Source organism: Bidens hawaiensis, unplaced genomic scaffold (assembly GCF_021521415.1).
Source record: "Bidens hawaiensis isolate Kalapana, Puna unplaced genomic scaffold, B.hawaiensis_p1.1 tig00055257_1, whole genome shotgun sequence".
NCBI classification, from domain to species: domain Eukaryota; kingdom Viridiplantae; phylum Streptophyta; class Magnoliopsida; order Asterales; family Asteraceae; genus Bidens; species Bidens hawaiensis.
In genome coordinates, this window is record NW_027499989.1 from 10,041 (window position 1) to 82,129 (window position 72,089).

Below are 72,089 nucleotides of genomic sequence, written 5' to 3' on the forward strand. Positions count from 1 at the left end.
ACCCTCACCAAGGGTCTTGATTCAGCCAGAAGACAATGATGCGGAAAGACGGTTAGACCTTATGCTAACCGAGGAACGCAGAGACTTAGCCGCAGTGCGTGAAGAGAACTACAAGCGACAAATGCAAAAGTACTACAACACGCGGGTAAAACTCTGCAACTTCAATGTAGGAGACTACATACTGCGTAACAACGAGGCTTCGAACCAAGAACGCCCAGGAAATTTGGCCCCGGTCTGGGAAGGGCCATACATTATCAAAGAAGTTCTGGGAAAGGGCGCATACCGGCTCGAAAGGCTCGATGGCACTCCCATCCCAAGAACATGGAATGGAGCTCAATTACGCAAATGTTATATGTAGATCAATTCCAAACTTGTAAAGAAAAGGCCTAGAGCCACTTCTAATGGAAATGATTCTCCTTTCACAATGTGTTGATAGCCTTACCTTTATACTTATGAACTTCCCACACTGATGTGCCGGTATTCACCGCATAAATAGGGGAAGAAGTAAGTCGTTACGTGTGGAAGGCGGCAAAACCCGCATAAACACAACGGTAAAAATTTCAAGTTTTAAGGAAAACCTCCACGCAGGTCAGATGTAAGTAAAGTTTAGCTATCCTTGTAAGTGCAAGTGACGGTCTTACCCGCACAATCACGAACAAGGAGGCAAAACTTCAACCTATTATCTACCACGTCCAAAGGTTAACTTATTCTGAACACTTAGAAAATTTCAAAGGAAAAGATGAGGAAAACTTCCACGCAGGACAGATATAAGTAAAGTTAAGCCATCCTACTAAGTGTAATTGATGGTCATACCCGCACAATCATGAAAGAGGAAGCGAAACAAACTTATAATTGGCCATGTTAAAAAGTTAACTTATCTAAGTACTAAAGAAATTGCAAAGTTAAATCAAAACATGCGTAAAATAAACAAGGCAAGGGATTAACACAATCTTTATTCCATCAAATTCAAATATTACAAAGATTGCTGGGTGCATACCCGCATACAAAAGAAGCTATACAAAAACAAAAATCTACGCTAATGGTGGAGAGGGATCTTCAGGATCATGCTTCATGACCACTTCCACTTGGACCCGCACCACCAGTAGAGCGTGGCGGTTCAAGGAAAGCTTTAAGAATAGCTAGCCCATCATCAGCAGCAGCGACTTCGTTTACCTTCTCCACCACCGGATGCGGGAAGGCGGCATACTGATTCACTGCTTGGTCATAAACAGCTTCAGTATCCACATTATACAAAGGGAAGTTGGAAGGCGGGATGCCTTTCTCAACAAACCCTAGACCAAGCAGGAAGCCGCCTTTTCCCCATCCTCGTGAGAAGCGTTGAGGGCTGTGCTCATAGCATCGTCATAAGACGTCTCCGTGAAGACCCGATGCACAACCTACAAAAAGAAAAATACAAGTATCAAAACCTTTTCTATTTACAAAGAAACGCGTAAAGACATGAAAAGCTTACCTGAGACAATGCTTCTCGAAGAACCCATTCCTTGGCAACCAGAGCTTCTTGGAGGGCGGCTTGAGCTTGATTACAGGCGCGTTCGGCTTCACTTTTATTGAGGTTGGCAAGCAACACTTCCTTTGCAGCAGCCTCTTCGACGCCCTTTAGCTTCCGCTCAGTGTGGTCAAGCACGCCCCTCTGGTCCAGGATCTCTTGGAGCTTCTTCGCGTCCTCCATCGCCAAGGCATCATGAGCCTGTTGGAGCGCCTCTAATTTAGCTTTAAGTTCCTCATTCTCGAGGCGTAGAGGCTCAGCAACAGCTTCAGCCTTGGTGGCCCTTTCAGTCGCGTTCCTAGCAGTTTCCTTAGCTAGCCGAAGCTGTTCGTTAACAGCTTGGGCAGCCTTGGAACGGGCCTCGAGACGGGCCTGAACCTCAACTTCAAGGGCCTTGAACGCCTTCTCCTTCTCCGCGGCCGCGGCGGAGAGCCTCCTATTCTCCTCCCGGACAGCCCGCGCCTGAGCTACTTCTTGTATGCGAGCTGCTTTTAACTTGTCGTTTTCACGACAAAGCAGCTCGACGCGCGGCTGCATCCGGGCCAGGAGAACCCGAAGCTCATTGGTTAGCCTACCCTCCTGGTAGCTAGCCATGGCTTCCCCCAACGCACCACTGGGAGCTGCGTGACGAGCCCACTCCACGCACTCCACAGGTGTGCGAAGGGTTGTTCCTCGGCGGATGTTCCATCGTGGAACATACACTTCATTGGAATCCGACACTGCAAAAAAAAAAACAAAAAAAAAAAACAAATAGTCCAAAAGAACCCTACGCACCTGTAGGGTCAATAACAGGCCGATAGCCGCCAAACCCATCACCTGAACCCAAGGGAAATCCGTCCAGGAGGTCAGGTAGATGGGAAGGAGGCAGAGGTTGGCGAGAAGCCCCTGCATACCTGAAGGATCGGCCGTCGTTGCCGATGACGGAGGAGGCATGGTGAAGGCCGCCGCGGCCGCAGCGGTCGCCGCTGCGGAATCCGCAGCAAAAGTAACCGCCGGCTCAGTGAAAGATGTGGTAAAAATGGCACTGACAGCCGGCGGAGATGTCATCACAGCTGGAACAGTTGGCTCAATGGATTGAGCAACTGAACCAGTGGAAGCAGGCGCAGCCGCCTGGGTCGTCGCCTCAGGTAGGCTGACCAAGCCTACCGTCATGGGCGGAGGGGTACTCTTCCCTGCTCCACCCTGGAATGCGTCAACATCCACGCCTGCACAAAGAAAAGTATTAAAGATGGAAAACTATGAAGTTAAAAATAAAGTTTGTACTTACGGGTTTTCTTGAGCCTGAAAGTGCGGACAGGCGGGGATGAACCCGATGGAGCCGGCCTCTTTGCTCCGCTCACCGTCGTCATCCGGGGCTCTCCGGAGGTGACAGTCGTTACAGCCTCCGGAGCAGTGGTCTTCTCACCACCGGGGTTCCCCGCCATCTCCTCGCTCTCGGCCTCTGAGTCAGACCGAGGCACCTGATCGGCAGTGGAGGCCACCTTCTCCTTCCCCTTCCCGCCGGCGGCCTTCTTCTTCCGCACCAACGGAGGACCATCTGCGGATTCCTCATCAGAACATAAGATTAGAGGAATTCCAGCAGAGGTTTCAACATTGAGGGGTCGAGGGTTGAAGAGCGCCTTACCTGGCCGCCTGGCGCTCAGGATCTCGTGGCCTAGCGGGTAGACCTCCACGAACCGATCCGCCGTTTGTTCTAGGATGGGCAACTCGTTCTCATCTAGAGCACGAGTACCCATCCGAGCGGGCCCGTCAGCCTCCCGCGGATACAGGAGCGACTGCAAGTCGTTCCCCTCTGAAATAAACAGGAAAGAAGTTAGAAGAGATTCTAAATCAACAAAAAGAAACAGAGCATACCGTAAGGAACAGAGTTCAAACCGTATTCGAGGACGATCGGGATCTTTCGCGCATCCGCATCCTTCCACACCCGGCTCATCCCGAGCATCACCATCCCGGACTCCGCAAACCGGTAAACCGGAGATTGGACCCGGGATATCTTCGAGAACCATTCCGCCTCCTGGTAGTTGGAGGCGTGAAGGCTTGGGAGAGCTTGGCCATTCTTAAATTTCATGGCAAGGGGGATGGCGCGAGCAGAGAGGTAGAAGAACTCCCTCTTCCACGAACGAAGACTGCGCTCGGTTGCGCAAATCTTCAAACCCTTGATTCGGGTTATCAGCGTATACCACCCCTGGATGCACCTCCAAGAGTAGAAGGTCATCAGGCGGTCGACGAAGGGCTCAATGCCCAGAATCCGGCACACCCACTCGAAGTGGCGAATCTTCGCGATCGCCATCGGGTGCACCTCGGTCAGGTGCACACCGTGCCTCTCCAGGACACGGTACACAAACTTTGTCAATGGGAACATAAGATTCCCATAAACAAAGAATGCAGCATATACCCCGATCTTGCCTCTGGGGGCATCATACACCGTCTGATGGGGTTCAGGAAACTCAGGCTCGAGAGACTCGAGCATGAACTTCCTGACGATGTACTGGTACAGATCGACAGGCAGAGCACACTGGCACTCGCCAGCAGTTTTCTTGTCATCGGTGAACACCCCAGCCTCCTGGGCTGTAGCTTCGAGATCGTGAGAAGACATCTTGAAGATGAAAGAAGAAAACGATTTCGAGAGAATGCTCGACTGAAAAGTTGAGTATTCGCCGGAAATCGCTTTGAAGAGGAAGAGAAAAGTGAAAGTGTGGATTACAAAGAACCCTCTCCCCCTTTATATACTAATCGCAATTAATGCGATGAAATTAATGCGGAAGAGAGAGAAATCGAATGTGCAATGAAACTATGACACGTGGCAAAAAGCAAGCTGGCAACAGCTGTTGAAAGGACGCGTACCATTAATTTCGCGGCCACGCGCCCGAAAAATCGCGCCCACGCGCCTGAAAAAGCGTCTGGAATGACCATGTACTGTCACGTCACCATAACTTCCTGCACGTCCTGACACAGTCAGAAGAAACCGTCGCACGACGTTTCAGAGGTTTGGACTGTTCTTATCCTTTCACCAACTCTTCAAATTTCAAAAAATTCAAAAAGATTCAAAAGTAAGCGGGAAAATACCCCTTACCTTGGCAACCAAGTAACTGTAAGACAGGTGCGGGTACAGTGTTAAGGCAAAACCTTTCACATACTTAGCACCCGCAGGGAATTGACGCCAGGAATACCTTGGAAGTAAAGTAACCGTAAGACGAGTGCGGGTACAGTGTCAAGGCAAAACCCTTCACATACTTAGCACTCTGCAGGGAATTCAAACCAAGAAGGATCTTCTGGGCCATGCTTGCGGAAACGGGAATAACATCCCCGCATGACGGGAACGTCGAGAACTATATTGTCTGAAACTCCAAGATGGAATTGGTGGTTTTAGCATAATTGATCACTATGTTGAAAACTACCAAAACCCCATGGAGAATCCACACAAGTGGGACTCAACACTCCTGACTTGCGAGGAGGTTACAAACCTACCCGCTTCATACCCAAAGATCAAGCAGAAAAGTCGGGAATTTCTGCGTGACAGCAGGAAAACCGCGGGAAGAATCCCCACGGAAAACCTTAAAACTAAAAACCCTTTTCAAAACCCCTTACTAGTCCAAAAGTTCACCTCACTTATTAATAATTCATGAGAAGAACATTGGACTGGGGGGACTTGAAGAGGTAGGTCCCAGCAGAGCCCAGTTGGACCCGCAAGACTCACCTTGAACAGGGACGTCTGCGCAACGACCAACTGCTCCCGCAGGACCCACCATGCTCAGAGAAAACCTTACGCGCAGTACGCCAGCTGTACCAGCAGGGAAAGCCTCCCAATGGTGAAGTTCCCCGCTTGTTCCCGCAGTTGCGGATACAAGCCATCAGGGAAGGCTACCCGCACTGACAGCAAGGCTACACGCACAAGGCACTAGCTACTTCAGTAGTCACATGAAGGAATGAGCAAGGCGGGAATAATCCCGCCTAAATGAGCCAGTCCGTATGCTTATGGAAGATCTTTTGTACTATACCTACTAAGGTATGGACAGAACAGACGATCTGACCAGAACAGCCCATGAACCAATCACAGGGTGACAGCTCACCGACAACAGTACGAGGAGGAGCACCCTCTAGTACTGTTTGTCACTATTAGCCGCTGCCTACTCACCAACCCTTACTATGGGACGTGCGCAGCCTACAGTTGGTGGAACAGTGCATAGCCGGCAGTAAAGGAACAGTATACAGCCGACCTTGTTACTGTCGGCCGTAGTCTATCCACCAACCAGCATGGCCTGTGCGTAGTCCACTGTTGGTAGAACAGGAATACTATTCAGCCGGCTGTACCTTCTAGGAAACCTACCTTCGGCTATAAATACTCCAACATCTTGGAATGGTAAGGACATCATCTGATATCTCATTCTTATCTAGCAATCTCTTAATATACATTTATATTTAGAGCAATCTAGTCTGATTCTCACGCCGGAGGGTGGTCACAAGGAGGAACCCCCCCCCCCCCTTCTCAGTGACGAGCTTACGGTGTCTGTTTTGCAGGTCACCTGAAGAACAACCTTCTCTGCTGGACCTCATCCTCGTGGGAAACATTACTTAACCCCCAGATTATCCATAATCTGCCCCGGGTCACTTAGTGTTTCTTCACAAGCGAACTTTGCTAACATATGTATCTAGCAAAGTGGATTTTTATAAGTCATGTTCGTGTGTGTATCAAAGGAGTCTGTAGGAGGGCAGTATTTGTTAAGCCATTAAGTCAATCTCTTCTTCTAAGGTTAGAATTATATCTTGGCTCCTTGTTGCATAACGATACGTGTCATAGAATTTTCATATATATACAAGGTATTTTGTTATTGTTACTATCCATGTGTGTTGCGATGGTGCAATGTCAGAGTTCATAATATATATAGCTTTTTACACTTTTAAGACTTGTATATTTCTACCCCTTTGTTGTAACACACGATCACAAAACATACACATTGGAAAAGACTCAAACAAGTGAACATCGGTGACTATGTATATAGAGAAGTGGGTTTTTATTTAACAACATTCTTGTCTGTGCGTGTATCGCAGAAGTTTTTACAGAGAAATAATTATTATGTCAATGATGGTTGAATTTTTCATATATAGGAGTTATAAATTTGAGGCAAAGTATATTTTATCTGACCAGTGTCATTGCTTGTCATTGTGTAACAATGAGTGTCCGGTAGAATTTTCATATATACTTGGTACCGAGGTGCAAGTTGAGGATTGAATTTTTATGCATCAGAGATTGATCGTTAGTCCCTATTGGCGCTATACAACAGGGACTTTTTTTTAGTTACGGAAACCACTATTTAGGACTAAGTATCCGTCACTGGCTGGGGACTGGTGAATCAGTCCCCGATAACCATTGAAACTACTTTCTTTGCAACTGAACATGCAGATCGATACACAAGCGAACCCATTCAAAAGGACTCAAAAACATGAAGACAAATAGATATGGGTGGATATGTATCTTCGAGTTATATTCTTGTGTTTAGTGAAGGAACTGTGTGTAGGGAAGTTAATTATGCGATTAGGTCAGTTCATATGACCTAAATAGTGTGTGAAGCAAATTATGTAACGGGAGACTTATATCTAGGCTCCTTGTTGCGTGTCAACAAGTGTCCGCTAAAAAATTCAAAGATACAAGATAAACACGTGGACGCAACAAGCGAACACATTGGAAGAGACTCAAACATGTGAACACACACGAACTCAAGTGGATACGTATCGATCTATTAACTAATTTTCCATATTTGTGTGTAGCGATCTATTATAGCGAGTATGTAAAGATCTATTTAGCTCTTTCTTTGGCGTTTTTCCTTTATGACACCTTGGCTGTTGTTAGGTTTGAACTCGAATCCGGGACCATATCTCTTCAATGTTCAAATCCTATAAATTGTTATATTATTATTATTACTAGCTTTTGAACCCGTGTATTATACGGGATTTGTCAAATAATAAAAATAAAAAGATCTATTATCTAAAAGAAATGAACATAATTATAGGTAAAAGGAAGATAAAATATATAGTATAAACAATAAAAAGTCTAAAATCTCAAATTTACAAATTTCAGTTTTTTATATACAACATTTGCAAAAATTGTTTAACCAATTACCCAGTGGATAACTATGATAAATGAGATGAGAAATTAAAGAATTAAAACAAAAATTATAACTCATTTCTCAAAATTGTTTTGTCTCATGACCCATGGATATGTATGATAAATAAGATAAGAAATTAGAAAATTGGAAATTAAATTAACCCATTTGTCAAAATTATTTTGGCCCATGACCAATGGATAGTTAATATGAATGAGATGATAAATTAAAGAATTAGAAAGGAAATTATAACTCATTTGTCAATATGGTTTTGCTCCATAACCCATTAATATATAGAATGAATGAGAAGAGAGATTAGACCTATAATGAATGTGGGATTGCCACATCATCCTCATTATTTTCTTTTATTAGTATAGCTAGATTATTATTATTATTATAGTTCTACGTCTACCTTTAAAGAAATGAATTTTTGATCCAACCACTAAATAAATTATCGTTTCTAGGACTTCAAAGTGATTGTTTGCATTGAAGAAAAGTTAGTTAATATTTATCATTTTATCTATGCTTTAAATTTCCCGAACATCAATTTATTTATAAACTTAGTTCAAATTAACCTCAAGAAATGAAGAAATAAAGAGGTCGAACACTTTTGGGTCATTTGCACTTCTATCGGGAAATAAAACTGCAAACAAATAGTGAATTAAAACACAGAATCCGTAAGTAATAATTATAATATTCTATGAGTTTGTGGTGAAATGATAAGGAAGAGATTTGTTGTTTCGTGTGACCCAGGTTTCATTCCTGCATTCATTATACAGTTTCGACGGCACCATGTGATGATGTGAGACTTATGTGCTAAAAGTAGTCAAATAATTATTCACTAAAAATAAGTTAATCTAGACACTAAGTAAAAATTATAGACTCTTAAATTTAACTTAAACTACTAACCGGCAAGTGTATCGATCGACTCTAGTACAGCTAAGTAAGTCCGGATATCGAACCCATGATACTCTACAAATTACGTATGCTAGCTAATTAGACTCGACTTACTGACACGACTACTTAATAATAATGTTTGAATGGGGTTTTTAAACTAATTATTAATTAACTAAACCTAACCCTAATTAATTAAATAATAATAAAATATAATCATTACTTAAAACCTAATTAATTTAATAATAAATACTTAACCCTAATTGAATTATAATAATAAACTATTAAAACACTTAGATTAATCCAGATGATAAAAGCAACTTCCTAGGCTAGAAACCTCAATATTACGGCAATCAATCAAATGGGAAACTTAAGTTATGAAACTGGGATCGTAAAATAGACCTTTGACAGAAAACCCGAACAGGTCCCTTGACCTTCAAGAAGCACCTATGGATTTCTAACGAGTTTTAAGACTCACCAGTTTTATGAATTAAACTTCCTTACGGTTATTTAATAATTTATGTCTAAGTATCTTTATAACGAAATCCTACCTTACAGCGCGGAAATCAAAGATAGTTAAGAAGACTCAATTGACTTAATAAATTAAGTTGACGATCAAACCTACACGGACTCCTTACGAAGAACTAAATCTAGCAATCCTGACCAACAAAGATCTATCAATAACCTATCACCTTACAGCTTTCTAGGCTAGCAGCTCACTTTTATCTATTTACTTAGTTTTATTGTTTCTATGATCTTAATGCATATCAATCATAAACTAGTTAAGAACACAGCAAGTGACCTAACAAAACCCTATCCTATGAAACAATCACCAAGGGTAATGTGAAAAAATAAATCCAAGTAAATAAAACCAAGCAATCATACGCATTAATTAATTCAAACTCAATAGTTTACTTAAAACATAAAATCCATAACGAAAAGAAATCTCAATCAAAATCAAACCGAATAAAGGTTCATCACGACCTTGGTAGTTTATGAGGTTTAGCCTAGCATCGTGTAATCTAAATCAAACAAAACAAATAAAACCGAAAACATGGTGAAATAATGAGAAACGAAAGATTAAATGCGATAAAATCCGTAGTCTTTGATCTTGAACGTAAATCTCTTCACCGGCTGTTCTCGTGCCTTCAAAATCACCACAAGACTCGAAAGTATGCTCCAACAAACTCTAAAATCGTATGGTGGCTTCAGGGTATGTTCAAGTTAAAATTAGGGATGTTTATATGAAAACAGGGCCCAACTTAACAAAAAACAAAATTAAAAAATCCACCAGTATTGCCTAGGCGCCGCGCGACGGGAATGAGGTGCCTGGTCGCGCGGCGCGGCGTGTCAAAATAGGGGGCCGGTCAGACCGGCCTGTCTGACCGGTTCTCTGTCCGGTTCCTTCCTGACGCGTTCCGGATCTCCGTTTTGGTTCTTTTTAGCTCGTTTTCTTCGCTCTTTTTGACACGATCAACTTCCATTGCCTGCGAAACATAAAAGTGTTAGTACTATACAAATCTTGACTAAAAACGATCAAAAACTATTAAAATATTAAATGAAATATACAAGGGAAACATAAACATTTAGCATTATATCAGAGACTAAGTGAGTAAGTTGTGTTTTCTAGTTGGATACTTGAACTGAATGGGTTTTATCTCATTGCACTATTGTGTCTTTGGGTTAATGTTCATAGGCATTGGTCTTAAGTGAGGGTTTTCCCTGAATCGAAAGGCAAGTGTATCTCAATGTGATGAATTTGGCTAATAGCTCATTTGAATAATGCGTTGGCTGTTCAAAAAGAAATATTATTAATATAATAAAATGGGATATGCGTTATTTATGTTATCTTGCCTATATCTCCTACTTAGGGGCGGAGCCACATGTAACTCACAGGGTTCGATCGAATCCAGTCCATTTTCGGTTTTATATATAACTTATAGGTATGATTTAACGAGCGAACTCATTCCTTTTCAACAAGCGAACACAATGTCCCAAATCTCCGCAAATATTTCACCGTTTTCCGGTGAAAAAACAAAAACTTTAGTTTTAGAGAGAGAACGATGTCGTTTTTTTCAGTTAGTATGTTGTCATTTTTTGTGATATTTTGAGTACATGCCATTTAATCTTATAGCATCCATGTAAACATTTTTTTTAATATGACTGTGTATTTTATTTTAACGGTGATGATGCAATTTTGTTATAGTAGTGATATTGAGTTTTTTTTATTTGGCCGAATGACCGACCCGAACCATCCGGGCCCAAAAACTTTGACGTTGGAAAAAAGTCGATGACCGAAAAATCTCGAACACATAGAAAAAAATTTATGTCTCCACCACTGGTCCTCTGACATTTGAGTTTTAAGTTATTTCTATAATTTAATACAAATTTAATTAAAAAAAACACAATGTTACAAATATCTCGTTAAATCCTTTATTACAAGAACGATACTGTATAAGTTTATATTTATCATTTACCTTGAATATGCATTATATTTTAAGAATTAATAGCATTTAATTTATCAAAAACATATAGAACTGAAATAAAGTTTACCTGCCTGGTTTTTTATGGATGGTTATCGTGTTTATAATATTTAAAACTTCGTAAGCATCCGGTTCTGGTTTATTAAAGGATATATTCAAAAGGATCTTGTTATAATAGAAAAGCACGTTAGGGGGCAAATCATTTCTATATTTAAACCCTTGTTTGTCTTAGCACATCATAAAGCACATCTCTAATCAAATTATGTTCAGATTTAATAATATAATTTCGTAAAAACAAAAACATCCTTGAACCGGCATTTTACGTAACTTAAATATCTATTATGAGCACAAAAGTTTAAAAAAGTTGTAATCAAATATAGGGGTAAAGTTAAAATACAAAGACAAAAATAATGAGAAGGGTGAGAAGGAATCTAGTCCATTAATCATAGATTTGAATGGCCGAGATTAATTTAATGAATAAAAATTGATGGAAAAGGCATGAAGGTAATTACCCACCTTTGTTGACTTTCTCTCTCCACATGCAAGGCACATGTCAATTCCCCCCCCCCCCCCATCATCTTAAAATATCCATAACTTTTTCATACGACATTATTTTTTTAAAAAAAATTCACCATATTAATAAGCTTTTTTTTATCATTAATATGAGTATCATATTGTTATATAAAAATAAAAAAAATTAATGGGTTTTTTAATTGTGTTTTTTTGTTGTTCATTGTGTAATTATGTAATATGTTGTTTTCATTGTGTTTTACGTTTCAAGTCATTGTGTAATATATATTCGCCATTGTGTCTTACGTTTTAGGTCATTGTGTTATACGTATTCACCATTGTGTTTTACGTTTCAAGTTATTGTGTAACATGTATCAATCATTGTGTTTTATGTATTAGATAATTTGTTGTTATTTTATCATTATTTTTACATATTATTATTGCACAAAGGTGTTATTAGTATTTAAAAAAAAACATAATGATGAGTTGAAAGACACAATGACGAAAAAACACAATGACGTAAAAAGACACAATGGTGTGCGAAAAGACACAATGACGAAAAAAGACACAATGATAAGCGAAAAGAAACAATGGTGTGCGAAAAGACACAATAACAAAAAAAGACACAATAATAAGTGAAAAGACACAATGGTGTGCGAAAAACACAATGACGAAAAATGACACAATTATAAGCGAAAAGACACAATGATATGATTTTTGTTTTAAATTTTATATAACAAAAATCATACTCATATTAAAGATAAAAAAACGCTTGTTATTATGTTGATTTTTTTTAAATATCATACGAAAAAGTTATAAACGTTCTAAAATGATGGGGGTATTAACATGTGCCTTGCATGTGGAGAGAGAAAATGTGTACAATTACCTCTATACCCTTTTTCTTTTGGTCCCCACTTGACACATGTCAATTATTTATTATTTATGGCTTCTCATACTTCTCATTTTTGTTACTCTTTGTAGAATAACTTAAAAACATTTTATTTTATATGATGTTTTATTTCTAAGAAACTACATTGTTAAAAAAAAGTTTAAAACAAAGCAAAAACTTTTTAGGTGAAATAATACAGCAAAACGAATTAGGTGAAATAATACCCTCCGTGATCAATGTTTACAAAACTTGTCTAAAAAAATACTAAATGAAATTATCATTTTTTGTATTCTTTTATTTTAAAAAATCATAATTAAAATATAAACCATAATTTAGATTTTAAACTGTCTATTTAATTTTAACACTTAAATGTTATATTTTATAGAGATTGAACCCTCAAACTTCTATTATATACCTTAATCATTTTACCATCATTTTTCCATCCTATCAAATTACATTTAGACAAAATGGCAAAACTCTTTATTTATGTTTTTGCGTTTTTTCAGTGGTTGTCCTTTAGCAAACTTAATGACAAAAACATTATTTATGTTTAAAACCCTTATCACATTACGTCCTTTGATCCTAACGCAATTAACTTTTTCTCGTTAAATCCAGTCATATACAAGGCACATGAGGGTAGTTTAGTAAATTTACATATTTATTTAATAATTAGAAATATAAAAACTAAAACAAAAACATATCTCCTTCATCCCTCTCCAACCCACCACCGTCCACCCCCCTCTTCTTTATCTCTCTACACCCCAGAACCACCGCCATACCTTCTGTGACATTCGTCATTTTTGAAACCCGAAAACCTGACACATTTTAAATTTTCAACACCTTTTGGATATTCATTTATTAATAAAATGGTGAATTGTTTTTGTATTTATGTTCATGATGTTGTTTATGTTTACAATGTTGTTTTTATTATTTATGATGGTACAAATTTAATTCTAAGTATTATATCATCTTTCTTTAATCAATTAAGTCAAAGACATTTAATGGGTTATAAAAACATTCAATTGGTCAAAATCAATGATTTCAAGCCTTATGACTAGTCTCTTGACTAGCCATCAAATTAACTCACTTTGACCTTGTTATTAACGATTTTGAGCCTATATAAAGCTCACTCATATTCTACAAGTTCTTTGCACAACTAAATTACACTCAAAATCATTCAAGCTTGTCAATCTCTCTCAAGTCTTAAGTTTGACTTTCAAAAGGCAACTTCTCAAGAAGTATTATTTTCTTCTTCTTTTGTGATACAATCCCCGTGTAATGTTTATTTCTAGTCATTACGCATAACGATTGTTTCCATGATGACAACCCAAACGACATTCATGGAGACATATCATCCTTCGTAATTGGCTCGCTTATGTTCGGTTTATGAATTTTATGTCAAAAAAGTCAACTTTTATTTTTACAAACTAATAATCAAAAACAAACATTTTTTACATACTACCTCATATTTTTCAAATTATATTACTCACAAACCTGACTCAATAACCAGGCTCGTGTCCGACCAAAAAACGAACCACTCGTTTAACTAGTTTTCTTAATTAATTGTTCGATTGGAACAAACCGGACTCATCTAAATTAATTAATAATTATTATAACCCATTTATTTTTCTAAGACTAAGGATGTGTTTGTTTACCTCTGAATGAAGCTATTCAGGTGTAAAGGTCTTAATCGGTCAGCGATCGGACTGTTTGGTCTTACCCATTCAGCTAAAAACTATCGCTGAATGAAATCAGACCTAATATACCCCTCCTTCAACTCACACAACAGTTCGTTAATCAATCAACAGCGCTCTCTGTTTTCTTCACAGTAGAGTCACAGCCTCTCACCGCTGCCGGACTCTGGCACCTCACCGTCGGACTATGCCGCCTCTCACCGTCGGACGCCGCCATCTCTTACTAGGACCTCGCTGCTTCTGTCTTATTTCTTCAGGTTCTCATCTTATCTTAAGCTTGATTTTTATATAATCGGTTTATTGTTTCCAGTTGCTTTAAATTTAAATGATCAAAAAGATATGGTTCATTTTGCTAGGGTTCTAATTGTTTTAAATTGGTTAAATTGGGATCTATTAAATATGTCCGGTAGAGTGTTTGCTTTGGGGTGTATGCAAGTCTTCAAATAATATTTTTTCTTCATTGTGTAATATGCATGTTTTGGGACATAGGGATTAAATAATTATAGGTTTGAGTTACATCAGAAGGTGTTTCCGCTTAATGTTTATGTTTTATCTCCTTAATTTTTACATAAACTTTTAAATGTTAATGACCATATTTGTTTAATCTAAACATATATATTAATGATGAATAACACATCTGTTGATGTAAACAACTGTTAATGTAAACATATACATTAATGATTAATGTTTATACAAGCTATAAATAAGTTCAAGTTATTATTCCCATTAATCATCTGTTGATGTTTACATAAACTTTTAATCACCATCTATGCATGTTTACATAGATTCGGGTCTGGATCTGGATGGCATGTATGAAAGCATGATACAAATTGTGGCCATAGGAATTCAAATTGAAACGAGCAGCTGCAATTTCTTTCCAAGCATGTTGCATATGTTCTTTCCTTCAAATTAATTTTATATTTAATTGTTCTTTTTATAGTCATTCTAAAAACCTATTATTCTTTTGATATTGGTCAACAAGTCATTATTTTGAATGATATCTTTACAGGCTATCTTGCTAGAGTTACATCTGCTGCCAAACGAAGAGATGCTTCTGCCATTTTGATATAGAAGTAAATTTGTGGGTTGCTAATGTGCAAAACGGTCTATAAAAATATTAACTTAATCTAGACACTCTAGTTTTAAATTTATAAACCTAGACTCGCCTAATGCTAGACCACTAGACATGCAAGTGTACCTATCGACCGTAGTAAAGCCTAATGAAGTCCGGATATCGAACCCAAAAGACACTAACGACACATAAACTAGACTCTGACTAATAACTTAAATAAATTGATTTTATTGATTTTTGTCTTTTTTTATTATTAAATATTAAATAATATAAAATAAATAATACTTACTCTAAACTAGACACAGACAAATAGAACTAGAACTCAAATATGGGAAACAACTACCTAGGTAAGGAATCCTACTAGTCAACTCGTAAACTCTCGGAATTTCATTTATGATTGGTACCCTATTTTAAAAATATGAAACTTAAGGAATAACTAAAGTATGTCAAATCACTTCCCGGTCTCACCAACAATACCTAAGAACCCTAAATATCATGTAAGCTCAATGGTTTAATGGTTCGGATCACCTCCCGATCTCACCTTACCTAACTATGCTAAGGTACCCATAGAATAAATTACCTCCCGGTCTCTCTAATTACAAAACATCCTAAGACGTAAAGGGGTATTTTTATTGAATTCGGTTATAATTCGTATCTGTAAGAATCTAAAAAGTCTAGGGTAATTCACTCCCGTGAAATCACTAACCAAACCCGCAAAAGACCAAAACAGGCGACACTTAATTACCTCCCGATCTCTCAAGTGACAGAATATAAGATATCTCTAAACTCTCAATTACCGTTCCTATGGAATACGTTAACTATAAACCATAAACTAGTTGTAAACACACGGTAAACAACCTAATACGCATCCATACATGAAAGACATTCACAAAGACACATATGGAACAATAAATTGATAATAAATTAATACCAAATACGCATGTGAATCACAACCAAATAAAATAAAAACTTTACCAAAGCATGAACCAATCAATAAATAATCCAGCACAAAAAATAATACGAGTCTAAAAAGTATTCATCCAAACCCAGGCAGTATAAGAATTTAGCCAATCATAACTACGAACGAAACAAATATAAAATATATATTACGGTTCATCGTAAAAAGAAATAAATATGATTGAGCTACTAGCCTGATTAAATTAATTGACCTAGCTGATTGCCTAATTAATTCACTTTTTTTCTTTCTTGGCCATGGAGTTTTGTGACGTGTGTGCGAGCTTGACGTGCTTGTTTGATTCAGTCAGAGTCGATTGTGTGGGCTTGCTTTCTTCCCAATTTCTTTCTTTTTTAGCCGTGAGTTTTTGTTTGAGCAGCTAGGCTGCTTGTTCCCCACTTCAAGCGCACAGTAGGGGCAGCCGCCCCTCCCAATCAGCTGTCCTTAATTTTCTTGCTAGGCCATTACCTTTATTTGTTTTTGCCCGACGATCTAAGCCCATCTCTAAAAACCTTCATGATCTTTTATATCCAAGTCCAATCATATTTCATTTAAATGTTCATGTCATACGTTAATGTGTTAACTTGTATTCATAAACTAAGATTCAACTTGATTAATTACTTTGACCATTATTAAAATTAGTTAAATAACATTGTTAGTAATACTAACAATATTAATAACTATATAGAGTAAATTTATTTATTTATGTTTTTGAACATTAGTTCGTCAGTCTCAAGTTTAATAAAGGTACTCCATATTAGCTCGTTGTCTATTAGAACATTTGAAATCTAAATATGAACCAATTAATAATATTGTGCAATAGAAGTTGACCCAAAAGTACCTAAAAGTATGAGAAATATTTATAATATTTATATATAATTTACCTCATATCAGTTACTAGTGACGTTTTACATAGAACAGTCTGCCACTGAATTCAGGTACAGTTTTCATGTCTACATTATGTGTGTAGTATGTATATGTATATATATGTGTGTATGTTTTTTAAATATATATAATTATGTCAAGTGTAAATGCATATATATATATATATATATATATATATATATACACACACACTAGTAATTAGACCCGCGCGCGTTGCGGCGCATCATTACATTTATACGTGTTTGTTGCGGCACACGATTCTATCCTATCCAACTTTCTCAAAGCTAGTTAAAGCTCCTACTCTTTTTTATTTCTTTATTTCTAAGAAAACTATTACCAATAGTATCTGAATTGTCAAAGACAAAAGAACAATCAAAATTAATGTTTCCTTTGCAATGTTTCAATTCTGAATGAAACTGTTTTCTATTACATTATTTTAAAAATAAACACTTGCTGCAAGGATTACCTTGCTACCAAGTTCAACAAAGCTATTTCTATGCAAGTATATACCTAGGAAAGTAGTGCTATAGAACCACAATGAACAGGAAACCTACATACATGAAAATTATGAATTAGTTATTAATGAAGAAGAGCGAATAAACACTTCCTCAAACACATACAATTACTATATTAAACCACAAACAAAGATAATAGTTCAAGCATTTCACAAAATTTGTATTACCAAGTCAAAAGTAATGCTTGCACATGTATTGGATATAGTTTGCAAGTTCAAAGTGGATCTACTACTCTTAAAAATTACAAATTGAATGTTAAAGGTATTGATCATTTGATTGCAAAAACTATTATAAACCAAAAAGGGGTGTTTTGGTCACAATAATAATTGAGTTGAAATTTGAAATAATCAAATAGTTTGACCGAAGTCAAAGCTTGTGCAGAATGTATTTGAACAAAATTTAATCTAAAATCTAAATTGACTAAATTACTCATGAATTAAAAATGTTCAGTTTGTTTGACCCAAATCAAGAAAGTATACTTACATATTCAAGACTGCATAAAGTTGGATAAGTCCATGTTATCATCGCCAAGTTGGAAAAGAAATAACCAATTGGCTCCTGCAATTATATGGCAAAAATATATATAAAAACACCATTTTTCACCGATACAATGCATTCAAAAGTAAATAAGTATGTACTGAGGGCAAATAATTATACCCAAAGTAGAGTATCGGATGCTGCTAATGATTAGTTTGACCCCAAACATATATATTGTTAGTAAAACTATATGTTCACGGAAAATCAGACCTGACATGGAGCCCAAATTGTTATGAACTGACATGGCTCGGTACATACTAAATTAGTTATTCATTGTAAGTTAAATCTTTAATAGACTAAGCTAAAAAGAATTTGAAAATAAGGTGTGTTAAATGTTTAGTGATTTAAATGATATCTAATTTAAGATATGATTATAACAATTTATTTCAATGAAGTCTACTTGATAACCAAAGTACCCAAACCCGATTTATCCGACAACCATACAGGTCGGTCGGTTACAATATGAAACACAATAACCCAATCTACCCGAAGAACATTCCTACAGAAGAAGAAGAAGAAGAAGAAGAAGAAGAAGAAGAAGAAGAAGAAGAAGAAGAAGTTTCATGCATGTACTTGTTAAATGATGGTCCAATCCCATAAGATGAGGTTGATGTCCCAGTTCGCACATAGTTGAGATCCGAAGATCTGATGCGCACAAAAGTAACATAATTCTTTGTCAATGCCCTCTAGCATTAAAAGTTTTATGTAAATAACTAAATAAGCTGCTACTACCTTTAATATAAAGCACCAGACTGCATAATTTTGCAAAACACAAAAGTAAATTTACTAAATTTCCAAGTTCATTAAAAGTTTTGGTCCATATTTTTAGTTAAATTATTGTATAAAATAAAGCAACTTAATAAACCAAAATATTTGTTAAAACATCAGCTTCACCCAAATAACCCGAAAAAAATACTAAATATATATATTCGAACCCCACATACGTTATTGAAAGCATGTGTTGACAGGTCTTAGTTCTACATGTATTTATTCAATTTATGACAAATGAGAATGTCCAAGTTGGAAGATTGAGAAATACGTTTTATCAATTATCAATTGAGATTTAACTATGTCTAAGTTGGATAAAATTTAGTTGTAACATATGTAGATAATGGAATTCGCTCAAGATATTCCTTGCAGAACTCTAAGTTGACTTTGTAGGTTCCCAGCCGGATCTACACGGAAGTATCTCGTACTACGTAGGTGCGGAATCCCTACGTAAGACGATACGAGTGTTCGATGCGATATACGTTAAAACCAAGCACAAATACACGTTACAATACTCAAAAGACACGATGTATTGCAACTCCTTTAACACGTGATATGCAAATCACAATTACACGTTCTCGAAAAACTTCTTCTAAACAAGCCGTAACATATGTTTAAATCTACTTCGACAACTTCGCCTAACAGACTAGGCGAAGTTGTCAATAACTTCGCTTGTCCCACAAGTTCGCTTATAACAGGCGAACTTGTGAGACAACTTAACTAAAACATCAAAACAAATCACACTAACACGATTACAGACACTAGATACTGAACTACTGACATCATGTACCAACAGACTCCCCCTTGGCAGTAACTTCATATCTCTAACTTCAATCACGTGTCTGGTAATCCCAAAACTCGAGTCACTCCTGTCTTCAAGCATGAACTCCCTGTCTTACACAGACAGAGACAACTCTCTGATATTTCTTGGCTTCTTCTTTCCATGCAGGAATATAGAATATCTTCTTCTCGTTCAGCACCTGCAAGTCAGCTTGAGACAAATTCACCAAGTGCATAGGATCATACACTCTCAGCACCTCTTGTTCATCTTCATCCTCTATCACCGCTTCAGCTGTTTCACTATCGACATACCACCATTTCAGATTCTTTAAGACATCCTTGGGCATTTGTTTCATCGGCACTTCTTTTAAACACCGGATAGGCTTATACTTCATTATCATCCAAGGTTTGCCATCAGCTCTCATACCTCTGTCTTTGTCTTCAACGAGCTTCCCTTTCTGCGGCTTTAACAACTAGAACCTTTTCTCTTTTATACTTTCTTTCCACACGATCTTTCCAATAATCCTAGCCATATTATCATCACTCCTGTTTATCAACCCCAACTTGGCTAAATCCTTCACCTCACACTCCGGCAAGGTATTCAACGATCTCAACAGCCTCTTGAAGTACTGAACTCCGTCAAAACGTTTAATTACAAATAGCTTCAGTTGCTCATCATATAACCAGCATATAATCCCCTTCTTCGATTCAGCATACCCTTTGATGTTGTAACTCTTCTTGAACATAGTAGGAACCGCCGGTTTCTTTGTCTTTACGAACCATTGAGCGTATTCTTCTTTCCATTTCAGCTGCTCTTCCCATTCAGTCTCATCACTTCCCATATCATGACCCACATTTGTCTTATCAACTTCCGGAATCTCATGCTCAACATTTTCCTCCACAATCTCTCCCTCTTCAATCTCACTATCAATTACAATGTCAGCTCCTATCTTTTCAATCTCTTCAGCCGGTAACACATTGTCGTCACCTACAATATCATCATCCAACACCTCCTCATCATCCACTACCACCACATCATCACCCCCTGATCCACCAGTTGCACCCGTTGACTCCCTCTGAGATGTGGAATTCCCAAGAGCTTGTTCAGTTCTTGGCAACTCACCACCTGCACCTTTCGATGCATTGGGATCATCGTCTCTATCATTACTCTTCTTCGTCCGTAACTCATCGCCCTTGCAACTCGTCTCCCCTGAGATGCTAAGAACTGTTTTAAAGCATCAAAAAGTTTACCGTGTTCAATCAGGAGGGACGACTGAATCTGATTCTCTGCAACAAGGCGCTGAATAGCGTGGGTCTGGATCAGGTTGATTATTGACTGTTCTGCCACGACCCTCTCAAGAGCTGCTATCCTGTCTGAGTCAGATAAAGTTGCATCAAAATCAAACCTCATATGAGAAGTGTCTTGAGCATACGGAGGAGGGATTCCCAAGGTAGCCGGAACATCATAAACAGGTTGAAAAGTAACCGCAGGTGGTATTGTAACAGATAACCCTGCCGTGGCAACCAGTGTTGACTCAACGAATCTTGCAACAACCTCCGATGGAGTAAGTGTAGGAGGTGGCAAGGAAACAATTTCTGGAGCCGAAAGGTGAAATGCGGTAGGTGGAATGCCAAAAGATTATGATGTTGTCAACACGGGGGGCACCTAAGGTGATCGGTCCTGTCACAGACAACGATGCAGGAACCATAGTCATACCAGATAAGGCGGGTGGAGAGAAACGAACCACCCTCGAGCTTTCACCAGCTTTCGATCCTTCACCATTTCTAACCCTTTTAGATCGACGAATCAACCGATCTAACTCCTCCTCAAAATCAGATTCACTGTCATCTGTATCTTTATTTCTTTTTCCATGAATCCTTTCTTGGGCGACCAGTATCTGTCTTGCTTCAGCAACATCATCAGCTGAGGAGTCAGAATTGGTTCTTTCAGAATCAGCTACAGACGTAGCTACCATCGACACATCAACACCAGTAACCTCTACTACTGAGACCTGAATCTCTGCCTCAGGATCAACTCGTTCCATATCGAAAAATCCTTGGCCACCAAAAGCAGCTTCAAGGTCTACTTGTTCCTCCGGTGCCACAACAGGAACAGCAGGCAAAGCTTGATGTACCACATGTGGTGGTTGGGAACCAACAGCCTGTTGCGGTGCCGGATCCCGAAACTCATCCCCACGAGGAGCAACATACGCTGGGTTGATCAAATAACCAAAAAGCGGAGTATGTCGTGGACGAAGCTCTGGTTTACTTCGAGCACTCGACGCTCTGCACTGTGCAAATATCCTCTTGCTAACGCTCTCTACATAGCGAATTGGACGGCGCTGAGGTAGCGTAGGAGCCACATGATTCAAGATCATTTGTAAAAACCTTGGATACATCAAGAATCTTTCACGAGCCACCGCACGTCGCTGACGGTCTATCTAATAAAACACCATCTGACTGAAGCTGTAAGGCTTGTTGTAAGTCAGTGCTGTCATTGCCAATTGCATCGTGGCACCCATACCGTCCGTTCTAGCCTTACGACCCGGCATGCATACGATCATCACGTGCATGAGAAAACACCATTGATCCAACAAGAATCCTTTACGTCTCTGAGTGTCACCCAATGGACCAGAATAGCTCATTCTTAAAAATGCACCATCTCTGAATGGAGCAACAAAGTCTGTAGGATTATCTCTCGTTTCATTCCCAAACTGCAAGGCGACCCTTATCTGTTCCGATGAGAACTGCACCTCTTGATTGTTAACTGTGGCGCGCATGACTGGGGGCTCGACTCTACAATCGTATTCAACCGTCTGCCAGAAGTCTTCTATGTTCGGCAGAGAAATGGGCAGGGTTGTAGTAATAGCATGGAAGATACGCGAGCGAATAAGAAAAGTGATGATCTCGCGATAATCATCAACACCGCTAGCATCCGGGTCCAGTGTTATGTACATATTGTGCCCCAGAAAGAACTGACGGTCGTTATTACCACCTTCGTCACCACCAGCACCACTGGCTCCTGCTACAGCTGCCATATCTGCATAACAAACGGACTAAGTTAGAAAATCGTCAAAGCAAATCATAACTTCGCCTATTACCATGAGCGAAGTTACGAGAAAAATTAGTGTGCAGGCGAGGTTAGACATAGGGCGAAGTTGAGCACAACTTCGCCTATACAATAACTTCGCCTGACAACAGATTAACTTTAAAATAATATGAAAAGCACAAGGCGAAGTTAAGTCTAAGGCGAAGTTAAGGATAACTTCGCCTAACCATAACTTCACCCCTTGAACAACTTCGCCCCTGATTAGTTATAAATTAAAGCAGCAGGCGAAGTTAAGCCTAAGGCGAAGTTGAGAACAACTTCGCCTAAACTATAACTTAGCCTGAACTGAAACAGCGACAGTTTAGGAGGCCAGACGATGCTTGTTTGGTGAATTTGGTGATTGTGGATAATAAAAACATGTAACTAAAGAGATCTAGACGATCACATTAGTTACGAACACGTTAAAAAGAGTTTGAAAAGTGGGTGATTAAAGGTTTGCATGAACGAGATCTCAAATCGGACCGAAACGACATCTAAATAACGTGATCGACACGAATTATGCATTATCCCGACCCTACACACCTTTAATACGGATTGAAATTGAGAAAAAATAACAAGTGTTGATTCGATTAAACAAGTTCGCTGAGGATAATGATAAGTTTGCTTGAATTTGAGAATATGAAAGGTTTGACTAAGTTGACCCTTATATAGGGCTGAACATTACACAGGCGAAGTTAGGGTTAACTTCGCTTACCCTTAACTTCGCCCTGTAACAAGTTCGCCATTTCACAACTTCGCTTAGTATTAAACTTACAAAACAGACCCTTATAAATTTGAACAAAGTGCAACTGTCTTTCAAAAACTTCTGTTAATGATTTAACGTTACGTTCAACTACCAAGTAACCAAGTTTTATACCATAAAACGACATGTGCAGTGAAAATTTTCGAAATAAAGTACACGGGATCAAATTTCAGTCTTGACAGGGACTAGCATGTTTTAGAAAAGATCCGAACAGGAATCATACTAGTTAAGTGACTGTCACATAGATCCATGTTCAGCGGTATTATGACATAAAGAAGCAGGTTGTAAGCAGGTATACGACTTAGAATGGTTTTCATCGCATCTGTGATACGGATTAGGTTCAATTAAGCTCAAAATTTAAACGGAAAACACATCAGAGATTGTGATGCCTCCCATCTATTCTCAAAGCTTATTTGACTTTCCCCGAGTCACCCCGAGTTGACCTCGACCCGTAGTGTCTGATTAAACAGTAAGTACATCTTGATCTTTAGAGTCTTTTTCCCATTCTCTTTCTTGCCTCTTGATTGATAAGTATAACATAATAGGCTTCAGAAGGCTTAACATAATCAATTTTTTTTAAATAATAAAGATTTACATAGCTTCAAACAGTAGACTACTGCAAGTCCCGAATCTGGATCACTGCAAGTACTTGACACACTATCTTCTTGGGAATCAGAACACTCACGAGCTCGTGTATGACTGGGTAATCGCTTTTCTGCCTATCATTCGGAAATATGTATATGGAGACATACACAACTCTTAATGAGTCTTCCCTTTAAATCGAGAAGATTTAGTTAGTATCACTTTAACTTTTACGCACCATAAAAAGCTACCATAACATACAATGACTGTTCTAAAGTCTTTTAGGCCTAATAACTTCACTAGTTAAGCACACAGAAATAGTTTGTGTATCACTTTCCAAGGTTGGATCAATTTTCTTAGAAACATTGTATAGAGACTTCTTTCGAAGTTGTAGACTTGAAAAATTATATCATCTCCCTAAAAACAATTTAAATTCTATCGCCCCGATCAAGTCAAAGTCTTTAGGTAAACGGCTATCCTGAAGATCCAATGGATCAGCTGGACCGACCACATACGAATATGTCCTTCTAACTAAGTATGAACGACTATTTTTCAGCGAAAGAATAAAACCACATCATAAACTGCCCCGGTCACTTTCAGTCATCCGGTTAATGGCTATCCTCATAATCTCCTGGTAGAAGTGAGGACCAAACACATCCGAAGATATGTCCTTCAAACTGAAGCAACCGACATAATTCTAAGCGATAGTGATTTTTTTTAAGTAAATAGAAACGAAAAACACGGTTACTCGGGATTGATCATCCCGTTCATCTCAACGAGATTTTGAAAACGAGTTCTGTCAAACGCTTTAGTAAAAAGGTCGGCGATATTATCCAACGAATCAACCTTTTCTAGCACAATTAATTTCTTCTCAGCACAATCCCGTATAAAATGATGAAGAATGTCAATATGTTTAGTTTTGCTGTTTTTGACGGGATTGCTAGTTACTGAGATTGCAGCAGTGTTATCAATGCAAATAGGAGTTTGAGTAAAATTCAGACCGTAATCGCGCAATTTCTGTTGTATCCAAAGAACCTGGGAGCAGCTGTTCGATGCTGCCATGTACTCTGCTTCGCAGGTGGAAATGGATACTGAGGTCTGCTTCTTGCACTGCCATGACACCAATCTTCCTCCCAGAAACTGACATCCGCCGGTTGTCGACTTCCTGTTCTGATTGCACCCTCCATAGTCAGAGTCTGTGTAAGCAACCAAGTCCAGGTCTCCCCCTTTCGTGTACCACAATCCCAGTTTAGGCTTGCCTTTGAGATACCGCAGTATTCTCTTCACTCCCTTCATGTGAGATTCCTTTGGGTTTGCCTGAAAACGAGCACAGAGACAAACTGCAAACATAATGTCAGGTCTAGATGCAGTTAAATACATTAAAGAACCTATGATTGCTCGATATTGGGTGGGGTCCACATCTGCATCACTGTCTGAATCAGCACCCAGTTTGTGGTTGACGCAAACTGGAGTATCAAATGGAGTGCTGTCCTCCATCTTGAAGCGTTTGAGAACGTCTTGGACATATTTAGTTTGATGGATGAACATCCCATCTTTCTTCTGATCAACCTGCAATCCTAAAAAGAAAGTTAACTCACCCATTGCACTCATTTCAAACCTCTTTTTCATGACTTCTTCAAACTCCTGACACGTGACGACTTTTGATGCAACAAATATGATGTCGTCCACGTAGACTTGAACTAGTAGAAAATCTCGCCCTTTTTTCTTGACAAACAGCGTGCTGTCAATCTTTCCTCTTTCGAACCCATTCTCAAGTAAGTAATCAGATAAGGTGGCGTACCAGGCACGAGGGGCCTGATGTAGTCCATATAGCGCTTTACTCAGCTTGTACACATGATCAGGAAAGTCAGGGTCAGGAAAACCCGGAGGCTGTTCAACGTATACTACCTCATCGACTTTACCATTAAGAAAAGCACTTTTCACGTCTAATTGGAAAACCTTCATCTCATTGTGTGCAGCAAATGCCAAAAATAGTCGAATCGCTTCCAATCTTGCCACAGGAGCAAACACTTCATTGTAGTCGATTCCTTCCTGCTGATTAAACCCTTTAACTACCAGCCTCGCCTTGTTTCTTATGATTATTCCTTTCTCATCTCTCTTACACTTAAAGACCCACTTTGTGCCAATAGCATGTACATTCTTCAGTTTTGCTACCAACTTCCAGACTTCCATCTTCTCGAACCGAGCTAACTCTTCTTGCATGGCTTCGACCCACGAGCTATCCTTGAGAGCCATTTGATAATTCTTTGGTTCAATCTGGCTGATGAAGCAGGTGTACAAGCATTCATATAAGATACCCGTTTCTTTAATGCTTGCGAAAACACAAGTGTGCTCATTCAAGCTTCGTCTTGTTTGTACACCGTCAGACAGATCACCTATCACATTCTCCAAAGGATGATTTTTGTGAACTCCAGTAGTCGGAACCGTACTGACTTCCAGATTGTTTTCCAAGTTTGAAGAGAGTTCATCAATGGGTGATTGATGTAGAGAGTGAAAAGGATTGTAGAATTCTTCCTCAGTAGAGGCAGCAGGAATATCAGCGGTTCTTGACGAGGAGGGATAACACTCATCGTATCGCGGACGTTGCACAATATTTTCTTCCTCATCATACAGAATCTGTGAAGCAATTTTCTCATCAACTTCTTCAAAATCCAAGTAAGGCATATTAAAGGATTTGAACAGTTTATCATAGTCAAAAGCTTCAGCGGGTCCCGTGCTGGGCATTGGTGGTTTGTAACTCATGATGTCGGTGTTACATACCACTTCAACCTTGCTGTTCGATAAGTTAAAGACTCTTCTGTTGGGTGTCCCAACAACATATCCGACTAAAATACCTTCGTCGGCTTTCTCACCAAATTTAGAGTTTGTCTTTAAAATCATACATGGGGACCTGAATGGTTCGAGACCATTCAAGTTTGGCTTTCGACCATGCATAAGTTCATAACAAGTTTTATTTAGCCTTTTAACAGTTAAAACATGATTAAGGATATAACAGGCTGTGGCAACTGCTTCAGCCCAGAACACCACGGGAAGTGTAGCATCAGCCAGCATGGTTCTGGCTCCTTCAATTAGCGTCCTGTTCTTCCTCTCAGCCACCCCATTTTGTTGCGGAGTATACGGGGCGCTGTACTGGTGGTCTATCCCTTTCTGTAAGCAGAACATCTCCATCTGGTAGTTCTTGAACTCTGTCCCATTATCACTTCTGATGTACTTGACCTTTCTCCCAACAATGTTTTCAACCTTGGTAATCAAGTTAATTACCAACTGAACCGTCTCATCTTTTGCCTTCAGAAAGTATACCCAAGAGTATCGAGAGTAATCATCAATTACTACCAAGCAATATGACGTTCCACCTAGACTCTTTACATTCACGGGACCAAAGAGATCCATGTGAAGCAGGTCTAGTGTACTGACGATCGAGTTAACCTTCTTGGAGTGATGAGGTTTCTTGTGTTGCTTTTCCTTCTTGCACGACAAGCATTGATCTTCAAAGTTAAAATTCTTCAAGGGAACACCCAGCACCAGGCCATTCTTGACAATGTAGTTCATTTTTCGAAGATGTATGTGTCCCATTCTTCGATGCCATAACTCGGACTCTGATTCAGTTGCCTTTGACAGAAGACATGATTCTTCTGTTGCCATCTCAGTTGACCTCATATCCATTACATATGTGTTCTTTTCTCTTGGAGCTTTCATCACCACCCATGCCTCTGGTATCTTAAAACCAGGATACAGAACAATTGCTTCATTTTTGGTAAAGTGCACTGTGTACTCTTTGTCACAAATCTGAGATACGCTCAATAAATTATGCTTCAACTCTTCTACAAAATTCACCTTTTCTAACTTCATTTTACCATTTGTCACAGTTCCAATACCAGTAATTCTACCACCGCTTTCTCCAGCGAAAATAACTCTTCATCCTTGAACAGGTTTCCATTCATGTAACAAATTCTTGTTACCAGTCATGTGCCGGGAACAGCCACTGTCCACAACCCACAGATTGTTTGCAGTCATGTTCAACTGTTCCTGCACGATTAAAGAAAAGGATTAAAATCTGGGGACCCAAGACCTACTGGTCTTGGGTCGATTAAATCTGTTAAACGGCATCCCGTATTGAGAATGATTTCTGTAAGTTGTATAAGGATACCTTCTTGAGAATTGACTATGAGGCCATCCAAACCTTAGTGGATCAACTGAATTAAATCTGTTTGTTTGGTTGTTAACTGGGAAAAACTGAGATCGATTTTTTTGAAATCTTGGATTAGTCCAATGTCTGAACTTTGGTGAGTTCGCATTCTTACCCGTATAGTAATTACCATTCGTTTTATTTTCAGTTTTCGGAGGCCTCAATCCTCTGAATTTTCTTTGATTTAGAGGGCAATTAACAATTAGGTGTCCTATTTGATTGCATCTGAAACAACTCCTATGTTCAGCTTTCGTCTCAACAGTTGTTTCAGATGTTGAGGTTGTATTACTCCCCGTTTGTCTGACATATGGTGGGACAAATGGGTTTAGGGGAGAGTTCTTTTCAATTGGCTTATATTCCTCCCCACGTTTTAGTAACACTACCTCTTCTTTTGTCTCACTAGATTCGGATGTCTTGTCCGAATTTGATGAGACAGAACTAGGAGCAGAAATCTTAACATTTGAAACAGGCTTACATGTTTCGCTTTTACTAACTTCAGGTTCTTTAATCGAAACTTTGACAGGAACTGTCTGACTAATTTCAACATCAACAGATTTCTGATTACTAGGATCATACGTATAGTTATGGTTATATGGTGGTGGAACTTCAGAAAATCCAATTCCCCCTTTGTTAACTGGGGAACGTTGAACACTTACGATGTGATCAAGCATTGCTGAGGAGTTTCTAAACTGTTCAATTTTTCTGTTTAATTCCACCACTTTTACCTGGTAATCAGCTATCTGTTTATCCCTTTCAGCAATTAGTTTGGTTTTTTCCTCTAACACTTCATAACTAAGATCAATAACTTGTATTTTCTCAGCTAGACTGGCTTTAAGACTTCTGATATCCTTTTCACTAGCTTTTATTTTTACTGAGTAACTGTTTTCTCTAGTTTTAGTATAGTGATGATCTTCTTTTAACGTTTTAAATTGAGCTTCCAAACTAACAAACTGATCAGTTATGGTTTTCAATTGTTCAGACAGATTTTCACATTGCATACAAAGAAGTTCAGAACTTACCTCAGAAAGCTGATCGTTCACTTCTGCCATGTAAGCTTGATTTTCCCCCGTCTCCCTCTCGCTTCCTCCAGTTTCGATGTTAACTAAGTTAGCCTGTTCGAACACTTCCTCAACTTGCAGATTCCAATCGTATCCCCCATTCTGTCTAGATACCATAGCCCTATTCTCACTACCTCCCCCTTTCTGTTGTGCAGGCCAGTTCTGGCTACGTTCGACACTCTCATTTGTACATTCCTTGGCAAAGTGACCGTTTTGTTGACAGTTGTAACATCTAACCTTTGATTTGTCAAAACCTGGTCTTTCGCCAACGAACTTTCTACCCGTTTTCTTCATGAATCTCTTAACCCATCTTACTATCATAGCCATCTGCCACTGCAGGTCCATCTCTTCTAGATCATCAGCATCGATCTGATCATAGTCTTTATCTAAAGTTGCAGGGTCGACTATTTTACCTTTGATGTAGTTTTCGTAAGATGCAATGAAGGATGCATAGAGAGCAAACTGTTGTTCAGCTGATTTAACACTCATGGGCATCTGCGAGTAGTTGTTGGTTGGAACATTTGAGGAAAAACTACCAGTTGTGGCTTGAGGTTTTGAAGAATTACTTCCTCCAGCTACAAAACATACATCACCATCCATGTTAAGAGTCACATGACCATCATGAGTTGAGTTTGAGCTTGAGTCTCCCTTTGAGTAGTAAGCAGATGATTCTGACCTTGAACTTGAACTTGAACTAACTTTTGCACCGTAGATTCCCGGATCCTGAACCTGATCAGTTGGTGTCTCTTTCCGAACCATGTTTAGTTCAAAAGTTCGTAATTTATTGACTGCTGTTTCCAAATCAATATCGGCAAACTCTTTATCTTCTCTCATCAAAACCGTGTACATTTCTCATTTCGGTGGAAGAGCATCAAGAAGTTTCTCTACTATCTCCTCTTCTTTGTATACAATGGAGTAATTGCTGAGTTCGGTCATCAGGTGATAATATCTTGTGATGATATCATCAAGTGATTCATTTTTCAAATATTTGAACACCGAGAATTGGGTTTTTATTAGCTTAATTTTGGATGCACGTATCCCCACATTCCCTTCATATCGATTTTCTAGCGCTTCCTATAGCTCTCTAGCGGTTTTTTATTTCCTGAAGGTGTGAAGAATCTCTTGTGGAAGGGCCATGGTGATCGCCACATGAGCTTTACTCTCTGCCTCATACATTTTCCTCTCCTCCTCATCCATCTTACTGTACTTCTTTATTTGATCACGACCCTCAAACAAGGCCGTTGGTGGAATGTATCCATCTTGTATGCACACCCACATCTTAGCATCTTGATATTTAACATACTGTTCAAATCGATCTTTCTAAGCAACGAAATCGGTACCCTTAAGCATTTTCGGAGCCTTAGTTGCTGAACCGGCTTCAACTTCCATTTTTACTAGTTCCGTGATGTTTATCGAAGTCATCGTTGAAAGAAACACAACTCAAAACACGAGGAAAGTATAAAATAATTTTTTATTATTTTGAACAGTGCCCAGTAGGCGAAGTTATCCTTAACTTCGCCTTAGACTTAACTTCGCTTATACTCAACTTCGCTAAACCTTAACTTCGCTTATTGACAACTTCGCTTAATTCAAGCGAACTTGTGAGACAAGCGAAGTTAATGATAACTTCGCTTAAACTAATATCTTCGCCTAAACCCTACGAACAGTGACGACAACTTCGCCTGAAGAACACAAGGTTTTTGCAGGTTTTAATTTGACGTATTGCGAGGTATGCAAAGGTGTAATGGGTTATATTTGATAGTGGGAGATGGGTAGGACACAAAAACTCGGTATTTCAACGTAAACTCGTCCCGCGAAAAGTCGATCGGAACGATTTCTACACTCGTGTGATAATCCCGAACCACACAATCACGAGCAAATGCTCTGATACCAATTGTAGGTTCCCAGCCGGATCTACACGGAAGTATCTCGTATTACGTAGGTGCGGAATCCCTACGTAAGACGATACGAGTGTTCGATGCGATATACGTTAAAACCAAGCACAAATACATGTTACAATACTCAAAAGACACGTTGTATTGCAACTCCTTTAACACGTGATATGCAAATCACAATTACACGTTCTCGAAAAACTTCTTCTAAACAAGCCGTAACATATGTTTAAATATACTTCGACAACTTCACCTAACAGACTAGGCGAAGTTGTCAATAACTTCGCTTGTCCCACAAGTTCGCTTATAACAGGCGAACTTGTGAGACAACTTAACTAAAACATCAAAACAAATCACACTAACACGATTACAGACACTAGATACTGAACTACTGACATCATGTACCAACAGACTTAAAACAGTAATTAAAAAAACCATGAAACCATGCTAACAGAGTAACAGACCTGAATTAACCTGAATCCAAACCCAAATAAAAGCCAGCCCGGTTCACCTGAAACCCAAACAACCCAAGATTAATCTGGTCGGTCTTTGGGTCAATTTTCAGAGACCCCCAACGCGACTAACCCAACCCAAATAACCCAAACATGAGAAACTATACAAAGTACACCCCTAAATAATAGTAATAGATTCAAAATATAAACGTGTATGTGCATACTTTTATCTTACATATAAAGACGAATACTAACCTTTCCACGCATAACCTCAATAGGCTTTTCAGAATCCTCCTTTTTTGTATATCGTATTAAGGAAAACCCTCTTGGTCTAACACTTGCAGCAATACTTTAACCTGAGACGAATAACAATCAGGATTTATATGAACGTAGATAGCAAAATTTGATTGTTAATATTAGAATTGATTTTGTAATTCGTGAGTCAACCGTAATTGTTACCACAGCTTGCCTCTCCTATTTATCATCTTCCTCTGCTACATAATGCAATTACCATCACCGAGCAGACGCGACATTGAATGGCCAGATGAAGTGGAAAACTAATAATGCAGGGGAATTCACTCGCCGGGGTGTTTCAATTGCCTGGGGCGACCGTTTACTATTATATAACACACGTTTACGTCTTTTCCCAGGTAAGTTGAAATATCGTTGGACAGGTCCACACATAGTTGAATCAGTTTGCCACAAGTTCAAAGTTAATGGACATCGATTAAAACCATACATCGATGGTCCATTCGAAGAGGTTTCGGAGGTACTAGTCCTCCACCAAAACCAATGAACATATTGGAAGTAGGGCTGGCCAAGACCCTGATTAAACTAGGCATTGTAAATAGAAATAAAAATAAAAATAAACAATAATAATAATAATAAGTTTCAGTATTATTATGATTTTGATGTTTTTGGTTGTATGCAGTTTTTATTTTTTAGGTACACTACAGGAAAACGGACGGAAAATAGGGGACGCTCTGTCAAAATTTCGTTGGCCCGTAGGGAAGTTCCTTTCCATTTTACCCTCCATACTTCATATAAATCTTATTATTAATCTTTTTATGAATCTTTTCACATTGAGGACAATGTGATATTCAAGTGTGGGGAGTGGAATTACTTGACCAATTGCTTGCTCAACTAATTACAAGATTCTCTAATAACAAAATTTTTGTTGCAAATAAAGACTATTTTTTATAACCAAACCTAAAGAAAAATCCAAGAAAAGTTTTTGCAAATAACCAATTATTAATCTACTATAACCAAAAAAGTGAAAAAGTAAAAAAGAAGTTTTGTAATACTGAGAAGAAATTTATGCAGAATATGGCGTTTATACCCAATTCCTCCATTACTGTGAGATAAACCTCATGCCACATAAATATTTTTCGGAAGCTTTGAGTGAGTCATATGTTTCGTGTGATTTAGAACTTGTCGCAATTATTCATTTCAAGACCACACGAAGCTTTGTATAAGGAAGAAGGTAATATTGTCACAATCCCATCAAACCATTCTTCAAATCACAAAACCCAAAAACCTTACAAAACCTTACCTTACCGTGACATTCGTCAATTTCGGGATGAAATTTCCTAAAGTAGTAGATACTGTGACATTCGTCAATTTCGGGTCCGAATAGTATTCGTTTTGTAAACTTTATTGATGTAAACCGACCCGTTTTGTAAACCGAAATCTTTTATATAATAAAAATAATGGATTTTATGTTACAATATTTTTTTACACTTGTTGGGTCTTGAAAACATTCATTTCGGTCTTTAAAACGCTTAAAAATCACTTCAAATGAACTTCAGGGGCCAAAACTGCCATTTTTGAAAATCTGGAAAATAACCCCTTCGCGGGGCACGATGTGGGACACCCTACCCGGTCGCGTAGCGCGAAGGCACACCTGCACATCAGCCCGTTTTTGCTTTTTTTTATGCATACATGTGACCAAAACACCCCATTTTCATGCAAGACCCTTTATGCTTGACCATTTCAACTTACCCTATATATACACCACCCTTTCCATCCATTAATCTCTGCCACAACTCCAATTTCTCTCTCAAATTCAAAGATCTTAAGGTTATTTTCATTGTGTTCTTGAAGGTTTGATTTCTAAAAGTAAAACTGAGTTTTATCTTTAATTCTAACTTGTTCATCTAACATTACTAACTCTTGAATATGGTGGTACAACATATATATAATACACACCCCTTGTTACATATATATAATACACACCCCTTGTTACCTTTGTTAGTTACTTCACCAACTCCGGTTGGTTAAGTTTCTAACGTCATAAGGCAAGGCTTCATGGAGGACTTCGAGTTCTTGATATATATACACACACACATAACTTATTTATACATATTATTATTGCCTAACTTCTGCTCATTTTAGTTTGTTAGTCACATTTACAAGTCTTGGGTATGTGGAGACCATCTATGAACTCATTGTGAGATGGAAACCGAACCAAACCGAACTTTTGTTAAAAAGACTTGTTGTTGACTTTTTAGTTGTAGAACTTAAATATTTTCATTTGTACATTATTATACAAGATCTATGATATATGGGTATGTGGAATTCATGTATGAACTTGTTGTGAGATGGAAACCGAACCGATCCGATTTTTACTCCCTTAAGACACACAAGTGTGTTTTTAGCTATCAAGACTTGTATATTTCCTTAAAAATAGTTTACAAACTGATTTTAATTATTTTCTTAAGTACTTGGAAATGTTGGATCCAACTTGATCTCATAACTAGGTTTGGACCGACAAAACCGAACACTCGCTTAACGTACGTTGTTAGTTCTAAACAATAGATCTACATACTTGGTTAAGTCTTATAAAGTTTTTGTGAGTTATCTCATAACGATTAACATTTTGGAAAGTTGACTTTGGGTTTGACCATTCGTCAAGACCCGAACCAACAACCCGAACACTCGTTAAAGACCCGTTTTAGTATCTTTAGCCCAATGGAACTTGCATTTTAGCATTTTCCCCACCTTATTACTTAACATTGGTTAAGTAAATATGAATGTTAGATACTTTAACCCGGTTTCGAGCAAACTTACATTTTTAAAGGGTTATTGTTATAAAATTCTTAAATAGTTACATTTTAAACCTTGAACTTTAATTGTTTACTTTTTGCAACAATATTTTTTTTAAAGATCTTCAAGACAACCTTTCTAAATCCAAGACTTTCTTTTATTTAGGCTTCATACTTTAAACTCGTCGTTCCGACAAATCTCCAAATAATCAATCTTTCAAGTTTATTACTTGAACGTGAGTAACTTCATACCCCGTTTTCTATCTTTTGTTTTGGGGGTGACATTTCATCTTATCTAAACTAAATGTTTCATACTTGGGTCTTAAACCACAAACGTTGTTGTATACTTTACTTGAATAATTGCTCGATTTGGTGTTCTATGCTTATTTGCCTATGTGTTTATCGCTTTTGGATGGTGGAACTATAAATCCTAGACCATTTGGCAACCCCTCATGGCAAGGTGTCGTTAACGAAATGCAATTAACGATAACTATAAAATCCTAAACTATTTGGCATCCCCTTATAGTTGGGTGTCGCTAACTTGTTAGCGATAACTATTTATCCAAGTTTATAGCTATTATTTATGGTTTTGTATACTAGTTTTGTGGCTTTTCATATTATATATCTATTGTTCAAACTTATGAATTGCTCACCAACCTTTGTGTTGACAAACTTTATTTTATGAAATGTTACAGGTTTGCATCTAGGTTGATTTGATGATTGTGGAGGAAACGAAAGTCAAGACCTTTAAGTTATTAGCAAAAATGAACATTATTTGATTTCCTATATTTTGTTATATTTTGTTGAGACTTGTTATGAATATTGTTATGTGACATTTTCGATGTTGTGAAATGAAATGAGTTTGTTAAATATTGTCGCTTTAAATTAGTGTCATGCGCTTATGGGCAATCGTTACACCTCGTCATGTTCCGCCGCCTTTGGTCGGGGTGTGACAGATTGGTATCAGAGCCATGACAATAAGATAGGTGGTTAGACGTAACGACCTAGAATTGTTATGCTTAGGGTTCTATACGTGTGCTCATACGTGTGTACTCTCTAATTGATTGTTCATATTTCATATTATTTATAAACTTGTTTAAAATTCATCAACATCCTAAATGTTCACATACACACACCTTCATAGTATTTCCAAGGTATCCTTACCTTAAAACGCAAAAAGTAGTTTTTCATTGGGTTTTATGGATTACAAGATTAACTTGGATCCCGTTGTTTCGAATCCCTTAAAGGTTGCGTTTATTTCGGGTTTGTAACCATCATAGGAAACGATACATTATAAAACGACCATTTGACAAAAAGATTCCAAGAATCGAAGGTGATTTACTTACCTGGGATGGTTGAGTTATAGTGCTCGTTTTCTAGGCCACAAATCATGTTATATATGTCAATTCTTTAAGTAGTCGAATGCGAGCGTTCCGGTCGCCATCCAAATTTTCGGTGTTAAAACAATAGAACTACGGTGATTTCGTGGACTAGTGTTTTGACATTACGTTGTATCTCGATTTATTGTGTTATTATCGTTATTTGAGTCGAAAACATGAAAAGATTTCGGTGGTACGTACACATGTTTAGACTCCAATATTTTGTTTTATCAAACGTTTTTTTAGTGTTGGAATGTCAAGCCATGGTGGATCATGCACGATTTTTCCGACTCTATAAATCCCAAAATCTCAAATTTTAGAACTTTAACATCTCAAAACCTTTTACGTTTGTTTTCGGTTTTGTTATTTATAAACAAAGTTTTATATATTTTATCTAACACTAACATCTTCTCTTTACTAACTCTAGGATTCACAATCAATAAATCAAACTTCATCCTATTTTATGTTTATTACACCTTCATATTCATTTCTTTTACCCAAAACTTATCCCATTTTCTTTATAAATTTTTAGCATGCCTCCGCTAAGACGCCAACCGCGCAAGAACTCCACCCGACACATGGCCGCTCTCGTCGCCAAACAAATGGCTGCTGTGATTCCCGAACTTATAACCCAAATTCAAGCCACATTAACCGCACCCGTTGAACCCAAACCCGCATGTTACCTACTTAAACAATTTACTAGTGCCAACCCGTTCAAATTCCTTGGAACCAATTGTGCGACTACCTTGTTGCAATGGTTCGAATAGACCGCGAGTGTGTTCCGACACAGCGAATTCCCTGACGAAAAAAGGACAAATTTTGCGTCAAGCATGTTTTGAGAAACCGCTCTAACATGGTGGAGTAGTGTTATGCACCTCCAAGGTTCGGAAACGGCTATGTCTCGTCCATGGTCCGAGCTCAAGGCACTTATGATGAAGAAATTTTGCACTAAACACGAGCTCCAAAAGCTTGAGGTAGAATTTTGGGACCTAAAACAAGAAGGTGGTGATAACGCCGCTTACTCACTCCGCTTCCATGATTTGAGCATTCTTGTTCCTCATTTGGTTACCCCAACCGAACGTGAAATTGATAAATACATTGGGGGTTTACCAATGCAAATCCGGGACTCTGTCATGAGTAGCAAACCCGTTACCCTCAGGGATGCCATCACTTTGGCCGGCGCGCTGTCAGAAAATCACGTGAAAGCAGGTACCCTCACCATCAAGAAAACGACCGAGAAAGCCAAAGCCGAGCCCACTCCCCAAGCCAAGTTTGAACCCTCACCACAAGCCATCAACTACTTCAACTCATCCCGTCACAACAACAACAACAACAAAAAGAAACCCAAAACCAACTACCGAAACTATGCCGTCACCCAACCTCAACCACAACAACAAGCCCAAACCCTTCCCCAAAACCGAAGACCTTATGTTGGTAAATCCCCGCTATGTAACACTTGCCAACTTCACCACCCAACAAACTCGCCGTGTCATCGTTGTACAAATTGTAACCGACTTGGTCATTTCCCTAACACATGCCGATCCACCCAACGAAACCAACCCGACCAACCTAACCAACCAAACCTAATTTAAAGTACCTGGAACCATTTGGGTGTCCGTGTACAATATTGAAGAAGGATTCAGGTAAATTCGATGAAAAGGCTATTGAAGGATATTTCTTGGGATATGCGTCTCCAAAGAAAAGAGTATTTAATTTTACATCTGGCTGTGTTGAAGAATGGTACCATGTGGACTGTCAAAAGTACACAACTCCTTCTCAAGGGAAAGGTCCAGACTGGATGTTTGACTACGATAGTTTATTTAATTCTTTTACTCCTTCGACTGATCACATCGATGAAGATCTGGTTAGAGCATACTTTGAAGAACACTTGAACATTCCAAGTTCTTCAATTTCAAATGCAGTTGACGTTCAACCAGATGCTCCAACTGAAGACTCACATGTTGTTCCTCCAGTTGTTATTGACAGCGTTTCTACTTCTTCCGATGATGATCAAGCTGAGATTCAAGTTATTGATCTTGATAGTGATAATGCTTCATCTCCCGAGTTGGGTGGACATTACACTAATTTATTTGATAATGTTGTTGTTCCTGAAAATCCTACTCTTCGGATTCATGGATATCTTACACAGGACAATATCATTGGCGAACTTGATGTGGGCGTTCGTACACGTCATCAAGTTACTTCGTCAAGCGATAATAACGTATTGTGTGCTTACACTAATTTACACTCTTAGGGAATTGTGAATATTGCTAAATTCAATTGCTTTCTATCTCAAGTTGAGCCAACGATAGCTCGTAAGGCACTTGAAGATCCTTTTTGGGTAGAAGCTATGCAAGAGGAATTACAGCAGTTTGCACGATTGGGTGTTTGGGATTTAATAAACAAGCCTGCTAGGGTCAAGAAAGCTATTCCAACCAAGTGGGTATTTAAATGTAAAAAGGACGATCGAGGGGTGATTGTCAGAAACAAAGCACGTCTAGTGGTGCAAGGTTTTCATCAGCAAGAGGGTATTGATTATACTGAGGTATATGCTCCAGTTGCAAGATTAGAGTCGATTCGAATGTTCCTGGCTTATGCTGCTTACAAGAATATCAAGGTCTATCAAATGGATGTTAAAAGTGTTTTTCTCAATGGTGAACTACATGAGGAAGTGTTTGTTCAACAACCACCTGGTTTTGAAGATCCTGATTATCCAGACCGTGTTTACCGTTTAAACAAGGCCCTGTATGGTCTACATCAAGCCCCGAGAGCTTGGTATGGCACGCTCGCCGACCATCTGACTGATAACGGCTTCAAACGAGGAACTGTTGACTGCACTTTATTTCATAAAACTGTTGGTGATGATCTTCTTCTAGTCCAGATTTATGTTGATGATATTATTTTTGGGTCTACAAACGACACTTTATGTAAGGAGTTCGAGAAGTCCATGCAAACAAAGTTCGAAATGAGCTCGATGGGAGAGATGAACTTCTTTTTAGGGCTGCAGGTTCATCAGTCTGATAAGGGAATCTTCATTCATCAGACTAAATATGTGAACGACGTCTTGAGCCGATTCAAGATAACTGCCGGAAAAATCCCTTCAACTCCTCTTCCACTGGGTCACAATTTATCACCGGATGAATTGGAGGATACCGTTGATCCGACCCTTTATCGTGCTATGATTGGTTCTCTAATGTATTTAACTGCTTCTCGACCCGACATAATGTTTGCTGTTTGTGTGTGTGCTAGGTACCAAGCTAGTCCCCGAGTGACTCACCTGGCAGCGGTCAAGCGTATTTTGCAATATCTTCGGGGAAATCCTGACATCGGGTTATGGTACCCCAAAGATAATACTTTCGATTTTACCGCCTATTCAGACTCAGATTATGGAGGATGCAAGATCAACTTCAAATCAACGACTGCTGGATGTCAATTCTTAGGAAACCGGCTTGTTTCCTGGCAGTGTAAGAAGCAGACAACGGTCTCTACTTCAACCGCCGAAGCTGAATATGTTGCAGCCTCGAGTTGCTGTTCCCAGGTTCTGTGGATACAACAACATCTTCGCGACTACGGTTTGAAGTTTCTTACTACTCCCATCTTGATTGATAATTCTGCTGCGATTAGTATCACCAAGAATCCCGTACAACATTCTAAAACGAAACATATCGAGATTCGATATCATTTTATACGGGACTGTTATGAAAAGAAATTAATTGATCTTGAGAAAGTACACACAGATTTTCAAAAAGCCGATCTATTTACCAAAGCGTTTGATAAAACACGTTTTACTTTTTTGATTGGTTTAAATGGATTGAAGACCCTTGCTGAGATCCTAAAATTAGGATAATTATTTTTTAATCGCTTTATAGATTTAGTCTTATTTTTTTTATGTTTTAGGTTTTAGGGGGAGAAATCTAGAAAATACAAAAAGAATGTGTTTTTGTTTGTATAGATAAAATCCAAAAACATTGAAAATTAAAGAAACAATTCAAAAAAAAATATTGTGATTTCTGTTCTTAAATTGTCTTTTCCTTTAAAATTTAGAAAAATAAAAAATATTTTAAAAAAAATTCTGAAAAACCAAAAAGAATGTGATTTATGTTTTTGTACAGAAAAATCCGAAAATCCAAAAAGATTGTGAAGTTTATTTTGTTTATAAGAAAATTGAAAAAGACAAAAATATTGTGTTTTTTTTTAAGTTTTGTACAGAGAAAAACCAAAAAGATTTTTAGATTATTTTCTCGCTGAAAATTATGTCGGTTATTTAAGTTTGTGAAGCATGCATGCATGTCTTGGTCCTATGATTCACTTGTGAATTGAAGGTTAGCCATTAATTTATTCTCTTAAGTTAACTGGGGCGATTAAATTTATCTTTATTTTGTTTTTATGCTCCTCAAAATTTTGAGTTTTTGAAGCAAAAAAGGAACATGATAGTACATTGATTATCTTGACCCCAAGTTCAGTAAAAAGTAAGCTTAAAAGACTGCGTGCTTAATTGCATTGGTGCATTGGTAGGTCTTAAAACAACCCAGTAGAGTAAAGTATGTGATATAAACATAAAGAAACGCCAAATTGAAAGGGGTGTTAGTCTCTAGCAAAAGTCTTGGTGAGGATGGCAGAAATGTAATAACCAGTCATACTCAAGCCTTATATTTGTTGATCACCCAAAAATCAAATAAAGCAAATAACAAGCGTTAAGATTCTGGACACTGTGAGTCTTTATGCGGCTTAACCATCTAGGTATTCATATGCATGAATATTTCTCTCGCTTTCTAGAGCAAACCCAAAGTCATTAAACTTGATCACCGCTGTACCTCGTACAATTTAAATTACTGACTTGATCAAAATCCGCTGTTAGTCATACAATTGTTCCTCCCTTGCGTGCGTCTTAATAACATTAAGAAACGGATCCCAGGGGATACAATGTATGTAAGCCGACATATGGACTCGTGCATACTCACTCACAGTAAAGGAAACGTGATGCATTGCTTAAAATTTCTCAATTGGTATCAAAAATTTTTATCAACAATATAATGGTTTAAGTCAAGTTAGGGTGATTTGGCAAAAATCAAATTAAGCTTGAACCGAGATTAGAGGCTGATAATTTCTGATATTCTGTGCTCTAATTGAACTATTTAATCATATCACAAAAATACTTGAATGTGTGTTATTAGATTTATGTGGACAACAATACCAATGACCGACTTATCGCCAGTCATAATATCGCTGAAATATAAAACTGTGATGGAAGGGCAATTTGGTCAATATGATTCTCTGCTCAAACTCGACAAAATTACAAAAATATGTACTGCTTTTGATAAATTCTTTGAAAAATACAAAAAGATTGTCTATTTTTAATAGTTCGGATATTTTTCTGTAAATACATTCTTTAATTCTTTAATTTTTACAAAATACCAAAAATATTTTCGTCTTCTTTATACCAAATACTTAAATAATTTTTAAGTTAAGTTTCGGAAATCTGAAACAATTTTAACGTATTAGGTTGTCGGGATATAAAGGTTTCTCGATAATTTAACTTATTGATTTAATTTAATTCTTTATTTATTTCTTTAATTTATTCATTTAATTATTTAATTTAAAATTAAATAAAAGGGTTTAATTCGCTAAAATCCAATTCGTTATGTATGGTTAACGAACTTGATGATTCTTTAGCGAACTAGCTTCTGGTTCGCTAACCTAATTCGCTTCCGCACTCTGTAACGAATCATCCCTTTGTTATACATATTTAACGAATCATGTCACGAATCGTGTCTTGATTCGCTATCTTTAATTTTAACGAATCATGTTGAGATTCGCTAACATAAGGTAACGAATTGAGTTAGCGAATGGGCTAATTCACTAACTTTAAGTTAAACGAATCGTCTGATTCGTGCAAGTTGTGCCTAGGGTTTCGTGTATCGCTATATAAGACAAGATAACGAATAGGATTCCACTGTTCGTCTTCTTTCTTCATCTTTAAGAAACTGTTCAAATTCTCTCTGATATTTTCGATCTTTAAGTTTGAACATTTCAAAGATCAATTTGAGTGACTAAGGTATAACTGATCTAGGCGATATCAATTTCGTCAACAATGGTCATGTATTGACTGTTAAATTATGAGATTTCAGAGGTTTAAGGGTTTTGAACCTTTGAAACTCATTTGTGTATAATTTGTGTTTTTTACTTGTCTGATTTTGATATCATTTTGATCGGAATAACTTTCCGATACCCTTGGTGGACTCTAATCATCTTTTGAATATTGTTTGCTGGGTTTATTATTGTTGTGTGTTCTTGAGGGTTACTGTTGGTTCGTTGATCCTTAGTACACTTAGGTAATGAGTCTCAATCTCATTCACCTACCTTCACCAATGTGTTTCCGAGCTCAACGAGTTGATTATCGTGTTGGTTCAACGATGGTTATGGCCTAATTGAATCTGAGTTTAAGATGATTGACTATTGTTGTTCATGTTAATTTTGACCTTGACTTTGTGAAGTCAAAGAAAAAGTCTTAACTTTGACCATTCGTTAGTCTTAGTGAATTGGAACTGTTTCGTGTCCAATTCGTTAAGATTTTTCACGAACTAGCTTAGCGAATAAGATGTCACACGAATCAGAGTTTGATTCGCTTAAAATATAACGAACTAGAGTTTAGTTCGTTAACTTAATTAGTGATTCGCTAGGTCCAGTTCGTTAAGTTATTTACTTGATAGCGAATCGCCTGATTCGTTATCTTTGTATAACGAATCAGTATGATTGTTAACGAATGACATTTAAAAAAAAATTAATTAATTAACTAAATTGAATATTCAATTAATTTAATTAAAGGATTTAAATCGTCTAATACGCGTAACTAGATTAAATACATATATTTTTTTATATTGCGTGTTATCTATTCTTATATACGGTTTTTAATTTATTTAGTAACAATGGCTGATCAAGAACAACAAATTCAACCGCCACAAGAACAACCGTCACAGGAACAACCACAAGGACAACCACCACAACAAGCTCAACAAGTCGAAATGATTTTATTACCGTTCGATAAGAAGCACAACATATGTGCTTATGTCGATCATGATGTGGCTGATTTAAGGACGTTTGGAGCTATGTTGAATTTCTTACGCCGTTCGAAGATACATTATGCAATCACTGCTAAACCTAAGGTGTATCTTAGTATAATCAGGCAGTTCTGGAACACGGCAATTTATGTTGAGGAAAGTAATTGGGTTCAAGCTACAATTAATCAGCTTCCGATCACGATTGAAGTTGAGGTCATTCGTCGGGTACTTCAGTTTGACGACAGTGACGATTACCCGAGTGAATTTGACAGGACGCTGGTTAGGGGGTTATTCACAAGATTAAATTAGGGGGATGATATCTGTCGATCAATGTTGAACAAGAATGGGTTGTGTCCGCCTTACAAGTATTTGCTGCATGTCTTGCTTCATTGCTTGAGTGGACGTCGCGGTGGTTTCGATGAATGTAGGCTGAGCTTACAATCGGCATTTGTTGCTTTAATCCTGAACAAGCCATTCAACTATTCAGAACTCATCTTTGATCATTTGAAAGAGCAAGTTCAGCAAACTCTACCGACAAAGAAGTTCTTGATGTATCCACGCTTTCTACAATTAATTATTCAAGATTTGATACCGGATTTGGTGATTGATCGATCGTTGGTGAACGATGTTCTTGATATGGAACATATTAAAGCTGAAACGGTGCATCGGATGTTGATTTATCTAAAGGATAAGCCACAGGACAAAAGGATGATTGGTCATATAATCAATCCAGATTATGTATGTCCTCCTAATGAGCGCTGGATCCATGATGATTCAGATTCCGAGCGTGAAGGGGGAGAAGGTGGGAACAATGATGGTGGGGATGATGATGGTAACAATGGTGATGGTGATGATGGAGCTGGTGTGCGAGCTCTGAAAGAACAACAAGATGCAGTCGATGCTGCTCTGGCTGCCACCATGAAAGCTCAGCAAGAACGAAAACGAAAGGGTAAGGCTGTAGCTTCTGATGAGCCACCAAAGAAGCCCCGTGTGTCCTCTGGGGCTGGTGTAATTATTGGTGCACCACCACCTCGTCAATCAACTACTCAAAGCTCGGCGGTGCCGCTAACTACTAGCACTCCGATGCTCACCTTGACAACGACGATGGTGTCACATGAGAGGCTCGGCTTGATTCCTCAAACGGCGTTGACCGAGATGCCGAGGCCTCCTGCTGTGCTGTCAACTGTTTCTTCCACCACTACAATGGGACCTCCTCCTCTGCCAACAACTACTTTTCCTCCGCCTCTGCCTAGTGATGTCTCTTTCATGAGAATCACTCGGCCTCAGGGACCTATTCAACCAGTTCATCCATCTGTATACAATTTGTCACCTGGACGTCAAACGGAAATGCTGCTTAATCTGTTACACTTATATGAAAATCAAATGACAGTTGACCGACTCAATCAAGAACGACTCATGGAGAATCAACGAAAAATGATGAGTTACATTTTGTTCTGTCAGAAGGAGACCAAGTCGTTGCGTGCGATTGTTGAGTCTCAGGGGGTGAAATTAAAAGAACAAGATGAGTTAATTTTACAATTAACTTGTAATGAAGATGCCCTCAAGAAACTAAAAAATAATGATGATGATCCTGACGAGTCTGATGCAGGAGGTGAGCCTAAACAATCACACGGTTCATCCTCTGGTATAGGTGTAAGTGGCGCTGATAATTAGAACAAGCAGATAATTTCATATCAAGATCCAACAGCTGCCAAGCCGATAGAAATGATTGAGGCTAACACGGTAATATTTATTGATGAATTGGGGATGGTTAGAAGTGTGGTGAACAGAGATGAGATACAGATCGGTGAGTTTGTGATTAGATCTTTGACAAGGGAGCAGATCTCGATTCTACTTGGGCTAAATGACGATCAGCTGACTGCATTAGAGACTGAGCCCGATGTCGAAGTGATCAATGAGAATGAAATGGAAGATGGTCCGTTATTTATGGATACGGATTTTATTTATGAGAACGAGGAGATTGAGATGGAGGATGTTACAGCTGAAGAGTACCCGGACTTGTATCAACACGCAAATGTTGATCAAGGTGCTCCGGTATTTCATGAAGACGTAATTAAAGAGACTGAGGATGATTTGGAGAAGATTGTGCAGCGAACGGTTCCTTCACTCAAAGAAGTGACTGATGATGACATTGAAAGATGGTTTAAACGCCAGAAAGTGGGTAAGATCATCAGCGCTTTTCGGTATGTAGATAAAGAAAGAAAGGATACCGCTGCTGCTTGGATTGAGGCAAATCAGATGACTACCTTCAAGACTGTTTCTAAGGTACATGGTGATATTGTCTCCTGGCTCTATGATTCAGAACTTAAGGTATGTATTGTTAAATGGGAAAAAGGTGTGCAATATTACAAGAGGATAATGGATGTTCTAACACTACCGCGTTGGGATGTACGCACCCTCGCGAGACGTCCATTTATCAATCGTGGGGGCAACCGAACTGCTGAGTGGTTTCATCAACACTTACTGTTCGAGGTCAATCATGGCTTCAAGTTCTTCAAGCCCCAGGTTCCTAGACGTAAACGTACTGATGAGATTGATCCAAGGACCGGCTGGAAGAAACTTGTCTTGAAAGTGAAGCCACCAAAGACAATGAGAAGGGTTCCTGTGAAGACAATGCCTCAAGATATTTATCTGTCTTTCATCCGTTGGTACTATGACAATCGTACTGGCGAGGCCGTTATTGTTCGTGGTCGAGGACTATAGACTGAGCTCATCAAGATAATCGATCCTATGTGGTTGGTAAATTTATCAGAGACAGACAATGACGTGCTACACAGGAAGCAGATTTTGTTTGAACGCCAAGAAGATTACGACCTGGCTATGCAATTCCAACGTGTCGTTCGTGTATGCCATGAACATGGGATTCATAGTTGCAGAGATTGGCAGACAAAGCGTTTCAAATAAGTTAAAGACAAAGAGCTCAAGACGAGGGGGTGTCTGTTAGTGCACGGTTTTGCGTCTAGAGTCTTTGTAATTATCATTAATGTTTATTTGATTATTTTAATGTAATATTTAATGTTTATTTATCTAATTCGTTATGTTTAGTCTAGTTCGCTAGGAATGTTAGCGAACTAAGACTAGTTCGTTAAGGTTAAGTCTAGTTCGCTAGGGATGTTAGCGAACTAAGACTTTATAATGTATTCCCTCCTGATTCGTTAGGGGATGTTAACGAATCAGGGGGTGGTTCGTTAAGTTAATTTATTTAACGAGGGGGATGCTGGTTCGCTAGGGGATGTTAGCGAACCAGATCGTCTTCTATAAATAGTGAACCACTGTTCACTTGTAAAATGTTGAAGTTTTGAGATAATTAACATTATTCAGAAAGTTTTTAAAGTATTCTCTCTCTCTCTCAAGCTTCACGTTAATCTTATTGATAATATATATTACATAACAATCGAACTAAGGTATTAAAGAGTTAGATCCGTATAATTAATATTAACATATAGATCTGGATCAGATCTAAGATATTGATTAGAACGAGTGAAATCAAGGGATCAAACAAGTGGTATCAGAGCTTTCATCACATTCGTTATCTGTTTCGCTATTTGGGAGATTCGTTAAACTTATTTGTGATTCGTTAAAGTTGACTCGTTAAGTTGACTTTTGATTCGTTAAAGGCTTAACTTCGTTAAGGATTGATTCATTAAACATATTGTATTATTTGATTAATTTTCAACGATGGCTGGTATGTATGCATTGGCGTCTCAAAATATGTTGATGCAACAAATGTTGCAACTTGATACTGAGATAGGTTCACATTCTAAATGTCCAAGATTGATGAAGTTCGATGACTTTGCCAAATGGGAACCTCGGTTTCGTGCACATTTGGGATCTGTTTATCCTGACTGTTCATATTGTCTTGATGAGGTTTATGTTGCACCAATGATTGGTGATGATACTATTGGATATACTCCTAAAGCTGTCTCTCAATACTCACAAGAAGAGAAGAAAGCTTTAGAAATCGAGATAAAAGCATATTCTACATTGACTATGGCTTTACCAGAGAATATTTTTCATCAAGTTGGAAGTATCAAGAGATGTGCATCTTTGTTTCAACATCTGCGGATGAGAAGCATGGGAAACACAGCTGAGAGTAAGAAAGTGATGCTCAAGTTTCAATTTCGAAACTTTAATTTATTGAAAGGAGAAACAGTTGAAGAGATGACTACAAGATTTAGTCACTTAATTGCTGAAATGGATAAAATGAAAATGGAAATTTCTGAAAGAGATAAAATTGACACTATCAAGAGTGTGCTTCCTAGTTCCTATTCAACATTTCTCATGGTTTTGAAAGAGAATGATTATTTTCTGAATGAAGATTTGACAGCACTTGAATTTCTACAAAAGATCGAAGCTAGAGAATATGATCTTAAGTGTCAAAAATCTTCCAAAGAAAATCAAGATCCGGCTTTCTATGGTTGAAGTATGCCTCTGAGTTCAACAATCTCACCTATCACTGCTTTTCTTACTCATGCCACAAGTGAAAAAGAATCTGCTATATTTAATGATCCAAAAGTTTGTTTCTACTCTGCTGGTAATTCAGGTGGTTCAGGAAGTTCTACTAGTACTAATCCATTTGCTACACCACCTAGTGTGAATATGAAGGAAGCTGAGCAAAACTTTGCTTTTCTGACGGTATTTATGTCCTCATATGAAAACTTGGTGAGTAGTAAAATTGCCACGAGTGAGTTAACATATGAGGATTATGATCAGATAGATCCGGATGATCTAGAGATCATGGATTTGAAATGGAATATGGCCATGATCGTTCGTAAAGTTAAAAGATTCATGCAGAGAACTGGAAAAGATCTTCCAGCATTAAACAAGAAGTTGGGTTTTGACAAATTGAAGGTGAAGTGTTATAATTGTCAAGAATTCGGGCATTTCGCAAAGGAATGTGACAAACCAAGAAAAGAATACACTGGACCTCGTGGTCAAAGTCAAAATGCTTCTTCACCACGGGGAAGTGATGCTGAAAAGAAACCATCTTCTTCAACAACACAAGCAATGTTAGCAGACAGGACTGATTGGTCACAACGGCTACTATGCAATGATGATCAAGCAAATTTAGCTATGTCTGGGTTACATGAAGATTGTCAAGATGCTACTGCTAGTGTGATGTCTTCAGATAATGATTCTGGATTTGATTATGACGATTATTGCGACAAGTCTTCTGAATCAATGTTTGCTTGCATGGCTAAGATCAATGAGGTTAGTAATTCTATTTCTTCTACTTCATTTGTTAAAGCATCATGTGTTGATTGTGAATCTAACAACTCTAAGTTAGAAGCTTTGAAAAATCAAAATGATAATCTTATAAGAGAAATTGCTTATCTTAAGGACACTTATCGACAATCTCTTGAGTCTCAAATGAAATCTCGAGAAAAGATTGAAGCATTGTCGACAAGTAATCATGATCTCAAAGCCGAGTTATCTGTGAAAATGACCATTAATGACCAAAAGTTTCAGGAAATCTTGAAACATCGTTCTAAGATAACTGAGCTTGAGAATGAGGTTCTTGAGTTGAAGAACAAGTTGGGTAAATTTCGAAATTCTTCATTTTTATTGAATGAAATTATTGAAGTTTCTGGAAAACAAAAGGATTCTAAGAAAGGTATTGGTTTTGTTGAAATTCCACCACCTTTTCATAATGATTATAAAATTAATCCTTTTGCAAGAAAAGAAGAGGATTTGATTCAAAAGGAATCTGTGATTTCTGAAAAACCTAAAATGATTAAACCTGAAATTGTTAAACCCCAAGTTGCTCCTCAAAAATCTCATGTCCAAAGCAAAAAGGTGTTTGTTGAACACAATGACGAGGTCATTATCGAGGATGTGTTTGAACCAGAGATTATACACAAGAATAAGAACATTCCCAGTTCTAATCATATTCTGTGCGAACCTCACGAATTTGAGGAAGCAGTGTATGGTTCACACAAACCTCAAGAGACAAAGGAAAATTCAAAGAAAATGAACTCTATGAAGGCAAAGAAGTCAGTTAAACCGAAAATTTCTGATGAGGATTTAATGTGTTTCATTAATCCTTCTATTTCTAAGCCATCTGCTGCTAGAGTTTTTAAGTTAAAAGGAATGGACACAATGTTCACTGAAAAAGACATTCCAAGAAGTATTATAAAACCTGAACTTATTGAGAGTGTTTTTGTCAATGAAACTTCAAAAATTCAAGAACTTGAACGTGTGTATGCTCAAATGAAAACATCAGTTCAGTGTGATCCATTGACTAAGGCAAAACAATTTTTAAAACAAGCTAAGAAGATTAATTTTGTTAAGTCAACTGGAACACACACACTAAAAAGTTTTTCAAACAGTTCTAATTTAGATTTTTATTTAAAGAAGAAATCTGAATTATCTGATGAGTTTGCTAAGAGCATGACTAAAAATGTGAGTCATCATCAATCATCTGCATCATTTATTCCAATTTCTTCTAAACATCATCATGTAGACATGCGAACGTGTTTTTTATGCGGTCAACAAGGTCATGTTGTGAGAAATTGCAGTCAACAGAACTATCAGAATCTTCATCCTTTTATCAAGGACAAATCTAAGCCAATTCCAGTGGTTAAGGAGATTCTGAAACGACCAGTGTCGTTTGCTGATGATACTCATATTTTATTCTCTGATGTGAATCCTTGGAAGGTGTTTCAGATCAATGAGACACACGGTCAAGTGCAACCAAAATTCATTCCAACTGAACCTATATGTCAAAACAGAAATTCAAACATTGTTCAAGCAGCGTACTTAAGACGAAAGTCTAAGAAGCCTGTAACTTATTCACAAGTGGCTGAACAACAATTGAAAACTGTTAAAGTTAATGATCAAAGAGAAAACCAAAAGGTGCCCAAGACTGAGGCCTGGGCTGCCTTTTTGAACTAATCACTTTTGTTTATGTGTAGGGTTCATCCAAGACCATTTCTGGTGAAAACTGGATCATGGATAACGGATGTTCTCGTCATATCACCGGAAATCTCGACCTATTAACCAACGTAAGAAATATTCAAGGGGGTTATGTAGCTTTTGCTGGGAATTCTGGGGGCATGATCACACAAGAGGGTGACGTTTCAAATGGTCATATTACATTTGAAAAAGTAAATTATTGTGACAAGGTTGATCATAACTTATTGAGTGTATCGCAGATTTGTGATAAAAAGTACACTACAATATTTACTGACAAAGAGTGTCTTATCTTGAAACCGGGTTTTATTATTCCCGAGGACATGGTTGTCATGCGATCACCACGATCAAATGATATTTATGTCTTAAACATGAGTTCTAAGATATCAACCTCGATCGAAACATTCTTTGTCTCGAAAGCAACCGAGAAAGACTCGATTCTATGGCATCGAAGAATGGGTCACATTCATGTTAGAAAGATGAATTATTTAATGGCAAATAATTTAGTTGAGGGTGTCTCGTTAAAGAACTTTAAGTTATCTGATCACTGTGTTGCATGCAAGAAGGGCAAACAGAAGAAGAAGACACATCCTTCTAAGTTATTGAATTCCATTAATACTCCTCTTGAACGACTTCATATGGATTTGTTTGGTCCAGTGAATCGTGCGAGTATTTCTGGTGACTGGTATTGTCTTGTAGTGACAGATGATTATTCAAGATATTCATGGGTGTTATTTATGAGTTCAAAAGATCAAACACTTGTTTTGGTACAAAACCTTATTACTAAGATCGAATCACTGTACAAACAAAAGGTGAGGAGAATTCGGAGTGATAATGGTACTGAATTCAAAAACACTATTTTGGATTTCTTGTGTATTCAAAAGGGAATTCACCGAGAATATAGTGCACCTTATGTACCACAACAAAACGGTGTTGTTGAAAGGAAAAATAGAACTCTGATTGAAGCTGCACGTACAATGCTTGCTGATTCAAAGCTTCCTATTCAATTTTGGAATGAAGCAGTGAACACAGCTTGTTATACACTTAATCGGGTTCTAACAGTAAAACGACTCAAAAAGACAAGCTATGAAATTTTGAATAACAGAAAACCTAATTTAAAGTACCTGGAACCATTTGGGTGTCCGTGTACAATATTGAAGAAGGATTCAGGTAAATTCGATGAAAAGGCTATTGAAGGATATTTCTTGGGATATGCGTCTCCAAAGAAAAGAGTACTTAATTTTACATCTGGCTGTGTTGAAGAATGGTACCATGTGGACTGTCAAAAGTACACAACTCCTTCTCAAGGGAAAGGTCCAGACTGGATGTTTGACTACGATAGTTTATTTAATTCTTTTACTCCTTCGACTGATCACATCGATGAAGATCTGGTTAGAGCATACTTTGAAGAACACTTGAACATTCCAAGTTCTTCAATTTCAAATGCAGTTGACGTTCAACCAGATGCTCCAACTGAAGACTCACATGTTGTTCCTCCAGTTGTTATTGACAGCGTTTCTACTTCTTCCGATGATGATCAAGCTGAGATTCAAGTTATTGATCTTGATAGTGATAATGCTTCATCTCCCGAGTTGGGTGGACATTACACTAATTTATTTGATAATGTTGTTGTTCCTGAAAATCCTACTCTTCGGATTCATGGATATCTTCCACAGGACAATATCATTGGCGAACTTGATGTGGGCGTTCGTACACGTCATCATTGGCGAACTTGATGTGGGCGTTCGTCAAGCGATAATAACGTATTGTGTGCTTACACTAATTTACACTCTTAGGGAATTGTGAATATTGCTAAATTCAATTGCTTTCTATCTCAAGTTGAGCCAACGATAGCTCGTAAGGCACTTGAAGATCCTTCTTGGGTAGAAGCTATGCAAGAGGAATTACAGCAGTTTGCACGATTGGGTGTTTGGGATTTAATAGACAAGCCTGCTAGGGTCAAGAAAGCTATTCCAACCAAGTGGGTATTTAAATGTAAAAAGGACGATCGAGGGGTGATTGTCAGAAACAAAGCACGTCTAGTGGTGCAAGGTTTTCATCAGCAAGAGGGTATTGATTATACTGAGGTATATGCTCCAGTTGCAAGATTAGAGTCGATTCGAATGTTCCTGGCTTATGCTGCTTACAAGAATATCAAGGTCTATCAAATGGATGTTAAAAGTGTTTTTCTCAATGGTGAACTACATGAGGAAGTGTTTGTTCAACAACCACCTGGTTTTGAAGATCCTGATTATCCAGACCGTGTTTACCGTTTAAACAAGGCCCTGTATGGTCTACATCAAGCCCCGAGAGCTTGGTATGGCACGCTCGCCGACCATCTGACTGATAACGGCTTCAAACGAGGAACTGTTGACTGCACTTTATTTCATAAAACTGTTGGTGATGATCTTCTTCTAGTCCAGATTTATGTTGATGATATTATTTTTGGGTCTACAAACGACACTTTATGTAAGGAGTTCGAGAAGTCCATGCAAACAAAGTTCGAAATGAGCTCGATGGGAGAGATGAACTTCTTTTTAGGGCTGCAGGTTCATCAGTCTGATAAGGGAATCTTCATTCATCAGACTAAATATGTGAACGACGTCTTGAGCCGATTCAAGATAACTGCCGGAAAAATCCCTTCAACTCCTCTTCCACTGGGTCACAATTTATCACCGGATGAATTGGAGGATACCGTTGATCCGACCCTTTATCGTGCTATGATTGGTTCTCTAATGTATTTAACTGCTTCTCGACCCGACATAATGTTTGCTGTTTGTGTGTGTGCTAGGTACCAAGCTAGTCCCCGAGTGACTCACCTGGCAGCGGTCAAGCGTATTTTGCAATATCTTCGGGGAAATCCTGACATCGGGTTATGGTACCCCAAAGATAATACTTTCGATTTTACCGCCTATTCAGACTCAGATTATGGAGGATGCAAGATCAACTTCAAATCAACGACTGCTGGATGTCAATTCTTAGGAAACCGGCTTGTTTCCTGGCAGTGTAAGAAGCAGACAACGGTCTCTACTTCAACCGCCGAAGCTGAATATGTTGCAGCCTCGAGTTGCTGTTCCCAGGTTCTGTGGATACAACAACATCTTCGCGACTACGGTTTGAAGTTTCTTACTACTCCCATCTTGATTGATAATTCTGCTGCGATTAGTATCACCAAGAATCCCGTACAACATTCTAAAACGAAACATATCGAGATTCGATATCATTTTATACGGGACTGTTATGAAAAGAAATTAATTGATCTTGAGAAAGTACACACAGATTTTCAAAAAGCCGATCTATTTACCAAAGCGTTTGATAAAACACGTTTTACTTTTTTGCTTGGTTTAAATGGATTGAAGACCCTTGCTGAGATCCTAAAATTAGGATAATTATTTTTTAATCGCTTTATAGATTTAGTCTTATTTTTTTTATGTTTTAGGTTTTAGGGGATGAAATCTAGAAAATACAAAAAGAATGTGTTTTTGTTTGTATAGATAAAATCCAAAAACATTGAAAATTAAAGAAACAATTCAAAAAAAATATTGTGATTTCTGTTCTTAAATTGTCTTTTCCTTTAAAATTTAGAAAAATCAAAAACATTTTAAAAAAAAATTCTGAAAAACCAAAAAGAATGTGATTTATGTTTTTGTACAGAAAAATCCGAAAATCCAAAAAGATTGTGAAGTTTATTTGTTTATAAGAAAATTGAAAAAGACAAAAATATTGTGTTTTTTTAAGTTTTGTACAGAGAAAAACCAAAAAGATTTTTAGATTATTTTCTCGCTGAAAATTATGTCGGTTATTTAAGTTTGTGAAGCATGCTTGCATGTCTTGGTCCTATGATTCACTTGTGAATTGAAGGTTAGCCATTAATTTATTCTCTTAAGTTAACTGTGGCGATTAAATTTATCTTTATTTTGTTTTTATGCTCCTCAAAATTTTGAGTTTTTGAAGCAAAAAAGGAACATGATAGTACATTGATTATCTTGACCCCAAGTTCAGTAAAAAGTAAGCTTAAAAGACTGCGTGCTTAATTGCATTGGTGCATTGGTAGGTCTTAAAACAACCCAGTAGAGTAAAGTATGTGATATAAACATAAAGAAACGCCAAATTGAAAGGGGTGTTAGTCTCTAGCAAAAGTCTTGGTGATGATGGCAGAAATGTAATAACCAGTCATACTCAAGCCTTATATTTGTTGATCACCCAAAAATCAAATAAAGCAAATAACAAGCGTTAAGATTCTGGACACTGTGAGTCTTTATGCGGCTTAACCATCTAGGTATTCATATGCATGAATATTTCTCTCGCTTTCTAGAGCAAACCCAAAGTCATTAAACTTGATCACCGCTGTACCTCGTACAATTTAAATTACTGACTTGATCAAAATCCGCTGTTAGTCATACAATTGTTCCTCCCTTGCGTGCGTCTTAATACCATTAAGAAACGGACCCCAGGGGTTACAATGTATGTAAGTCGACAGATGGACTCGTGCATACTCACTCACAGTAAAGGAAACGTGATGCATTGCTTAAAATTTCTCAATTGGTATCAAAATTTTTGATCAACAATATAATGGTTTAAGTCAAGTTGGGGTGATTTGGCAAAAATCAAATTAAGCTTGAACCGAGATTAGAGGCTGATAATTTCTGATATTCTGTGCTCTAATTGAACTATTTAATCATATCACAAAAATACTTGAATGTGTGTTATTAGATTTATGTGGACAACAATACCAATGACCGACTTATCGCCAGTCATAATATCGCTGAAATATAAAACTGTGATGGAAGGGCAATTTGGTCAATATGATTCTCTGCTCAAACTCGACAAAATTACAAAAATATGTACTGCTTTTGATAAATTCTTTGAAAAATACAAAAAGATTGTCTATTTTTAATAGTTCGGATATTTTTCTGTAAATACATTCTTTAATTCTTTAATTTTTACAAAATACCAAAATTATTTTCGTCTTCTTTATACCAAATACTTAAATAATTTTTAAGTTAAGTTTCGGAAATCTGAAACAATTTTAACGTATTAGGTTGTCGGGATATAAAGGTTTCTCGATAATTTAACTTATTGATTTAATTTAATTCTTTATTTATTTCTTTAATTTATTCATTTAATTATTTAATTTAAAATTAAATAAAAGGGTTTAATTCGCTAAAATCCAATTCGTTATGTATGGTTAACGAACTTGATGATTCTTTAGCGAACTAGCTTCTGGTTCGCTAACCTAATTCGCTTCCGCACTCTGTAACGAATCATCCCTTCGTTATACATATTTAACGAATCATGACACGAATCGTGTCTTGATTCGCTATCTTTAATTTTAACGAATCATGTTGAGATTCGCTAACATAAGGTAACGAATTGAGTTAGCGAATGGGCTAATTCGCTAACTTTAAGTTAAACGAATCTTCTGATTCGTGCAAGTTGTGCCTAGGGTTTCGTGTATCGCTATATAAGACAAGATAACGAATAGGATTCTACAGTTCGTCTTCTTTCTTAATCTTTAAGAAACTGTTCAAATTCTCTCTGATATTTTCGATCTTTAAGTTTGAACATTTCAAAGATCAATTTGAGTGACTAAGGTATAACTGATCTAGGCGATATTAATTTCGTCAACAATGGTCATGTATTGACTGTTAAATTATGAGATTTCAGAGGTTTAAGGGTTTTGAACCTTTGAAACTCATTTGTGTATAATTTGTGTTTTTTACTTGTCTGATTTTGATATCATTTTGATCGGAATAACTTTCCGATACCCTTGGTGGACTCTAATCATCTTTTGAATATTGTTTGCTGGGTTAATTATTGTTGTGTGTTCTTGAGGGTTACTGTTGGTTCGTTGATCCTTAGTACACTTAGGTAATGAGTCTCAATCTCATTCACCTACCTTCACCAATGTGTTTCCGAGCTCAACGAGTTGATTATCGTGTTGGTTCAACGATGGTTATGGCCTAATTGAATCTGAGTTTAAGATGATTGACTATTGTTGTTCATGTTAATTTTGACCTTGACTTTGTGAAGTCAAAGAAAAAGTCTTAACTTTGACCATTCGTTAGTCTTAGTGAATTGGAACTGTTTCGTGTCCAATTCGTTAAGATTTTTCACGAACTAGCTTAGCGAATAAGATGTCACACGAATCAGAGTTTGATTCGCTTAAAATATAACGAACTAGAGTTTAGTTCGTTAACTTAATTAGTGATTCGCTAGGTCCAGTTCGTTAAGTTATTTACTTGACAGCGAATCGCCTGATTCGTTATCTTTGTATAACGAATCAGTATGATTGTTAACGAATGACATTTAAAAAAAATTAATTAATTAACTAAATTGAATATTCAATTAATTTAATTAAAGGATTTAAATCGTCTAATACGCGTAACTAGATTAAATACATATATTTTTTTATATTGCGTGTTATCTATTCTTATATACGGTTTTTAATTTATTTAGTAACAATGGCTGATCAAGAACAACAAATTCAACCACCACAAGAACAACCGTCACAGGAACAACCACAAGGACAACCACCACAACAAGCTCAACAAGTCGAAATGATTTTATTACCGTTCGATAAGAAGCACAACATATGTGCTTATGTCGATCATGATGTGGCTGATTTAAGGACGTTCGGAGCTATGTTGAATTTCTTACGCCGTTCGAAGATGCATTATGCAATCACTGCTAAACCTAAGGTGTATCTTAGTATAATCAGGCAGTTCTGGAACACGGCAATTTATGTTGAGGAAAGTAATTGGGTTCAAGCTACAATTAATCAGCTTCCAATCACGATTGATGTTGAGGTCATTCGTCGGGTACTTCAGTTTGACGACAGTGACGATTACCCGAGTGAATTTGACAGGACGCTGGTTAGGGGGTTATTCACAAGATTAAATTATGGGGATGATATCCGTCGATCAATGTTGAACAAGAATGGGTTGTGTCCGCCTTACAAGTATTTGTTGCATGTCTTGCTTCATTGCTTGAGTGGACGTCGCGGTGGTTTCGATGAATGTAGACTGAGCTTACAATCGGCATTTGTTGCTTTAATCCTGAACAAGCCATTCAACTATTCAGAACTCATCTTTGATCATTTGAAAGAGCAAGTTCAGCAAACTCTACCGACAAAGAAGTTCTTGATGTATCCACGCTTTCTACAATTAATTATTCAAGATTTGATACCGGATTTGGTGATTGATCGATCGTTGGTGAACGATGTTCTTGATATGGAACATATTAAAGCTGAAACGGTGCATCGGATGTTGATTTATCTAAAGGATAAGCCACAGGACAAAAGGATGATTGGTAATATAATCAATCCAGATTATGTATGTCCTCCTAATGAGCGCTGGATCCATGATGATTCAGATTCCGAGCGTGAAGGGGGAGAAGGTGGGAACAATGATGGTGGGGATGATGATGGTAACAATGGTGATGGTGATGATGGAGTTGGTGTGCGAGCTCTGAAAGAACAACAAGATGCAGTCGATGCTGCTCTGGCTGCCACCATGAAAGCTCAGCAAGAACGAAAACGAAAGGGTAAGGCTGTAGCTACTGATGAGCCACCAAAGAAGCCACGTGTGTCCTCTGGGGCTGGTGTAATTATTGGTTCACCACCACCTCGTCAATGAACTACTCAAAGCTCAGCGGTGCCGCTAACTACTAGCACTCCGATGCTCACCTTGACAACGACGATGGTGTCACATGAGAGGCTCGGCTTGATTCCTCAAACGGCGTTGACCGAGATGCCGAGGCCTCCTGCTGTGCTGTCAACTGTTTCTTCCACCACTACAATGGGACCTCCTCCTCTGCCAACAACTACTTTTCCTCCGCCTCTGCCTAGTGATGTCTCTTTCATGAGAATCACTCGGCCTCAGGGACCTATTCAACCAGTTCATCCATCTGTATACAATTTGTCACCTGGACGTCAAACGGAAATGCTGCTTAATCTGTTACACTTATATGAAAATCAAATGGCAGCTGACCGACTCAATCAAGAACGACTCATGGAGAATCAACGAAAAATGATGAGTTACATTTCGTTCTGTCAGAAGGAGACCAAGTCGTTGCGTGCGATTGTTGAGTCTCAGGGGGTGAAGTTAATAGAACAAGATGAGTTAATTTTACAATTAACTTGTAAAGAAGATGCCCTCAAGAAACTAAAAAATGATGATGATAATCCTGACGAGTCTGATGCAGGAGGTGAGCCTAAACAATCACACGGTTCATCCTCTGGTGTAGGTGTAAGTGGCGTTGATAATTCGAACAAGCAGATAATTTCATATCAAGATCCAACAGCTGCCAAGCCGATAGAAATGATTGAGGCTAACACGGTAATATTTATTGATGAATAGGGGATGTTTAGAAGTGTGGTGAACAGAGATGAGATACAGATCGGTGAGTTTGTGATTAGATCTTTGACAAGGGAGCAGATCTCGATTCTACTTGGGCTAAATGACGATCAGCTGACTGCATTAGAGACTGAGCCCGATGTCGAAGTGATCAATGAGAATGAAATGGAAGATGGTCCGTTATTTATGGATACGGATTTTATTTATGAGAACGAGGAGATTGAGATGGAGGATGTTACAGCTGAAGAGTACCCGGACTTGTATCAACACGCAAATGTTGATCAAGGTGCTCCGGTATTTCATGAAGACGTAATTAAAGAGACTGAGGATGATTTGGAGAAGATTGTGCAGCGAACGGTTCCTTCACTCAAAGAAGTGACTGATGATGACATTGAAAGATGGTTTAAACGCCAGAAAGTGGGTAAGATCATCAGCGCTTTTCGGTATGTAGATAAAGAAAGAAAGGATACCGCTGCTGCTTGGATTGAGGCAAATCAGATGACTACCTTCAAGACTGTTTCTAAGGTACATGGTGATATTGTCTCCTGGCTCTATGATTCAGAATTTAAGGTATGTATTGTTAAATGGGAAAAAGGTGTGCAATATTACAAGAGGATAATGGATGTTCTAACACTACCGCGTTGGGATGTACGCACCCTCGCGAGACGTCCATTTATCAATCGTGGGGGCAACCGAACTGCTGAGTGGTTTCATCAACACTTACTGTTCGAGGTCAATCATGGCTTCAAGTTCTTCAAGCCCCAGGTTCCTAGACGTAAACGTACTGATGAGATTGATCCAAGGACCGGCTGGAAGAAACTTGTCTTGAAAGTGAAGCCACCAAAGACAATGAGAAGGGTTCCTGTGAAGACAATGCCTCAAGACATTTATATGTCTTTCAACCGTTGGTACTATGACAATCGTACTAGCGAGGCCGTTATTGTTCGTGGTCGAGGACTACAGACTGAGCTCATCAAGATAATCAATCCGATGTGGTTGGTAAATTTATCAGAGACAGACAATGACGTGCTACACAGGAAGCAGATTTTGTTTGAACGCCAAGAAGATTACGACCTGGCTATGCAATTCCAACGTGTCGTTCGTGTATGCCATGAACATGGGATTCATAGTTGCAGATATTGGCAGACAAAGCGTTTCAAATAAGTTAAAGACAAAGAGCTCAAGACGAGGGGGTGTCTGTTAGTGCACGGTTTTGCGTCTAGAGTCTTTGTAATTATCATTAATGTTTATTTGATTATTTTAATGTAATATTTAATGTTTATTTATCTAATTCGTTATGTTTAGTCTAGTTCGCTAGGAATGTTAGCGAACTAAGACTAGTTCGTTAAGGTTAAGTCTAGTTCGCTAGGGATGTTAGCGAACTAGGACTTTATAATGTATTCCCTCCTGATTCGTTAGGGGATGTTAACGAATCAGGGGGTGGTTCGTTAAGTTAATTTATTTAACGAGGGGGATGCTGGTTCGCTAGGGGATGTTAGCGAACCAGATCGTCTTCTATAAATAGTGAACCACTGTTCACTTGTAAAATGTTGAAGTTTTGAGAGAATTAACATTATTCAGAAAGTTTTTAAAGTATTCTCTCTCTCTCTCAAGCTTCACGTTAATCTTATTGATAATATATATTACATAACAATCGAACTAAGGTATTAAAGAGTTAGATCCGTATAATTAATATTAACATATAGATCTGGATCAGATCTAATATATTGATTAGAACGAGTGAAATCAAGGGATCAAACAAAGCCGAGCCCGCTCCCCAAGCCAAGGTTGAACCCTCACCACAAGCCATCAACTACTTCAACTCATCCCGTCACAACAACAACAACAAAAAGAAACCCAAAACCAACTACCGAAATTATGCCATCACCCAACCCCAACCACAACAACAAGCCCAAACCCTTCCCCAAAACCGAAGACCTTATGTTGGTAACTCCCCGCTATGTAACACTTGCCAACTTCACCACCCAACAAACTCGCCGTGTCATCGTTGTACAAATTGTAACCGACTTAGTCATTTCCCTAACACATGCCGATCCACCCAACGAAACCAACCCGACCAACCTAACCAACTAAACCAACCGAGAAACTTTCCCCAAAATGCCCAAAACCGCTATGCACCATACCCACCAAACCAACCCCAACAACCCCTAGCTTGCTTTAATTGTGGTGATCCCAACCATTTCCGTCAAAATTGCCCACGTTTAGCTTTTGCCAACCAAGCTCAAACCGTAACCATACCATACTACCAAACACAAGCTTACCAAGTTCAAACTTACTAACCCCAAATTCCCCGACTCAATGCATCACTCATCCAACCCATCCAAGCAATCCAAGCACCACCTCCACCTCCACAACAAGCACCTCAAGTCAACCATGGTAATCAAGGGAGAGCGTTTATGATGAATGCAAATCAAGCTCAAGTGGCAAACGATGTTGTGAACGGTATGTTTTTGGTGAACTATCATTTGGCTTCTGTTTTATTTGATACCGGTGACGATAGAAGTTTTATTTCTTTGAAATTTGAGTCGAAACTTGCGATGCCTCGAACTAAGCTTTCCCGACCGTTCTCTGTTGAAGTCGCCAATGGCAATTCTATTACCATCGATTCCGTCGTCCGCGGTTATTCTCTTATTATTTCTAAGCATAAATTCTCCATCGATCTCATCCCGATGCAAATGGGTAGTTTCGATGTCATAGTAGGCATGGATTGGTTATCTTTGCACCGTGTCGAAGTCGTTTGTTTCGATAAATTCATTCGCATCTCCCTCGTCAACGGTAAAATTCTTAAGGTCTTTGGAAACACAACTTCTCAAAGGCTAAATCTTATGTCGTGCTCCAAATCGCAAAAGTACTTACGCCAAAAGTATGTTCCGTTTTTAGCTCTCTCGGTGACAAAAGACAATAAGGAAAGGAAAATCCAAGATATTTTCATTGTTCGTGATTTCCCCGATGTCTTTCCCGACGATGTTACCGGTCTTCCTCCCGTTCGTCCGATTGAATTCCAAATCGATCTTGTGCCCGGAGTGATGCCCGTGGCCAAGGCTCCTTATCGTCTAGCCCCGTCGGAAATGCAAGAACTATCAAACCAACTCGAAGAACTTCCCGATAAAGGCTTCATTCGTCCAAGCTCTTCTCCTTGGGGCGCTCCCGTTCTCTTCGTGAAAAAGAAGGATGGTCTGTTTCGTATGTGCATTGATTATCGTGAACTTAACATGCTTACTATTAAAAATCGTTAACCACTGCCACGTATCGATGACTTATTCGACCAACTTCAAGGCGCAACTTGTTTCTCCAAAATTGATCTTCGATCGGGTTATCATCAATTGCGTGTTCACGAAGAAGACGTTCCTAAAACCGCTTTCTGTACTCGATATGGACATTTCGAATTTTTGGTTATGCCCTTCGGGTTAACAAATGCCCCCGCGGTATTTATGGACCTCATGAACCGCGTTTGCAAACCATTCCTTGATAGTTTGTTATTGTCTTTATTGATGACATCCTTATCTTCTCTAAATCCAAATCCGAGCATGAACATCATTTGCGTTCCATTCTCGAGCTCCTTAGAAACGAACAACTCTATGCCAAATTCTCCAAATATGAATTTTGGCTTGAGGAAGTTCAATTTTTGGTACATATCGTAAACGAAAAAGGTATTCATGTTGATCCCGCTAAAATTGAGGCCGTTAAGGATTGGAAAACTCCAACGACTCCCACGGAAATTCGATCCTTCCTTGGTTTAGCCGGATATTATCGGCGTTTCATTCGAAACTTTTCTAAGATTTCCTTGCCTCTTACCTCCCTCACTCATAAAAGGAAACCATTCGAATGGGGTTCGAAAAAAGAGAAAGCTTTCCAAACTCTCAAGGACATGCTTTGCAATGCTCCTATACTAACCCTTCCCGATGGAAACGACGATTTCGTTGTGTTTTACGATGCCTCTCATCAAGGACTTGGTTGTGTTCTCATGCAACGAGGTCAATTCATCGCTTACGCATCAAGGCAACTTAAGGTCAACAAGAAGAACTATATGACTCACGATCTCGAACTTGGTGTCGTCGTTTTCGCTCTAAAAATCTGGAGACATTACCTTTATGGAACAAAATGTGTGGTTTTTACCGATCATAAAAGCCTTCAACACATTTTTGACCAAAAAGATCTCAACATGAGACAACGACGATGGGCCGAATTACTTAGTGATTACGATTGCGAGATTCGCTACCACCCCGATAAAGCGAATGTTGTAGCCGACGCCCTAAGTCTAAAGGTTAATGTCAAATCCGTTCTACTCTTAAGCGTCGTCGTTCAAACCGATCTTCAAATTCGTATCTTCCAAGCTCAACGTACCTCCGTTGAAGAAGGTAACATGTACGACGAAATGTCATGTGGAGCCGAACTTCAACTCGAAACCAAACCCGATGGTCTTTTGTACTTTCTCAATCGTTTGTGGATTCCCGATCGCGATGACCTTCGTACTTGTATACTCGACGAAGCTCAAAATTCGCGGTATTCCGTTCATCCCTGTGCGGATAAGATGTATTTCGATCTTCGTGCTACCTTTTGGTGGTCGGGTATGAAAAAGGACGTAGCGTTGTTTGTATCTAAACTCTTACTTGCTCAAAAGTCAAAGCCGAACACCAAAAACCTTTTGGTCTACTCGAGCAACCACCGATTCCCGTTTGGAAATAGGAAGACATTGCTATGGACTTTATCACCAAATTACCCAACACTCAAAAAGGAAACGATAGCATTTGGGTGATCATCGATCGTTTGACCAAATCTGCTCATTTCATTCCGATTCGCGAGAGGTATTCTGTCGAGCAGCTTGCTCAAATCTATGTTCGGGAAATCGTGTGCCGACACGGTTTGCCATTGTCTATCATCTCCGATCGCGATGCCCGTTTTACCTCTCATTTTTGGCGATCTCTTCAAGAAGCTTTGGGAACACGTCTCGATCTTAGCACCGCTTATCATCCTCAAACGGACGGTCAATCCGAACGTACAATCCAAACACTCGAGGATATGCTACGAGCATGTGTTTTTGATTTCGGTGAGAATTGGGATTCTCATCTTCCTTTCATCGAGTTCTCCTACAACAATAGCTACCATTCTAGCATTGATGTGGTTTCGTTTCAAGCTCTTTACGGTCGTAAATGTCGTTCCCCGATTTGTTGGAACGAAATCGGTGAAGCTCAAATCACGGGACCCGAAATGGTCCAAGAAGCAACCGATGTCATTGATCAAATCCGTAAAAATCTCCTAGCCGCTAGAAATCGTCAAAAGAGTTAAGCCGACAAACGGCGAAAACCTATCGAATTTAATGTTGATGATCTTGTCCTTCTAAAAGTATCTCCTTGGAAGGGGGTAGTCCGTTTCGGAAAGAAGGGTAAACTAGCTCCTCGTTTCGTTGGCCCTTTTAAAATTCTTGAACGTGTTGGGAAAGTAGCGTATCGACTCGAACTACTGCAAGAACTTGCCGGTGTTCATCCTACATTTCATGTTTCGAATCTCAAAAAGTGCCTAGCCGAGGGAAATCTTCATATACCTCTCGACGAAGTTCATGTTGATGAGTCTATGCTTATGGTTGAACGACCCGTTGAGATTATGGATCGCAACGAGAAGAAAACCAAGCGTAGTCGTATTCGGTTAGTAAAAGTTCGTTGGGAATCACGGTGTGGCGCGGAGTTTACTTGGGAACGAGAAGACGCAATGAAAGAGAATTATCCACATTTGTTTGCATCGTCGTCTTCATATTAATTTCGGGATGAAATTTCCTAAAGTAGTAGATACTGTGACATTCGTCAATTTCGAGTCCGAATAGTATTCGTTTTGTAAACTTTATTGATGTAAACCGACCCGTTTTGTAAACCGAAATCTTTTATATAATAAAAATAATGGATTTTATGTTACAATATTTTTTTACACTTGTTGGGTCTTGAAAACATTCATTTCGGTCTTTAAAACGCTTAAAAATCACTTCAAATGAACTTCAGGGGCCAAAACTGCCATTTTTGAAAATCTGGAAAATAACCCCTTCGCGGGGCACGATGTGGGACACCCTACCCGGTCGCGTAGCGTGAAGGCACACCTGCACATCAGCCCGTTTTTTGCTTTTTTTTATGCATACATGTGACCAAAACACCCCATTTTCATGCAAGACCCTTTATGCTTGACCATTTCAACTTACCCTATATATACACCACCCTTTCCATCCATTAATCTCTGCCACAACTCCAATTTCTCTCTCAAATTCAAAGATCTTAAGGTTATTTTCATTGTGTTCTTGAAGGTTTGATTTCTAAAAGTAAAACTGAGTTTTATCTTTAATTCTAACTTGTTCATCTAACATTACTAACTCTTGAATATGGTGGTACAACATATATATAATACACACCCCTTGTTACATATATATAATACACACCCCTTGTTACCTTTGTTAGTTACTTCACCAACTCCGGTTGGTTAAGTTTCTAACGTCATAAGGCAAGGCTTCATGGAGGACTTCGAGTTCTTGATATATATACACACACACATAACTTATTTATACATATTATTATTGCCTAACTTCTGCTCATTTTAGTTTGTTAGTCACATTTACAAGTCTTGGGTATGTGGAGACCATCTATGAACTCATTGTGAGATGGAAACCGAACCAAACCGAACTTTTGTTAAAAAGACTTGTTGTTGACTTTTTAGTTGTAGAACTTAAATATTTTCATTTGTACATTATTATACAAGATCTATGATATATGGGTATGTGGAATTCATGTATGAACTTGTTGTGAGATGGAAACCGAACCGATCCGATTTTTACTCCCTTAAGACACACAAGTGTGTTTTTAGCTATCAAGACTTGTATATTTCCTTAAAAATAGTTTACAAACTGATTTTAATTATTTTCTTAAGTACTTGGAAATGTTGGATCCAACTTGATCTCATAACTAAGTTTGGACCGACAAAACCGAACACTCGCTTAACGTACGTTGTTAGTTCTAAACAATAGATCTACATACTTGGTTAAGTCTTATAAAGTTTTTGTGAGTTATCTCATAACGATTAACATTTTGGAAAGTTGACTTTGGGTTTGACCATTCGTCAAGACCCGAACCAACAACCCGAACACTCGTTAAAGACCCGTTTTAGTATCTTTAGCCCAATGGAACTTGCATTTTAGCATTTTCCCCACCTTATTACTTAACATTGGTTAAGTAAATATGAATGTTAGATACTTTAACCCGGTTTCGAGCAAACTTACATTTTTAAAGGGTTATTGTTATAAAATTATTAAATAGTTACATTTTAAACCTTGAACTTTAATTGTTTACTTTTTGCAACAATATTTTTTTTAAAGATCTTCAAGACAACCTTTCTAAATCCAAGACTTTCTTTTATTTAGGCTTCATACGTTAAACTCGTCGTTCCGACAAATCTCCAAATAATCAATCTTTCAAGTTTATTACTTGAACGTGAGTAACTTCATACCCCGTTTTCTATCTTTTGTTTTGGGGGTGACATTTCATCTTATCTAAACTAAATGTTTCATACTTGGGTCTTAAACCACAAACGTTGTTGTATACTTTACTTGAATAATTGCTCGATTTGGTGTTCTATGCTTATTTGCCTATGTGTTTATCGCTTTTGGATGGTGGAACTATAAATCCTAGACCATTTGGCAACCCCTCATGGCAAGGTGTCGTTAACGTAATGCAATTAACGATAACTATAAAATCCTAAACTATTTGGCATCCCCTTATAGTTGGGTGTCGCTAACTTGTTAGTGATAACTATTTTATCCAAGTTTATAGCTATTATTTATGGTTTTGTATACTAGTTTTGTGGCTTTTCATATTATATATCTATTGTTCAAACTTATGAATTGCTCACCAACCTTTGTGTTGACAAACTTTATTTTATGAAATGTTACAGGTTTGTATCTAGGTTGATTTGATGATTGTGGAGGAAACGAAAGTCAAGACCTTTAAGTTATTAGCAAAAATGAACAATATTTGATTTGCTATATTTTGTTATATTTTGTTGAGACTTGTTATGAATATTGTTATGTGACATTTTCGATGTTGTGAAATGAAATGAGTTTGTTAAATATTGTCGCTTTAAATTAGTGTCATGCGCTTATGGGCAATCGTTACACCTCAGCATGTCCCGCCGCCTTTGGTCGGGGTGTGACAGTCTTAGAGAGAGAAAAATGGAAGATGAGAAGTTACCTATATGCATTATAATGTAATATATATATATAAGCGGACCAGACCTAAACCTTTAATATATATACTTATATGAGCATTGATTATATGAAAACACCTAAGCTCACACTTAGAATTATCACCATTGTAGAAACATATTGGAGGGTATGCAAAATCCGGTGGCTGGAATGGTAATTCTGTTTTTAGGAGTGTGGATTCATGACACAGTACAACACAAACAAAAGATGACATACTCAGCTAGCTGGTAAGGCGTGTACTATTCACTGTTAAGGGTGTTAAAGAAGCTTGTGAACTTGGTGGTGCACAATGGCTGAATCATTTGATGGAATATTGTTTTCAGGTGTATTGGATTGACTGTAAAATAACAAATGGCAATGTTTCTTGATGATTTGTAAACATCTATTTTAATTTTATTATATTATAATTTTTATTACTGTTATAACTATAAATTGTAGTCATTCTATTATTGTTAAATTGTAATATAACAAATGACAATGTCTCATCACTATTATTACCATTATACTTATTAATATAAATATGACAATTGTTATTATTATGATTATCGGTGGTGCTGGTGGTGTCAGCGATGGTTTTGTCATTATAACACTAAAGTTCCCGTTTGTCAGACGAATATAAAACTAGTTAACATTGGTTGGTTATAATGAAAGTTTGTTTTAAGACATATTTTGGTTGGTTGTAATGAAAGTTTTGGTCATTTATTACAAGTATTAGAAGTTATGACTAAACATATATATTTCATTCACCGCAAAATAGTTTAAAGGGGTAAAATAGTAATTCTGCACAATCATTCGGAGGTTCAAACAAACAACAATTTACTGGTTCAGCACTTATTGGTTCAGATCCTCTTAATCACTCAGACATCTTACCGGTTCAGCACTTAATGGTTCAGCACTTGCCAAACAGCCCCTAAAACAAATTATCTTAACAAATCAAATAACCAAAAGCTTTTTTTTAATAAACCTGAATATATATATATATATATATATATATATATATATATATATATATATATATATATTCTTTATAAATTGCTTTGTCATAAACCGAACGTCCTCGCCAAATTACTTTCTTTTCGCAAATTCTTTTTAAGCCTAGCTATTTATTTATCTAGGGTCAATCGTTGAACCGAACTTTGTCGGTTCACTTGCTTAAAGGCACTTTTCGCTCTCGACTCGCTTACTTAACACGTGAGTTTTTCATAACCCCCTTTTAACTCTTTTAATACTTTTGGGGTGTAGCATGTCACAAGTTATTATTTCATTAGTTATGCTCTTATTTAAAAAAACGATTCACATTCATCGTACATGTTAATATTATTTTTGCATATTGTTTATGATTATACGTGAACTTGCTTGCAGCGTGTTTTTTTATTTTTATGGTGGAAGACGCAAACGCATACACATAGTGGGAGGGTCCGACGGGACATACCTGCGCCGTCTAACGTTACGACTTCGGTTGATTACGTAAGGTGGTTCTCATTTCCTCGACTTCTGCGGCTTCGGCTAACTATTAATAGTGTTACGATCTTATGAGTGATCTATACGTTGCACCCGGACGTATTCCGCTTAAAGCCGGGGTGTTACACCTTTACCGACCAAACAGCCAACGCTTCACAACCCAGAACCTCCCTTTCTCTCTCTCTCTCTCTCTCTCTCACACATACACATACACACACTTCTCTACCTATTCCTAACATTAACTAACACAAGTTCTGGCCAATAGCTCGAAACCGACGACCACCAAACACCGCACCGCCACAATATACAACAACATCCATGTCAATCTCTCTATCTATCTCTCTCTCTCTCTCTACACACAACACCGCACTTGCACCACACCACCACTGAACCACTGGCACAAACCACCACTTAAAGTCCAATCCAATCAATTAGGGCTAATCTCATATCTGAAAAGGCATCCAATCGATTAGGCTAACCTCCCATATTGAACTGTACCAAACTATACCGGAGTTTTATCAGATTTCAAGATCTAGGGTTCATTACCTTAGATCCATTATTTTTAATAATGATATTCAGGTTCTTAAATGTCGATTAAGGATTACGACCATGGAGAAACTGGTCACAAACATAAGATCTGGTTGCGTCTAGGGAATCGATCGAGCAGTAACTAACACCAGCTTAATTGGTGGTGGTTGTTTCGGTTAAGATAGTCCATAGTGTTGTTGGGACGGTGGTTGTTTTCGTCGGTGACAAAGAACATCATCACTAGCGAAGGTTATTATGGGCTGAAACGAAACAAGCGAGAGTATAAAAGAGAACCAAAGTGGAAAGAGAGAGTGGAGAGAGAGAGAGAGAGAATGTAAATATATATATATATTAGAATTTATAATATTGTTTAATATTTTATTTATCAGTATGAGTAAATATAAATGAATAGTTTTGCAATTTTGTCTTACATTTAAAAAAATAGTTGAAAACAAAAACCAAATATTTTATTTTAGAATTTCAGACGTGGTATGTTGTTTCCACTTAAGTGCACACAATTTCAATGAAGTAAGCTTCTTTTAAATGCTCATGTGCTGAAGGGAATCAAACAAGAGAGAAAAAGAGAACCAAAGTGGAAAGAGAGAGTGGAGAGAGAGAGAGAGAATGTAATATATATATATTAGATTTTAAAATATTGTTTAATATTTTATTTATCAGTATGAGTAAAAAGACTAAAATACCCTCATGTGCAGTGCACTTGAGGTGACTTAACTGAAAATTTTAACGTTTGTTAGTGGTAAGGACGAAACGTGCAATGATTTTAAAGCATTAAGGATGTTTTCTGTCATTAAGTTTGCTAAATAACAACAACTGAAAAAACGTACAAACATAAATGACTAGTTTTGCAATTTTGTCTTACATTTTAAAAAAAAGTTGAAAACAAAAACCAAATATTTTATTTTAGAATTTTAGACGTGGTATGTTGTTTCCACTTAAGTACACACAATTTCAATGAAGTAAACTTCTTTTAAATGCTCATGGGCTGAAGGGAATCAAACGAGAGAGTAAAAGAACCAAAGTGGAGAGAGAGAGAGAATGTAATATATATATATATATATATATATTAGATTTTATAATATTGTTTAATATTTTGTTTATCAGTTTGAGAGAAAAGACTAAAATACCCTCATGTGCAGTGCACTTGAGGTGACTTAACTGAAAATATATTGCAAGTTTCGTCCTTTCCACTGACAAACGTTAAAATTTTTAGTTAAGTCACCTCAAGTGCACTGCACATGAGGGTATTTTAGTCTTTTCTCTCAAACTGATAAACAAAATATTAAACAATATTATAAAATCTAATATATATATGAAAATTTTAACGTTTGTCAGTGGAAAGGACGAAACTTGCAATGATTTTAAAGCATAAAGGTTGTTTTCTGTCATTAAGTTTGCTACATTGCAACAACTGAAAAAACGTGCAAAAATGACTAGTTTTGCATTTGTCTTACATTTAAAAAAAAGTTGAAAACAAAAACCAAATATATTATTTTAGAATTTTAGACGTGGTATGTTGTTTCCACTTAAGTGCACACAATTTCAATGAAGTAAGCTTCTTTTAAATGCTTTAAAATCCTTTAAAGAGACCATTTATTTTTATAATGGTTGATCAGTTCTTTGGAATTCAAGTTTTTAAACCGTCATACGTGACGTACGGAGATCGGCCCATTGTACAAGTGTCTTAAAGAGGACCTTTTTAAGGTTTTGAATACGTTTTTTTAGTTAAATTACAAGATACGATGTGATATATAGGATGCGAATGCTTTAATCAATTCAAACTATATTTAATTAGAAAGTACAGTTATTAGTTATATTTCCATCAAATAACATATTCGTAATCATTTTAACAGTAAATAGTTTTTTTTTTCTTCTATAGTTTTAAGTTTCATAGCCCTTTCAACTCTAAATAGAAGTTTTGAATGACTGAATCCTCAACGTTCAACTTTTGTTGCGGTTTTAGCTCTAGCAATATTCCATCCCATTACTACAATTAAGTGAGACGTAAAAGGGATATTGGATTTTAATAATCCAAACTTTGGAGTATTGGCCGATATTAAACCCAACTTAAAAAATTCCCTACATTAATCTAATTTTCACTCTATTGGCCTCCACTGAGATTTTTCTTAACAAGAACTAACCCGGTTAGTTTTAGAGCAAAATATGTCATTTCTCGAAGTTGAATGAGACAAATGAAAAATGTAATTTACCTTAAAAACTCACCATCAAAGTTTTTAAAAAAGTTTTTTAGCTAATAGAGTGAAAGTTAGGATTATTGTAGGGAATTTCTTAAGTTAGATTAATATCGGCCAATACAGGGCCGGCTCCGAAAAGTCGAAAAAAAATTGGGCCAAATGCGAAAATTTTTTGGGGCCTTAAGTAAAAGAAACATTTTGTTGGGTTAAACAATTTAATTATAAATGAGCTTACTTGATTATGATTTAAGTTGTGTAAAATTTTGTATAAAAATAAGCTTAAAATTGTCTCAAATAAGACTAGATACCACAACGGTTAGATGTCATACCCCTTTACCATTAGACCAAGCTAGTGGTTATGTAATTGTGTTGAAACATTAATTATACACATGTTTTTGATAAAAATACATACAATTTTTTTTTGAAAAAAAAAAATTCGGGCCTAGCGATGTGTCGGGCCTGTGGCCGTCGACTACCCTGCCATGCCTCAAAGACGGCCCTAGGCCAATAGGCCAAAAGTTTGGATTGTTAAAATCCAATGACCCTAAAATTTAAAATAATTATTTTTTTTTTTTTAAAGTTGGCACATATATTAAACGTGTCAAATAGACAACATTGTCTAAACGACCTCATAAAGATTTAAGAGTTGCGTAAATATGCAACTAGTAAAGTAGCTGTCAGGATGGAATCACAAGACTCGCATCCGGTCTACAAGCTACATGGTAGAAAGGTTGTCTTCGTGAAGTATACAATAGACACCAAGTCCTTAAAAGCTCACTTAGAACATTGTCTATGTTACATACACTATGATAATCACATAAATACTCTCTACACATAATTAAATAACTAGTTCATTTCGTCTAAACCATTTCTATCAGTAGTAGACCAATACCAAGTTCAAACGAGAAACAGCAGGACCAAAAAGAGTCGATCTTAGTTCACAATCAGAATGTTCAAAGCAACTATCTAATAAATATCTATAAAACAAATATGTCCAAAAAAAACAAAATGGCAAATATTTTTATACAAACTTAAAACACAGAAGCGCCTGCTTGTTTTGCACTTGGGTTCTTTCTATCTTTATGTAGATCTTTACTGGTAACTGATCATTCACTTCTGTTATTTCTTCAAATGGAAAATATACAACTGATTGATGTCGTTACCAGCCGATGCACATCTTTTCACCATCTCGACCCGCCCAAAACAGTGATTCGTGTATAAAAACAAAAA

The 72,089-nt window shown here is 37.7% G+C and overlaps 1 protein-coding gene across 1 annotated transcript in view; it reads right to left on the reverse strand.

The window, feature by feature from the left end:
• Positions 1–71,863: 71,863 nt before the first annotated feature.
• Positions 71,864–72,089, reverse strand: part of LOC143601047 (uncharacterized) — a 5,781-nt gene continuing 5,555 nt past the window's right edge. The window contains exon 7 of the mRNA XM_077078555.1: positions 71,864–72,089. This exon is cut by the window's right edge and continues 101 nt beyond it. The gene's annotated coding sequence lies outside the window, so the exon portion shown is untranslated.